The following is a 72,089-nucleotide window of genomic DNA, read 5'->3' as shown; positions in this document are numbered from 1 at the left end:
CAATGCTGAGACGGTGGGTGATGAAGGAAGGGTTAATACCTGGCATGTCGGATTGGGTCCAGGAAAATACGTCGTTGTGCTCAATCAAGAGGGCGGTGAGGTTGGCCTTGGCCTGGGAGGATAGTTGGCTGCCGATCTTGGCAGTTTTTGCCGGGTTGGTGGGATCGATGAAGACCTCGAAGAGCTTTTCCACTAGTTCCCCTCTGACCAGCTCGTCCTCGTCTCTGATGTCGAGTCCTTCAATGATCATAGCCTCCTTGAGCTTGACTTCTTTAAGTGAGGCAACATAACATTTTCTGGCCACGGTCTGCTCGTCCCTCACTATGCCAACCCCAAGATCGATGGGGAACTTGATGGCAAGATGAAAAGTAGATGTGATAGCTTGGAAGGCGTTTAGAGCGGTGCGACCAAGGATGTTGTTGTAAGCAGAGGGGCAGTCAACAACAAGGAAGGTAAGTAATTTTGTGGTCTGCCGCAGGTATTCGCCGATTGTGATGGGAAGATCGATGGAGCCGATGGAGGTCACCCGGTCTCCAGTGAAACCGACCACTGGGGTTTGGAGAGGAGATAGACTTTCATCGCCGATCTTGAGCTGGCGAAAGGCATTTAGGAAGAGGATGTCGAAAGAACTGTCTTTGTCGACGAGAACCCGTCTGACTTTGTAGTTGGAGAGAAGAACAGAGATGACGAGAGGGTCATCATGAGGGTAACGGATGCCTATGCAGTCGGCCTCCGTGAAGGTGATGGGCTCCATCTAGTATTTGGGCTGTTTGGAAAGACAGTCCATTGTGGCAACTTCTTTGTCTGAGCCCTGCCTTATTTTTCTAAGTTCTCCCCGCTGGGCCGAGCGAGATGGTCCTCCACAAGAAAGCCCGCCAGCAATAACTTTGATTTCTCCAACAGGTGGGGCAGGGTTACCTTGTGCTCGAGGTTACTGTGGAGGGCGATCATGGCCAGTGTTAGATTGTCCTGGTTGCCGGGGAGGAGTGCGCCAGCGGTTATTTCTGATGGGTTCAGTCCTTTGCCTTTACTGAGGGCAGGTGTCCGTGAATCGGCTGAGATGTCCCTGACGTATCAAGCCCTCGACCTGATCTTTGAGGGTAACACACTCCTCAGTATTACGATCGTGGTCTTGGTGAAAACGGCAATATTTGGATTGGTCTCGCCGATTGGAAGGAGACCATGATGGTTAGGGCCATTTCAGGGGGTAGTCTCGTTGGATCTGATTGAGGACTCGTTCCATGGGGGAATTAAGGGGTGTGTATCGTTCGAACCGGCTGGGCAGTCGGGCTGGTGCCGACCGGTCGGCTTTGGGGGGTCGGTCGGTATACTGAGGTGTTTGGCTATTGTATTGGGTGTTTCTGGTTTCTGAGTCCTTTCTCTTCTCTCTGAGGGTCGGGTTTTTGGCTGTAGGGTCCTGGCGAGCGGCTAGGGAATCTTCTACGTTCATGTATTTTTGGGCTTTGGAAAGAAGGGTTGCCATGGAGGTCGGGGGGTTTTTTGAGAGGAAGAAAAAGAAATCAGATGATCGTAGGCCGGCCATAAATGCCGTGAGGATGACCTTGTCATCGTTTTTCGCCACTTGCAGGGCTTCGGTGTTGAAGCGGGTGACAAAGCTGCGCAGCAACTCCCCCTCAGTCTGACGGATGTTAAAGAGCTGGATTGCCGGACGCCGCTAGCATTGGGCTCCAATGAAATGGCTGAGAAAGGAGTCACTGAGATGCTGGAAAGTGGAGACAGAGTCTGTTGGCAGTTGACTAAACCAGAGTCGAGCCGACCCCTTGAGTGTCACGGGGAAAGCCCGACACATGATTTCATCGGGGAATGCATGGAGGATCATGAGGGTCCGGTAGGTCTCCAAGTGATCGACTAGGTCTATTGTACCGTCAAAAGAGTCGATGGTGGGCATTTTGAACTTAGGCGGTAGAGGTTTGTTCCGGATGGAGGCAACTAATAGTGAGTTGGCTGTGATGGATGGTTTATTCGGTATGTTCTGTAGGACTCCTTGGAGCTGGAGCTTTATGGCTCAGAGTTCTGCATCCCAGAAAGGGACGTTGGCATCGCCGGAAGGGAACAAGGGCTGGACACTGCTGGCCTCTCCCTCAGGGGTGGGTGCATGGACCGATGGATGTGGGGCCCGGAGTGGTAGGTTCATATCCGAGGGGGGTGGTCGCAACCCCTCCAAGTTGAGGGGATGGAGCTGCTGGATAGTGTGGCTCGGAGCTCGTTCTTGGTAGGGTGGGATATCTGGAGGTGGTGGAGGAGGCATAGGAGGGTTTCTTTGGAGTAGAGTATTAATCAGGACTTGGTTTTGCTCGGCTAGGCGGTTAATGCTATTGGTGAGCTCGGTGAAATACTGTGGTGGGTTGTTTGGATTGGGAGGGTCGGCTTGGTGGTCAGCAACACTGTGGTGAGAAGCCATGGATTTAGTCGTGACCATACACCTTGGTAGGTGGCAGGAAAGGGTTATTGGGACAGGGTCTCCGCGATAATGAGCACAACTGGCGTACGGAGTTAAGTTGTTCCCACAGATGGCGCCAACTGATAATACTGCGGGTTCCAGATGGAATGAGTTGGACTGATCCACGCTTCCCAAACTGGTATCTGGGTGACCAAGCCCAAAGAGGAACCTGCACAAAAGTTCAACGGGGAACGGGGAGTCTCCCAGCGAACCCTCCAACGAGCAAGTTAGAAAAAGAAGTGAAATGTAGAGATAGGTTAGAGATAGAAAGCTTAACCTTTTTCTTGTCTTTGACGTCTGTTTATATCCTCTGGTAATCATTTCGTTGTCCCTTCCGACCTGTCACATTGGCCAAAAGTCTATGCTCTACCTTACCTTGCTCACGGTGAAGGCGTTCTGTTCCGACGGAGAAGGATTATCGCAATAAATGCTATAAGGGGCTTCATTAATGGCAATGTGCAATGGCAATAACTTTGCAGATCTTTGTCTGCTTATGTGGCTTGCCCTTCTGTTGCCATATGTCTTGATGTCATTGGTTCTTATTGCTACGTGGGGCTTCAGCAATGCTGGGCTTTAGTAGTTGAGTTATGTACTAGGCCATAAATGGTGGGCTATAATCTTTATGGACTTACCCATGTCAAAAGGCATTGATACAATATGTTTGAATGAATTCTACTTTGTTCGTTGGATATCATTGCTTTTCCGGTTCTGTGTCGATAATCACCATGTCTCTTTTGGTTTTCAAACAAATTTGGTTTTACTATGTATCTGTTATCGAATTTGATTTTTATTTTTGTTCTCCATATGATTTATTCGTTGGTTGATTTATTTATTTTTGGCTTAATCAGAATAAATTATTGTACTAAATAAAATGTTATTTTTGTGATTTTTATGAGTTCAATTCCCAAGGAGGTCATGGATTCAATTTCCTTAAGGGAGTTGAATTAAGGGAATACAAGCACTTAGATGCTTTGCCAAGGGTGGGGAGATTTTCTTCCATAGGTGCTAATCTAATAACTAACAACTAACATTTGCCAATCAAAAAAAAAAAAAAAAAGACTACATTATCTTTTCTATATCATTAAAAAAATTCTAATGTTGTGATATATTGTAATCAAAGATTATCCACTGAATTGTTTGTGAAAAGTATAATAATGTTTGACAATCACATGGGCATATGTATGTTGACATGAGAATTTTCCTAAACTGATGGTATTTACTATTTGTGATAGTGGTGGAACCTCTAATGAATTTGTTATGAAATATATATATATATATATATAGGTTTGTGAGAATACATTTCATCTGTAAATGATATTTCAATTTGACAGAGTCAAAACCTATACCGGTGATGTGCATTCATTACGATAGTTAAACCGCAATGGCTAGGGCACAGAATAATATATTTAACGGTAAGTCTTGTCACATTCGTAGTATATATAACACCATTAGGCAACTGCTCTGTAATGGAATAATTTCCATTGAGTTTATAAGGTCAAAAGATAGCATAACGGATTCGATGACAAAAGCTTTGACCAGAGAGCAAGTATTGCGATCATCGAGGGGAATGAGGTTAAATATTATTACTAAAGAGTTATCTTAATGGAAACCAAACCGAATTTATTGGAGATCCCAAGATCTAGATTCAAAGGGATAACTAAATTAAGAATAACTCATTAGAATCACCAAGGAGTAAAACTACAATCCATTTTTATGATGAGTTAGTGATTTCCTGCAGCGAAAAATAGGTTAAGCTTTGTTTTTAATGAGACGCATAGCTTGGAAATTCAAGTGGGATATAGCATGATACTTTTAATGGGAATCACCTATATGAGTGTGACCTAACCCGATTCTATCAGAATTAAAAAGGCTAAATTGTCTTGAATACTCATGAATTCAGAAATTCCCCATGGCCAAAATAGACACAACCGATAGAATCACGTTGTGTATGGAAATAAAATTGTCTGACAAGTTACTGTCTCGGTTTACACTAACGACAGGATAGTTCAAGACATCATATTCATTGATCAGCCAATAAATTCGATAGTCTTTTACAGGGGAAGGTTCAAGGCCAAAAGTTACCTATCCTATGCAGCATATTTCCAAATTTGTATTCACATATTCCGCATGTTGTTGCATTTCTCGTTTTGTTAATTTCATTTATGTGGGTGATTGTTGGAAAAATTTAGAAGTAAATGAAAATGGATTCCATTCGAATGAAATGATGCAACCCTTTAAGGTGCCTCTTCATTTTAAAGGGTGACCTAAAGGTGGTGTCTCTTCATTTTAAAGGGTATGACCCAAGGGTCATGTCCTTTGTTTGTGTCTTTTCTATTCAAATTCAACATGTGCTAACAAGCCTATATAAAGGCAGGCCCCATTCTAGTTTTATTCATTCCAAAAATTTTAAAAATTCTTTTCTTTCTTTCATACATTTAGCATTTATCTGTGAGTTTAAATTATTGTGAGTGCAAAACACAATTTTGGTTTGTTGTACAATCAAAGAGTGTGCTCTCTTTGATTGTGGTGATTGTTGTATCTGGGAGACAACATGTCCATTGTTTTCAAGCACCAGCGGAGAGAACGAAATTCTATTTTAATGACATAGTGTTCAAACACAAGTTTCAATCACAAACTTATTTATAAATCATCTGCAGAAATACTATAAGGATTAATTTTGTTGTTTATTTTATTTCATTTATTATTTTCTTAAGGTTTAAATTATCCTCCAACAATTCTTTATCATTATCTTTATCCATTTCTATGATGAGTTAGTGATTTCCTGCAGCGATAAATAGGTTAAGCGTTATTTTTAATGAGACACATAGCTTGGAAATTCGAGTGGGATATAGCATGATACTTTTAATGGGAATCAACTATATGAGTGTGAACTAACCCGATTCTATCAGAATTAAAAATGCTAAATTCTCTTGAGCACTCATGAATTCAAGAATTACCCAGGGCCAAAATAGACACAACCGATAGAATCAAGTTGTGTATGGATATAAAATTGTCTGACAAGTTATTGTCTCGGTTTACAACAACGACAGGATAGTTCAAGACATCATATTCATTGATCAACCAATAAATTCGATAGTCATTTACAAGGGAAGGTTCAAGACCAAAAGCTACATATCCTATGCAGCATATTTCCAAATTTGTATTCACGTAGTCCACATGTTGTTGCATTTCTCATTTTGTTAATTTCATTTATGTGGCTAATTGTTGGAAAAATTTAGAAGTAAATGGAAATGGATTTCATTCGAATGAAATGATGCAACCCTATATGGTGCCTCTTCATTTTAAAGGGTGTGACCTAAAGGTGGTGTCTCTTCATTTTAAAGGGTATGACCCAAGGGTCGTGTCCCTTCTTCGTGTCTTTTCTGTTCAAATTGAACATGTGCTAACAAGCCTATATAAAGGCGGGCCCCATTCTAGTTTTATTCATTCCGAAATTTTGAAAATTCTTTTCTTTCTTTCATACATTCAGCATTTATCCGTGAGTATAAATTATTGTGGGTGCAAAACATAATTTTGGTTTGTCGTACAATCAAATAGTGTGCTCTCTTTGATTGTGGTGATTGTTGTATCTGGGAGACAACATGTCCATTGTTTTCAAGCACCAGCGGAGAGAACGAAATTCTATTTTAATGACATAGTGTTCAAACACAAGTTTCAATCACAAACTTATTTATAAATCATATGCAGAAATACTATAAGGATTAATTTCGTTGTTTATTTTATTTCAATTATTATTTTCTTAAGGTTTAAATTATCCTCCAACAATTCTTTATCTTTATCTTTATCCATTTCTACGATGAGTTAGTGATTTCCTGCAGCGATAAATAGGTTTAAACTTGGTTTTTAATGAGACTCATAGCTTGGAAATTCAAATGGGATATGGTATGATACTTTTAATGGGAATCACCTACATGAGTGTGAACTAACCCAATTCTATCCGAATTAAAAAGGCTAAATTCTCTTGAGCACTCATGAATTCAGGAACTGCCTAGGGCCAAAATAGACACAACCAATAGAATCAAGTTGTGTATGGAAATAAAATTGTTTGACAGGTTATTATCTCGGTTTACACCAACGACAGGATAGTTTAATACATCATATTCATTGATCAACCAATAAATTCGATAGTCTTTTACAAGGGAAGGTTCAAGGCCAAAAGGTACCTATCCTATGCAGCATATTTCCAAATTTGTATTCACATATTCCGCATGTTGTTGCATTTCTCGTTTTGTTAATTTCATTTATGTAGGTGATTGTTGGAAAAATTTAGAAGTAAATGAAAACGGATTCCATTCGAATGAAATGATGCAACCCTTTATGGTGCCTCTTCATTTTAAAGGGTGTGACCTAAAGGTGGTGTCTCTTCATTTTAAAGGGTATGGCCCAAGGGTCATGTCCCTTCTTCGTGTCTTTTCTGTTCAAACTGAACATGTGCTAACAAGCCTATATAAAGGCATGCCCCATTCTTGTTTTATTCATTCCGAAATTTTGAAAATTCTTTTCTTTCTTTCATACATTTAGCATTTATCCATGAGTTTAAATTATTGTGAGTGCAAAACATAATTTTGGTTTGTTGTACAATCAAAGAGTGTGCTCTCTTCGGTTGTGGTGATTGTTGTATCTAGGAGACAAGGTGTCCATTGTTTTCAAGCACCATTGGATAGAACGAAATTCTATTTTAATGACACAGTGTTCAAACACTAGTTTCAATCACAAACTTGTTTATAAATCATCGGCAGAAATACTATACGGATTAATTTTGTTGTTTATTTTATTTTATTTATTATTTTCTTAAGGTTTAAATTATCCTCCAACAATTTTTTATCTTTATCTCTATCCATTTCTATGATGAGTTAGTGATTTCCCGCAGCGATAAATAGGTCAAGCTTTGTTTTTAATGAGACTTATAGCTTGCAAAATTCAAGTGGGGTATTGCATGATATTTTTAATGGGAATCACCTATATGAGTGTGAACTGACTTGATTCTATCAGAATTAAAAAGACTAAATTCTCTTGAGCACTCATGAATTCAGGAATTGCCTGGGGCCAAAATAAACACAACCGATAGAATCAAGTTGTGCATGGAAATAAAACCGTCTGACAGGTTATTGTCTTGGTTTACAACAGCGAAAGGATAGTTCAAGACATCATATTCATTGGACAGCCAATAAATTCGATAGCCTTTTACAAAGGAAGGTTCAAGGCCAAAAGTTACTTATTCTATGCAGTATATTTCCAAATTTGTATTCACATAGTCCGCATGTTGTTGCATTTCTCGTTTTGTTAATTTCATTTATGTGGGTGATTGTTGGAAAAATTTAGAAATAAATGGAAATGGATTACATTCGAATGAAATGATGCAACCCGTTATGGTGCCTCTTCATTTTAAAGAGTATGACCCAAGGGTCATGTCCTTTGTTCGTGTCTTTTCTATTCAAATTGAACATGTGCTAACAAGCCTATATAAAGACAGGCCCCATTCTAGTTTTATTCATTCTAAAAATTTTGAAAATTCTTTTCTTTCTTTCATACATTCGGCATTTATCCGTGAGTTTAAATTATTGTGAGTGCAAAACACAATTTTGGTTTGTTGTACAATCAAAGAGTGTGCTCTCTTCAATTGTGGTGATTGTTGTATCTGGGGGACTAGATGTCCATTGTTTTCAAGTACCATTGGAGAGAACGAAATTCTATTTTAATCACACAGTGTTCAAACACAGGTTTCAATCTCAAACTTGTTTATAAATCAACTGCAGAAATACTATAAGGATTAATTTTGTTGTTTATTTTATTTTATTTATTATTTTTTTAAGGTTTAAATTATCCTCCAACAATTCTTTACCTTTATCATTATCCATTCCTATGATGAGTTAGTGATTTCCTGCAACGATAAATAGGTTAAGCTTTTTTTTAATAAGACTCATAGCTTGGAAATTCAAGTGGGATATAGCATGATACTTTTAATGGGAATCACCTATGTAAGTGTGAACTAACCCGATTCTATCAGAATTAAAAAGGCTAAATTCTCTTGAGCACTAATGAATTCAGGAATTACCCAGGGCCAAAATAGACACAACCGATAGAATCAAGTTGTGTATGGAAATAAATTTGTCTAACAGGTTATTGTCTCGGTTTACACGAACGATAGGATAGTTCAAGACATCATATTCATTGATCAGCCAATAAATTCGATAGTCTTTTACAAGGGAAGGTTCAAGGCCAAAAGCTAACTATCCTATGCAGCATATTTCGAAATTTGTATTCACATAGTCCGCATGTTGTTGCATTTCTCGTTTTGTTAATTTCATTTATGTGGGTGATTGTTGGAAAAATTTAGAAGTAAATGGAAATGGATTCTATTCGAATGAAATGATGAAACCCTTTATGGTGCCTTTTTATTTTAAAGGGTGTGACCTAAAAGTGGTGTGTCTTCATTTTAAAGGGTATGGCCCAAGTGCCATGTCCCTTCTTTGTGTCTTTGCTGTTCAAATTGAACATGTGTTAACAAGCCTATATAAAGGCAGGCCCCATTCTAGTTTTATTCATTCCGAAATTTTGAAAATTCTTTTCTTTCTTTCATACATTCAGCATTTATCCGTGAGTTTAAATTATTGTGAGTGCAAAACATAATTTTGGTTTGTTGTAGAATCAAAGAGTGTGCTCTCTTCGATTGTGGTGATTGTTGTATCTGGGAGACTAGATGTCCATTGTTTTAAGTACCATTAGAGAGAACGAAATTCTATTTTAATGACACAATGTTCAAACACAAGTTTCAATCACAAACTTGTTTATAAATCATCTGCATAAATATTATAAAGATTAATTTTGTTGTGTATTTTATTTTATTTATTATTTTCTTAAGTTTTAAATTATCCTCCAACAATTCTTTATCTTTATCTTTATCCATTTCTATGATGAGTTAGTGATTGCCTGCAACGATAAATAGGTTAAGCTTTCTTTTTAATGAGACTCATAGCTTGGAAATTTAAGTGGGATATATCATGATACTTTTAATGTGAATCACCTATATGAGTGTGGACTAACCCGATTGTATGAGCATTAAGAAGGCTAAATTATCTTCAGCACTCATGAATTCAGGAGTTACTTAGGGCCAAAATTGACACAACCAATAGAATCAAGTTGTGTATGGAAATAAAATTGTCTGACAGGTTATTATTTCGGTTTACACCAACGACAGGATAGTTCAAGACATCATATTCATTGATCACCCAATAAATTTGATAGTCTTTTACAAGGGAAGGCTCAATGCCAAAAACTAACTATCCTATGCAGCATATTTCCAAATTTGTATTCACATAGTCCGCATGTTGTTGCATTTTTTGTTTTGTTAATTTCATTTATGTAGGTGATTGTGGGAAAAATTTAGAAGTAAATGGAAATGGATTCCATTCGAATGAAATAATGCAACCCTTTATGGTGCCTCTTCATTTTAAAGGGTGTGACCTAAAGGTGGTGTCTCTTCATTTGAAAAGGTATGACCCAAGGGTCATGTCCCTTCTTCATGTTTTTTCTGTTCAAACTGAACATGTGCTAACAAGCCTATATAAAGGCAGGCCCCATTCTAGTTTCATTAATTCCGAAATTTTGAAAATTCTTTTCTTTCTTTCATACATTCAGCATTTATCCGTGAGTTTAAATTATTGTGAGTGCAAAACATAATTTTGGTTTGTCGTACAATCAAAGAGTGTGCTTTCTTCGGTTATGGTGATTGTTGTATCTCGGAGACAAGGTGTCCACTGTTTTCAAGCACCATTGGAGAGAACGAAATTCTATTTTAGTGACACAGTGTTCAAACACTAGTTTCAATCACAAACTTGTTTATAAATCATCTGTAGAAAAACTATAAGGATTAATTATGTTGTTTATTTTATTTTATTTATTATTTTCTTAAGGTTTAAGTTATCCTCCCACAATTCTTTATCTTTATGTTTATCCATTTCTATGATGAGTTAGAGATTTCCTGCAGCGATAAATAGGTTTAGCTTTGTTTTTAATGGGACTCACAACTTTGAAATTTAAGTGGGATATGGCATGATACTTTTAATGGGAATCACCTATATGAGTGTGAATTAACCCGATTCTATCATAATTAAAAAGGCTAAATTCTCTTGAGCACACATGAATTCAGGAGCTACCTAGGGCCAAAATAGACACAACCGATAGAATCAAGTTGTGTGTGGAAATAAAATTGTCTGACAAGTTATTGTCTCGGTTTACGCCAACGACAGGATAGTTCAAGATATCATATTTATTGATCAGCCAATAAATTCGACAGTCTTTTACAAGGGCAGGTTCAATGGCAAAAGCTACCTATCTTATGCAGCAAATTTCCAAATTTGTATTTACATAGTCCGCATGTTGCTGTATTTCTTGTTTTGTGAATTTAATTTATGTGGGTGATTGTTGGAAAAATTTAGAAGCAAATGGAAATGGATTCCATTCGAATGAAATGATGCAACCCTTTATGGTGCCTTTTCATTTTAAAGGGTGTCACCTAAAGGTGGTGTCTCTTCATTTTAAAGGGTATGACCCAAGGGTCATGTCTCTTCTTCGTGTCTTTTCTGTTCAAACTGAACATGTGCTAACAAGCCTATATAAAGGCCAGCCCCATTCTAGTTTTATGCATTCCGAAATTTTGAAAATTCTTTTCTTTCTTTCATACATTCAGCATTTATCCGTGAGTTTAAATTATTGTGAGTGCAAAACATAATTTTTGTTTGTTGTACAATCAAAGAGTGTGCTATCTTCGGTTGTGGTGATTGTTGTATCTGGGAGACAAGGTGTCCATTGTTTTCAACCACCATTGGAGAGAACAGAATTTATTTTAATGACACAGTGTTCAAACACTAGTTTCAATCACAAACTTGTTTATAAATCATCTGCAGAAATACTATAACGATTAATTTTGTTGTTTATTTTATTTCATTTATTATTTTCTTAAGGTTTAAATTATCCTCCAACAAATCTTTATCTTTATCATTATCCATTTGTATGATGAGTTAGTGATTTCCTGTAGCGATAAATAGGTTAAGCTTTGTTTTTAATGAGATTCATAGCTTGGAAATTCAAGTGGGATGTAGCATGATATTTTAAATGGGAATTACCTATATGAGTGTGAACTAACCCGATTCTATCAGAATTAAAAAGGCTAAATTCTCTTGAGCACTCATGAATTCAGGAATTGCCTAGAGCCAAAATAGACACAACTGATAGAATCAAGTTGTGTATGGAAATAAAATTGTCTGACAGGTTATTGTCTCGGTTTACACCAACGACATTATAGTTCAAGACATCATATTCATTGAACAACTAATAAATTAGATAGTCTGTTACAAGGGAAGGTTCAAGGCCAAAATATACCTATCCTATGCAGCATATTTCCAAATTGGTATTCACATAGTCTGCATGTTGTTGCATTTCTCGTTTTGTTAATTTCATTTATGTGGGTGATTGTTGGAAAAATTTAGAAGTAAATGGAAATGGATTCCATTCGAATGAAATGATAAAACCCATTATGGTACCTCTTCATTTTTAAAGGTGTGACCTAAAGGTGGTGTCTCTTCATTTTAAAAGGTATGACCCGAGGGTCATGTCATTTCTTCGTGTCTTTTCTGTTCAAACTGAACATGTGCTACCCAGATAAAGGCAGGCCCCATTCTAGTGTTATTCATTCCGAAATTTTGAAAATTCTTTTATTTCTTTCATACATTCAGCATTTATCCGTGAGTTTAATTTATTGTGAGTGCAAAACATAATTTTTGTTTGTTGTACAATCAAAGAGTGTGCTCTCTTCGATTGTGGTGATTGTTGTATCTGGGAGACTAGATATCCACTGTTTTCAAGCACCATTGAAGAGAATGAAATTCTATTTTAATGACATAGTGTTCAAACACAAGTTTCAATCACAAACTTGTTTATAAATCATCTATAGAAATGCTATAAGGATTAATTTTGTTGTGTATTTTATTTTATTTATTATTTTCTTAAGGTTTAAATTATCCTCCAACAATTCTTTACCTTTATTTTTATCCATTTCTATGATGAGTTAGTGATTTCCTGCAACGATAAATAGGTTAAGCTTTATTTTTAATGAGCCTCATAGATTGGAAATTTAAGTGGGATATAGCATGATATTTTTAATGGGAATCACATATATGACTGTGAACTAACCCGATTCTATCAGAATTAAAAAGGCTAAATTCTCTTGAGCACTCAGGAATTCAGGAGTTACCTAGGGCCAAAATAGACACAACCGATAGAATCAAGTTGTGTATGGAAATAAAATTATCTGACAGGTTATTGCCTCAGTTTACACCAATGACAGGATAGTTCAAGACATCATATTCATTGAACAGCTAATAAATTCGATAGTTTTTTATAAGGTAAGGTTCAAGGCCAAAAGGTACCTATCCTATGCAGCATATTTCCAAATTTGTATTCACATAGTCCTGTAGACACCCCATTTTTGACCGTCCTCAAGGCTTGGACATCACCATTTGAACACTCGGTGATCATCCTTGTTTGTGTTCGTCTTGAGTTCCTAGAGGTCTCGGCTACGCGCCTTGCCTCAGGATCTCTCGACTCGACTATTTTGTGTTGGGGTTTGCACCAAACACTTGTGTTTTTACTTTGGAGGGCACAGAATGGCTTGTTGACCATCCCCACACTCCACCGGCCATGGCTTGAGGCCACCGACTGTGTTTTGTTGCCATCGGCCAAATATTTGGCCGACCGGCACTCTGGATGGTCGACCGGCCATCTATTTTGGTCAAATTGCATTTTTGGCTGGCCGACCACTGTTCATCTGCTTTTGCAGATATTTTCATGCCAGCTGTGCTAGTTGGCATACACTCTGCTTCCCTCCATACACATGTATGGAGGGATCTGCCTCTTGACTAGCTTGTTTGGAAAGCTTTACAATGGGGATTGTCTATAAGAAGGAGGCTCTTCTCCCTCCATTAGGGTGACAAAATTTTCAGAAGAGCTCTGAGATTAGGGTTTGAGTTTGTATCTATTCCATCTCTATATCTCTCTCTCTCTCTCTCTTTTGCCTTGTGTGTGTGTTTTGTCTTACTATTGCACACAAACACCTAGTCTTACACCCTCTCTTGGTTGCTGAGGGACCAGATGGCTGTTCTTGGTGTTTTTGGGTGGTTTTGAGCTTGAAGAAGCTGTTGGAGCATCACTCTTGAAGAGGGTCAACAAGGGTAAGAACTTACTTCTTTTTCCCCATTTTTGCATAGCTTTTTCACCTATCTTGAAATTATTTTTAGACTTTGTGTATAACATATAAAAGTCTTGTTTTTACCTACTCTAAATAGTTGCTTAAGAGCGTTTTGAGCTTTAGGATTGTTTGACCCCTCTTAGGCCTTGTTTGGCCCCCATTTTGTGCTATTTTGGTGAGCTCCGGGACCACCTTGTTTGGACCTCCTCACCACTGAAATCTTGAGGGATTTCAGTGGTGAGGATGGTGGTTTAAGGTCCTAAGAAGGAGAGGGCCACCCCCTCTCCTTGTTGTCTTCAATAATGGTCATTTAAGCCTCATTAGCGAGCACCTTGTTTAAGTGTATGTTGGCCATGCCTTAACTATTTTTTTATGCTTATTATGCCATAATATAGCACTATTTTTACTTGGTTTAGACACACCATGCTTGCTTAGCATACATGTCTTGTAATACCATGAATTGCCTTAACATGCCTTGTGCTTTGAGCCTTGTTTCTAGCATGTTTTTGGCTTAGCTTTGTGAAGCTTTTATGCTTATTTTAGCATGCTAAAGGTTTGTTTTTGGTCATTTGGGTTGTCCATGCTTTGCTTTGTATAGCTACCATGTAACCTCTCTTGTATGCCTTAAGCATTGACCCCTCTAGCATGTTATCCTTGCATCATTTCAGTGGTTTGGAACCACTTGTCATGTCGTTTCAGTCTTCATGGTATGCTCGTATGCTTGCATTTGATGCCCCTTTCATGCTTTAAAAGGTTGGTGTTTCTTGCTCCATGTTTGTGTCATTGTGTATGCCTCTAAGATTAGATCATTTAAATGCCATCTAAGTAGTTTTTGGGGCTTACTTTTGCATGACTTAGGACTATTTTAGTTCATTTTGGTCATTTGCTTCATATATCATATGGCCATGGTTTAAGTCCTTGGGCTTGGTGGCATGCCTAGCTTGCATTGTAGATTGGTTTGGCACCTTCTCTAACATGATTTTCAGAGCTTATAATGCATGCCATTTGTCCATGTTTGCATCCTCTTAAGTGTGCTTGAGAGTTGTTTCTATATGCCTAAGTGTTGGTCCTTGTGTGCACGCATGTTTGCATGTCATTTTGCCTTCATTCTTGAGCATGTTGGCTACTGTTTTGGGCTTAGTATAGAGCTGCCCAAATTAGTTTAAGTCCATAGTTCGCATATTGTTGCATGCTCACCTTGTGTGTTATTGCATACTTGTGTGTTGTCACATGTTTAGGTTGTCTAACATGTTTGCTCCATGTGTTGTGACATGATTGAATGAAGTCACATGCTTGCTTACATGCTTAAGCATCCCCATTGTATTTGGCATACTTATTGGTTAGCATGATTGTCACATGCCTTGAATGCTTGTTCACATTGTTCATGTTGCATACTAGCTCATATGTCTAGGTTGCATTGCATTGGCATGCATGCTTAGCCTCTTGAATTGAGTATGATAGAGGTTGAGCTCCTTGCTTGTTTATGTGCATTTCATTTGATATCAAAGTACATAACTTGGTTTCTTGGGCCATCACGCATCAAAATGCGCGATTGGTGGTCCGAGAACCGAGAACCATGCCCCTTTGAGTCATAAACATGATAAGGGATGTGTTGGTGCACACATTTGCTTGGAATGAATTGCCATGCCTTGTTTTGCTCTCTGCTGCTGTCAAAACAGGATTCTGCAGGAAGATTTGGCCGACCGACCATCTTTAGTGCCGACCGACCAACAATTGGTGGCCGATAGCTTAACCAGTGGCCGGTGATCATTTACTTTGGCCGGTGACCATTTCCCTTGGCCGGTGGTATCCCACAGGGTTCATAGAGTGCACCTCGGGAATTTTGCAATGATCAGAGAAGGAAAATAGTGTGGACAGAGGCAACTTGTGCATGGCAGTGGACTTCTAAGCAGAGCCGAGCAAGCATTGCATTGGGCCCTCTCCCCGAGACTGTTTACTGTTTTATTAGATTAGTTAATTTGCTTAACTAGTTTAATTGGTCTGTAATATTTAATTAGCTTGTAGGTTAGTTAAATCTGTATTATTCTTTCGGTCCCTCCGAGCGAGGGCAAATTTGTAATAAGTGTAGGTGCTTGTGTGCATGTCTTCTAACCCCCACTTCTTTCTCCTTTTTACTTACCTGCTTTGATGGTTAGTACTAGGGCATATTTAATTTAGCATCCTTATGCTATACATGCGTGCATCATTCATCAGTATTGCATGCATCGGGCTCGGCGCATCATACTAACTGCATGGTGTTTCAAATCTAACTTGAATATGTGCATCAAATGGTTGCATTTCACATGCCATCCTAGGATTAGCCGAGCCTATCCTAATTGCATTCTGTATGCGTTGCATTAGGCACTTAACATGGACTTGGATCATACATTGATTGCTAACGAGTTCTTTGTTTTGGCTTGGAGTACACTATAAGTATTTTGTGCTTTAGCATCTCGCACAAGTGTGAATGTTAACATGACAGCATGCTTACTATGTGGCTAGATGCTTATGTGATATAAACTGCCTGAATGCCTATAGGTGAAGGTTGGATTTCTTGAGTTGGAACAACTCATCAAAAATCCGTGCTTTAGCCTACTCGTGAATAACAAATTTCAAAACATTTTCCAAACAAACGGATATGCGATGCTTTGTTTCAAATTAGGCGATCTAGTCTATACTTGTATGCTGTGTGCATCACATAGTAAATCTAGGCTAATAACCGGAATAAGAACGCATAATGTTTTCAAAACAAGATATCATGATTAGTAGAGGCCGATCTTCGGATCGGGCGAGAGGGGGTGCTCATAGCTAACCTTCCCCAATCGTACCCAAGTTCCCGAGCCGAGGCAACTCTGATGATGACGGACACATGGCCTTAGGCAAACGAGTCAGGGTTTCCTAAATTCTCTAAAAATAAAATATTTAGGTAGCGACTCTGTATCTGGCAAAGCAGTCCATGTTTGGCAATTCTTTACAAAAATCTATTTTTCAAAACGATTTGCCAGATTTGGACTCTTTGGTTCAGATTAAGAACCGTGACAATTAGATTCCGAACTGTAGTGAGCCCAAAACAAACAGAACGGGACTCATCCTCCCGGGGAGTTCGGGAGACGTCTACAAGTCCACATGTTGTTGCATTTCTCGTTTTGTTAATTTCATTTATGTGGGTGATTGTTGGAAAAATTTAGAAGTAAATGGAAATGGATTCCATTCGAATGAAATGATGCAATCCTTTATGGTGCCTCTTCATTTTAAAAAGTGTGACCTAAAGGTGGTGTCTCTTCAATTTAAAAGGTATGACCCGAGGGTCATGTCCCTTCTTCGTGTCTTTTCTGTTCAAACTGAACATGTGCTAACAAGCCTATATAGAGGCAGGCCCCATTCTTGTTTTATTCATTCCGAAATTTTGAAAATTCTTTTCTTTCTTCCATACATTCAGCATTTATCTGTGAGTTTAAATTATTTTAAGTGCAAAACATAATTTCGGTTTGTCGTACAATCAAAGAGTGTGCTCTCTTCGGTTGTGGTGATTGTTGTATCTCGGAGACAAGGTGTCCATTTTTTTCAAGCACCATTGGATATAACGAAATTCTATTTTAATGACATAGTGTTCAAATACTAGTTTCAATCACAAACTTGTTTATAAATCATCTGCAGAAATACAATAAGGATTAATTTTGTTGTTTATTTTATTTTATTTATTAGTTTCTTAAGGTTATCCTCCAACAATTCTTTATCTTTTTCTTTATCCATTTCTATGACGAGTCAGTGATTTCCTACAGCGATAAATAGGTTAAGCTTTGTTTTTAATGAGACTCATAGCTTGGAAATTCAAGTGGGATATAACATGATATTTTTAATGGGAATCACCTATATGAGTGTGAACTAACCCGATTCTATCAGAAATAAAAAGGCTAAATTCTCTTCAGCACTCATGAATTCAAGAGTTACCTAAGGCCAAAATAGACACAACCGATAGAATCAAGTTGTGTGTGGAAATAAAATTGTCTGACAGGTTATTGTCTCGGTTTACACCAACGAAAGGATAGTTTAAGACATCATATTCATTGATCAGCCAATAAATTCGATAGTCTTTTACAGGGAAGGTTCAATGCCAAAAGCTACCTATCCTACGCAGCAAATTTCCAAATTTGTATTCACATAGTCCGCATGTTATTGCATTTCTTGTTTTGTTTATTTCATTTATGTGGGTGATTATTGGAAAAATTTAGAAGTAAATAGAAATGGATTCCATTCGAATGAAATGATGCAAACCTTTATGGTGCCTCTTCATTTTAAAGGATGTGACCTAAAGGTTGTGTCTCTTCATTTTAAAGGGTATGACCCAAGGGTCATGTCCCTTCTTTGTGTCTTTTCTGTTCAAATTGAACATGTGCTAACAAGCCTATATAAAGGCAGGCCCCATTCTAGTTTTATTCATTCCGAAATTTTGAAAAAACTTTTCTTTCTTTCACATATTCAGCATTTATCGGTGAGTTTAAATTATTGTGAGTGCAACACATAATTTTGGTTTGTTGTACAATCAAAGAGTGTGCTCTCTTCGGTTGTGGTGATTGTTGTGTCTAGGAGACAAGGTGTCCATTATTTTCAAGCACCATTGTGGAGAACGAAATTCTATTTTAATGACACAGTGTTCAAACACTAGTTTCAATCACAAACTTGTTTATAAATCATCTGCAGAAATACTATAAGGATTAATTTTGTTGTTTATTTTATTTTATTTATTATTTGCTTAAGGTTTAAATTATCTTTCAAATTTTTTTTTTTTATCTTTATCTTTATCTTTATCCATTTCTATGATGAGTTAGAGATTTCCTGCAGCGATAAATAGGTTAAGCTTTGTTTTTAATAAGACTCATAGCTTGGAAATTCAAGTGGGATATAGCATGATATTTTTAATGGGAACCACCTATATGAGTGTGCACTAACCCGATTCTATTAGAATTAAAAAGGCTAAATTCTCTTGAGCACTCATGAATTCAGAAATTGCCGAGGGCCAAAATAGGCACAACCGATAGAATCAAGTTGTGTATGGAAATAAAATTGTCTGACATGTTATTGTCTCAGTTTACACCAACGACAGGATAGTTCAAGGCATCATATTCATTGATCAACCAATAAATTCGATAGTCTTTTACAAGTTAAGGTTCAAGGCCAAAAGCTATCTATCCTATGTAGCATATTTTCAAATTTGTATTCACATAGTCCGCATGTTGTTGCATTTCTTGTTTTGTTAATTTCATTTATGTGGGTGATTGTTGGAAAAATTTAGAAGTAAATGGAAATGGATTCCATTCGAATGAAATGATGCAACCCTTTATGGTGCCTCTTCATTTTAAAGGGTGTGACCTAAAGGTGGTGTATCTTCATTTTAAAAGGAATGACCTGAGGGTCATGTCCCTTCATCGTGTCTTTTCTATTCAAACTGAACATGTGCTAACATGCCTATATAAAGACAGGCCCCATTCTAGTTTTATTCATTACGAAATTTTGAAAATTCTTTTCTTTCTTTCATACATTCAACATTTATCCATGAGTTTAAATTATTGTGAGTGCAAAACATAATTTTTGTTTGTTGTACAATCAAAGAGTGTGCTCTCTTCAATTGTGGTGATTGCTGTATCTGGGAGACTAGATGTCCATTGTTTTCAAGCACCATTGAAGAGAACGAAATTCTATTTTAATGACACAGTGTTCAAACACAAGTTTCAATGACAAACTTGTTTATATATCATCTGCAGAAATACTATAATGATTAATTTTGTTGTTTATTTCATTTTATTTATTATTTTCTTCTGGTTTAAATTATCCTCCAACAATTCTTTACCTTTATCTTTATCCATTTCTATGATGAGTTAGTGATTTCCTGCAGCGATAAATAGGTTAAACCTTGTTTTTAATGAGACTCATCGCTTGGAAATTGAAGTGGGATGTATCATGATACTTTTAATGGGAATCACCTGTATGAGTGTGAACTAACTCGATTCTATCAGAATTAAAAAGGCTAAATTCTCTTGAGTCCTCATGAATTCAAAAATTACCCAGGGCCAAAATAGACACAATTGATAGAATCAAGTTGTCCATGGAAATAAAATTGTCTGACAGGTTATTGTCTCGGTTTACCCTAACGACAGAATAGTTCAAGACATCATATTCATTGATCAGCCAATAAATTCGATAGCCTTTTACAAGGGAAGGTTCAAGGCCAAAAGCTACCTATCCTATGCAGCATATTTCGATATTTGTATTCACATAGTCCGCATGTTTTTGCATTTCTCGTTTTGTTAATTTTATTTATGTGGGTGGTTGTTGGAAAAATTTAGAAGTAAATGGAAAATGATTCTATTCGAATGAAATGATGCAACCCTTTATGGTGTCTCTTTATTTTAATATATGTGACCTAAAGGTGGTGTCTCTTCATTTTAAAGGGTATGACCCAAGGGTCATGTCCCTTCTTCGTGTCTTTTCTGTTCTAATTGAACATGTGCTAACAAGCCTATATAAAGGCAGCCCCATTCTAGTTTTATTCATTCCGAAATTTTGAAAATTCTTTTCTTTCTTTCATACATTCAGCATTTATCCGTGAGTTTACATTATTGTGAGTGCAAAACATAATTTTGGTTTGTTGTACAATCAAAGAGTGTGCTCTTTTCGATTGTTGTGATTGTTGTATCTAGTAGACAAGATGTCCATTGTTTTTAAGCTCCATTGGGGACAACGAAATTCTATTTTAATGACACAGTGTTCAGACACTAGTTTCAATCACAAACTTGTTTATAAATCATCTGCAGTAATACTATAAGGATTAATTTTGTTATTTATTTTATTTTATTTATTATTTGTTTAAGGTTTAAATTATCCTCCAACAATTCTTTATCTTTATCTTTAACCATTTCTATGATGAGTTAGTGATTTCCTGCAGTGATAAATAAGTTAAGCTTTGTTTTTAATGAGACTCATAGTTTGGAAATTCAAGTGGGCTATAACATGATACTTTTAATGGTAATCACCTATATAAGTGTGAACTAACCCAATTCTATCTGAATTAAGAAGTTTAAATTCTCTTGAGCACTCATAAACAAGATTGTGGTGATTGTTGTATCTGGCAGAGAAGATGTCCATTGTTTTCAAGCACCATTGAAGGGAACGAAATTCTATTTTAATGACACAGTGTTCAAACACTAGTTTCAATCACAAACTTGTTTATAAATTATCTGCAGAAATACTATAAGGATTAATTTTGTTGTTTATTTTATTTTATTTATTATTTGCTTAAGGTTTAAATTATCCTCCAACAATTCTTTATTTTTTTCTTTATCCATTTCTATAATGAGTTAGTGATTTTCTACAGCGATAAATAGGTTAAGCTTTATTTTTAATAAGACTCATAGCTTGGAAATTCAAGTGGGATATAGCATGATACTTTTAATGGGAATCACCTATATGACTGTGAACTAACCTAATTCTATCAGAATTAAAAAGGGTAAATTCTCTTGAGCACTCATGAATTCAGGAATTGTTTAGGGCCAAAATAGACACAACCGACCGAATCAAGTTGTGTATGGAAATAAAATTGTCTGACAGGTTATTGTCTCGGTTTAAACCAACGACATGATAGTTCAAGACATCATATTCATTGATCAGCCAATAAATTCGATTGTCTTTTACAATGGAAGGTTCAAGGCCAAAAGCTACCTATTCTATGCAACATATTTCTAAATTTGTATTCACATAGTCCGCATGTTGTTGCATTTCTCGTTTTGTTAATTTCATTTATGTAGGTGAATGTTGGAAAAGTTTGGAAGTAATGGAAATGGATTCCATTCGAATGAAATGATGCAACCCTTTATGGTGCCTCTCTATTTTAAAGGGTGTGACCTAAAGGTGGTGTCTCTTCATTTTAAAGGATATGACCCAATGGTCATGTCTCTTCTTCGTGTCTTTTCTGTTCAAACTGAACATGTGCTAACAAACCTATATAAAGGCACGCCCCATTCTAGTTTTATTCATTCTGAAATTTTGATAATTCTTTTCTTTCTTTTATACATTTAGTTTTTATCCGTGAGTTTAAATTATTGTGATTGCAAAGCATAATTTTGGTTTGTTGTACAATGAAAGAGTCTGCTCTCTTCGATTGTGGTGATTGTTTTATCTGGGAGACAAGATGTCCATTGTTTTCAAGCACCATTGGAGAGAACGAAATTCTATTTTAATGACATAGTGTTCAAACACTAGTTTCAATCACAAACCTGTTTATAAATCATCTGAAGAAATATTATAAAGATTAATTTTTTTTATTTTATATTATTTATTATTTGGTTAAGGTTTAAATTATCCTCTAACAATTCTTTATCTTTATCTTTATCCATTTCTATGATGAGTTAGTGATTTTCCTGCAGCGATAAATAGGTTAAGCTTTGTTTTTAATGAGACGCATAGCTTAGAAATTTAAGTGGGATATAGCATGATATTTTTAGTGGGAATCACCTATATGAGTGTGAACTAACCCGATTCTATCATAATTAAAAAGGCTAAATTTTCTTGAGCACTCATGAATTCAGGAGTTACCTAGGGCCAAAATAGACATAACCGATAGAATCAAGTTGTGTATGGAAATAAAATTGGCTGACAGGTTATTGTCTCGGTTTACACGAACGACAGGATAGTTCAAGACATCATATTCATAGATCAGCCAACAAATTCGATAGTCTTTTACAAGGGAAGGTTCAAAGCCAAAAGCTACCTATCCTATGCAGCATATTTCCAAATTTGTATTCACATAGTCCGCATGTTGTTGCATTTCTTGTTTTGTTTATTTCATTTATTTGGGTGATTGTTGGAAAAATTTAGAAGTAAATGGAAATGGATTCCATTCGAATGAAATGATGCTATCCTTTATGGTGCCTCTTCATTTTAAAGGGTGTGACCTAAAGGTGGTGTCTCTTCATTTTAAAGGGTATGGCCCAAGGGTCATGTCCCTTCTTCGTGTCTTTTCTGTTCAAACTGAACATCTGCTAACAAGCCTATATAAAGGCAGGCCCCATTCTAGTTTTATTCATTCTGAAATTTTGAAAATTCTTTTCTTTCTTTCATACATTCAGCATTTATCTGTGAGTTTAAATTATTGTGAGTGCAATACATAATTTGGGTTTGTTGTACAATCAAAGATTGTGCTCTCTTCGGTTGTGGTGATTGTTGTATCTAGGAGACAAGATGTCCATTGTTTTCAAGCACCATTGGAGAGAACGAAATTTTATTTTAATGACACAGTGTTCAAACACTAGTTTCAATCACAAACTTGTTTATAAATCATCGGCAGAAATACTATAAGGATTAATTTTGTTGTTTATTTTATTTTATTTATTATTTTCTTAAGGTTTAAATTATCCTCCAACAATTCTTTATCTTTATCTTTATCCATTTCTATGATGAGTTAGTGATTTCCTGCAGCGATAAATAGGTTAAGCTTTGTTTTTAATCAGACTTATAGCTTGCAAAATTCATTGGAAATCACCTATATGAGTGTGAACTAACTCGATTCTATCAGAATTAAAAAGGCTACATTCTCTTGAGTATTCATGAATTCAGGAATTGCCTAGGGCCAAAGAAGACACAACCGATAGAATCAAGTTGTGTATGGATATAAAATTGTCTGACAAGTTATTGTCTCAGTTTACACCAACGACAGGATAGTTCAAGACATCGTATTCATTGATCAGCCAATAAATTCGATAGTCTTTTACAAGGGAAGGTTCAAGGCCAAAAGTTACCTATCCTATGCAGCATATTTCCAAATTTGTATTCACATAGTCCGCATGTTGTTGCATTTCTCGTTTTGTTAATTTCATTTATGTGGGTGCTTGTTTGAACAATTTAGAAGTAAATGGAAATGTATTCCATTCGAATGAAATGATGCAACCCTTTATGGTGCCTCTTCATTTTAAAGGGTGTGACCTAAAGGTGATGTCTCTTTATTTTAAAGGGTGTGACCCAAGGGTCATGTCCCTTCTTGGTGTCTTTTCTGTTCAAACTGAACATGTGCTAACAAGTCTATATAAAGGCATGCCCCATTCTAGTTTTATGCATTTCGAAATTTTGAAAATTCTTTTCTTTCTTTCATACATTCAGCATTTATCTGTGAGTTTAAATTATTGTGAGTGCAAAACATAATTTTGGTTGTCTTACAATCAAAGAGTGTGTTTTCTTCGGTTGTGGTGATTGTTGTGTCTCGGAGACAAGGTGTCCACTGTTTTCAAGCACCATTGGAGAGAACGAAATTCTATTTTAATGACACAGTGTGCAAATACTAGTTTCAATTACAAACTTGTTTATAAATCATGTACAGAAATACTATAAGGATTAATTTTATTTTTTATTTTATTTTATTTTTTATTTTCTTAAGGTTTAAATTATCCTCCAACAATTCTTTATCTTTATCTTTATCCATTTCTATTATGAGTTAGTAATTTCCTGCAGCGATAAATAGGTTAAGCTTTGTTTTTAATGAGACTCATAGCTTGGAAATTCAAGTGGGATATAGCATGATATTTTTAATGGGAATCACCTGTATGAGTGTGAACTAACCCGATTCTATCAGAATTAAAAAGGCTAAATTCTCTTGAGCACTCATGAATTTAGGAATTGCCGAGGGCCAAAATAGACACAACCGATAGAATCAAGTTGTGTATGGAAGCAAAATTGGCTGAGAGGTTATTGTCTCGGTTTACACCAACGACAGGATAGTTCAAGACATCATATTCATTGATCAGCCAATAAATTCGATTGTCTTTTACAAGGAAAAGTTCAATGCCAAAAGTTACCTATCCTATGCAGCATATTTCGAAATTTGTATTTACATAGTCCGCATGTTGTTGCATTTCTCGTTTTGTTAATTTCATTTATGTGGGTGATTGTTGGAAAAATTTAGAAGTAAATGGAAATGGATTCCATTCGAATGAAATGATGCAACCCTTTATGGTGCCTCTTCATTTTAAAGGGTGTGACCTAAAGGTGGTGCCTCTTCATTTTAAAGGGTATAACTCAAGGGTCATGTCACTTCTTCGTGTCTTTTCTATTCAAATTGAACATGTGCTAACAAGCCTATATAAAGGCAGGCCCCATTCTAGTTCTATTCATTCTGAAATTTTGAAAATTCTTTTCTTTCTTTCATACATTCAATGTTTATCCCTGAGTTTAAATTATTGTGAGTGCAAAACATAATTTTGGTTTGTTGTACAATCAAAGAGTGTGCTCTCTTTGGTTGTGGTGATTGTTGTATCTAGGAGACAAGATGTCCATTGTTTTCAAGAACCATTGGATAGAACGAAATTCTATTTTAATGACACAGTGTTCAAACACTAGTTTCAATCATAAACTTGTTTATAAATCATCTGCAGAAATACTATAAGATTTAATTTTGTTATTTATTTTATTTTATTTATTATTTGCTTAAGGTTTAAATTATCCTCCAACAATTCTTTATCTTTATCTTTATCTTTATCCATTTCTATGATGAGTTAGTGATTTCCTGCAATGATAAATAGGTTAAGCTTTGTTTTTAATGAGACTGATAGTTTGGAAATTCAAGTGGAATATAGCATGATACTTTTAATGGGAATCACCTATATGAGTGTGAACTAACCCGATTCTATCAGAATTAAAAAGTCTAAATTTTCTTGAGCACTCATGAATTCAGGAATTGCCTAGGGCCAAAATAGACACAACCGATAGAATCAAGTTTTGTATGGAAATAAAATTGTCTGACTGGTTATTGTCTCGGTTTACACCAACGACAGGATAGTTCAAGACATCATATTCATTGATCAGCCAATAAATTCGATTGTCTTTTACAAGGAAAAGTTCAATGCCAAAAGTTACCTATCCTATGCAGCATATTTCGAAATTTGTATTTACATAGTCCGCATGTTGTTGCATTTCTCGTTTTGTTAATTTCATTTATGTGGGTGATTGTTTGAAAAATTTAGAAGTAAATGGAAATGGATTCTATTCGAATGAAATGATGCAACCCTTTATGGTGTCTCTTTATTTTAAGGGTTGTAACCTAAAGGTGGTGTCTCCTCATTTTAAAGGGTATGACCCAAGGGTCATGTCCCTTCTTCGTGTCTTTTCTCTTCAAACTGAACATGTGCTAACAAGCCTAAATAAAGGCAGGCCCCATTCTAGTTTTATTCATTCTGAAATTTTGAAAATTCTTTTCTTTCTTTCATACATTCAGCATTTATCCGTGAGTGTAAATTATTATGAGTGCAAAACATAATTTTTGTTTGTTGTACAATCAAAGAGTGTGCTCTCTTCGGTTGTGGTGATTGTTGTATCTAGGAGACAAGATGTCTATTGTTTTCAAGCACCATTGGAGAGAACGAAATTCTATTTTAATAACATAGTGTTCAAATACTAGTTTCAATCACAAACTGGTTTATAAATCATCTGCAGAAATACTATAAGTTTTAATTTTGTTGTTTATTTTATTTTATTTGTTATTTTTGCGTAAGGTTTAAATTATCCTTCAACAATTCTTTATCTTTATCTTTATCTTTATCCACCTAGATTAAAAATGATAGAATAACTGCAATTATATGGTTAGATCACATTTATCTTCAAAATAATTTTGATTAATATTTACAATTTTAATTGTTATGGTGGTTGCTACACGCATTTATTTTGTTCTATGATTAATCCACCTTGGAAGTGAAATGAAAAAATGGAATCTTTTAGTTTTTTAATATGACGGTTGCTATACACATGTATTTTGTTCTATGAATCTACATCATTTAGGTGATATATATCAACTCTCTTTTTAAAATTAATTATATAGAGACAAATTGAATTTACAAGCCGCATCCCAAAATAAATTGGAGATTAGTTTAAAAATTAATTATATAGAGACAAATTGAATTTACAAGGCTCATCCCAAAATTAATAGGAGATTAGATTTTTGTGTTAGTGGGCACTTTTCACCCATGAAAAAAAATATATACATACATTGTTTTGTGCTTGTCCTCAAGGATAATGTAAGCATCTAATTTCTTTCTTGTTTTTAATGGTGTCAGTTTACATTGTTGTATTTTAGTTTTGTTTTAGTTTGTGTTTGTGTTTGTGTTTTATTGTTTTTATGGTTGTTGGGCCCATAGATCCAAGAAAGGAGGTGAAGAACTCTTAGCCCAATCTATAAGCAAGACTAAAAGCAGAGCTCAAATCTCTGGCCTCCTCTATGAGAGAGATAAGTCTTACCAACCACTCTCTGTTGGTGATATGGCTGCAATTATTATTTTTATATGTACAAGATTATCTATATAATAAAGCATAACGGTTTTTGAAATGTTTATCTCTTATATTTGGTCAGAATAGTTAAGATCAATCAATCTATGAAATTAATAGTTGGATTTGCTTGTTAAAAATAAACTTTCCGTCCAAAAAAGTTTCAACACTTTCCTAACACTGCCCTCTCTTTCTTCGTTTGCCTATTATTTTTCTCTATTATTTCTTTCTAATCATTTGCAATTTACTCTCCATCTCTCATTATCTTTTTCTTATTTGCTGCACAAAAACTAGAATTCCTTGTTTGTGTAAGTTTGAATGAGTTGACTATAATAATTGATTGTCCTATGTCCTAATGTCATACTTTCACTCCTAATAGAAATTACTTATTTATCTCCTAGAATGCACGAGTTTGTAAAATTCTAACTATTTATTGTTGGACTTTTAGCTTTGGTGCATTTTTTCTTTTTGTACAGTGGCAATGGTGCATGGGAACCCATTCCTATCCCTTCCCTACCATCACCAAACCTCTGTTTTCCTTACCATTGTTCATAATTTGGCCAAAAGTAGAAGTGATAGTGGAAGAGAGTTCTTATATTTTTTTTATATTGTTTTTAACTATTTTCTTTTCTATTATTTTTTCACGCCCTTTGTTTAATTATTTTCCTAAATCCTTTTCATTTTAGCTTGGCGATGATGATTATAGATGCAACTGGTGGATCTGATAACAATAACGACAGCGTGATACCTATGTTCTTGACTAAACATTTGTTTGAGCATACACTTTCTAAAATAAGTTTGAAATTCTCCTCTACACTATATTTTCATTAGACCAATTTAGTTTTGTGTTCTTTTTATTAAAAAGCTTGATTCAAGAAAAAAAAATACAAGAATGTTTTTTTATTTAGTTCTAAAACTCAATTTTGATCATTTTATTGTGTACAATATTTTTTTTAACAGCGGTGATTGGTAGCTCTAAAAGTAAAGCTCTAAACAGAGCTCTACTGAGCTAGCAGCTTCAAAAAAAAAAAGAAAAAAAGTTAAGCCAAAATATCACATCAAGGTGGGACATACACAGTTGCCACGTCATTAGAGCTCACTCTAGAGCTCTGAAACATTTTTCTTTTCTTTTTTTTAACTCATCTAAATTAAATTGTGGTTACATATAAATTGGGAAGGAAAGAGAGGGGGGTAAGTGTTTGCACACTAGAAATAAAAAAGAGTACAAACAGTAAGTCAATTGCACAAGAATGATTGATTTTGATTTGTGCCAAAATATGTTACGAGTATTTTCTGATACAGGTAATACACTAGTTTATAAATATTAGTAAAAATACATTAAGTTGGACAATTATAGTAACCCAAGATATAAACAACATAAGAAAAAATCCATAAATTGGACGAAACAAGCTCAATACAATAAAGGGAGGTCATAATGGCAGAAAACAATCTATTTTTGCACTTGACAATGACTGTTAATTGAGCTAACCAAGTTATTATATGGTCGCAATGTCTACGTGTTGGCACAAAATTTGACCCACCAATTTGAATGTGACATGTGGCAAAATATGAAGAGATAGGATCAGCCAATCAAGAAAGAACACATGGCAATACCAGGAAGAGACAGATGTTAGATTGTAATAGGTGCCATGTGACAATTGGCAACTTGAGTTATAGTTAAAGAGTAAAGCTAAAGGGTAGAACTGTTTCAAGCAGTGACAAGGAGACAACCAAATCTTTGGAATTCAAATTCAAAGTCGAATAAGGGAAAGTAGCTATAATAGTGGAGATGAGGTCCAGCAGTTGCTGCAAATTCAAATGACACTTATAAATACTCGAAGTAGCTCTAACCCACATCAACTTCTTATTTTTCTCGTTTCTTGCTCTGTACTTATTTTTCATACATGTAGATTTGAACTTAGAATTGTAATCTCTTTACCAATTCTTACCATCCCTGTTCCCAGAACAATTAAGATAACACAAGTGTAATTGAATTATTCAATTAATCAATTATTTTATTTTTGTCTCAGTCTCCCCCCTCATTCTTGACTTGATATTTACTACATTCAGGGTGCGTTTGTTTGGACGGACTGGATTAGGGGGATTGTAATCCATCGGACTGTTAGTCTCGGGATACATTGTCCCCCGACTATTTGGTTGGACTGGATTTGTATCCTATGTTTGTTTAGTCATGGGATTAGATGTCTGGATTGGACTATTTTTAATGAATCCAATGTTTGGTTAGACGGACTGGATAAGGATAAATGTTCAAAAGACTATTTTATCCTTGTAATTTATAATTTTTATTTAATATATAATTTTAAATTTGTAATCTATAATTTATAATTTAACAACACTAAAAAAATTTAATTTATAAGGCCATAATTTTTAATTTATTATTTTCAATTAAATTTAATTTATAATTTATAATTTATATTTTTTATTTAATATATAATTTTAAATTAACGACAATAAAAAAATAATTTTATTTAATACATTAGTTAAATTTTTAACAACACTAAAAAAATTTAATTTAGAAGGCCATAATTTATAATTTATTATTTTTAAATAAATTTAATTTATAATTTATAATTTTTATTTAATATATAATTTTAAATTAACAACACTAAAAAAATAATTTTAGAGAAATATGTAAATTTAATTTTTTAACAACACTAAAAAAATTAATTTATAAAGCCATAATTTTTAATTAAATTAAATTTATAATTTATAATTTAATTTTTTTATTTAATATATAATTTTAAATTAACAACACTAAAAAAATAATTTATAAATATTCAAAAGACTATTTTACCCTTTCTAATTATTTACTAAGTAATAGCATAGAGGGTAAAATTGACATTTCACCAAATAATCCCATGGGATACCAATCCCATGATTTCTATCCCACACCCCCCCATGAGATAAAATAGTTCCATATTTGTGGGACTAATAATCCGGGGGACTATTAGTCCGGAGTAAAATTTTGCAAACAAACAATGGACAATTAGTCCGGTGGGACTAATAGTCCAATCCCTCACCCTTATCCCTCAAAACAAACATGCTCTCAAATTCTATCTAATCATTAAATTGATTCAAACTAAAATATAAATATTAAAGTCATCTTTATGGAGATAAAAATAACTGTTTAGAGTCACCTGGTCATTAAATTGACTCAATTATTATTTATAAGGATTATTTAATCCTTGCTGGGATGTGCGTATTTACATTTCTAATATTTGAACTGCCAAAAAAGCCAACACTATGTAAACCTATCTGGTGAGTAATTTTGAAATAAAGGTTTGAGAAATATTACATCTATGCTTGGTAACATTTGTATTTACTATATTCTAGTTTTATATTTTGAAAAGGCAAACTATAAACAGCAACATATTTGACAATTGTTTTTGTTTCTAAGAAAATTTAAATAATTTTCAAAATTACAATATTATAGAAAATAAAATTAACATGTTTTTTTTTGTCTCTTGTTTTCAACTCAGGTTTTCAATTTCTCATTCCTGACGATGTGTGGTCACCCTTTTTGCTAGTCAGTCTCACTAGCTCGCCACCCATCTCCTCCTAGGGATGTAATAATGGCCTGGCCCGGGCTCGGGCCGGCCCAAGCGGTCCTTGCGGGTTTTTTCTTTTTTGGCAGGCCGGGCTACAAAGTGGAGTCTAGGCCCAAGCCCAGGCCCACTCAAAATAGGGCCTACGGCCAGGCCTAGGCAGACCTTTTTTTTTTGGTTAAAAAAATGAACAATAAATACATTATTTATGTAGATTATTTATTAGGAATAAAAAAAAAATTATACTAGAGTATTTTAGTTAAGATTAATGAGATGTTTTGTTTGGTTATGTTTCATGGTAGTATTTAAATTTAATTATGTATGACCTATATTTTTTTAATTATGAACTTATAACTAAAACAATATGCAATTATATATATATTTTTCTTTTGAAATGAATAATTTTATATATACGAAAATGAAACTTTCAATATTACAATATAAAATTATTTATATAACATTTATTGAATGAATAATTTTTATTTCAAAATGAAATAAAATATTATAAAAATTTATATCTTTAAATAAAATAATTGTAGATTATTTATTTATTTATTTTCATTCATTGCAAATTGCAATAAATCATGATGTGAGTGATAATGCTGCATGACATGATAACAAGGCAAGAGGTAGGGCGGCACTGACATCCTACAAGGAAATGACTTGATAAATGATCTTGGTAATTGATTTTGAGTTAGTCCTATCCGTGCAGGGCAGAGGGGGAGGCATTAGCTTTGCCTCCCTACAAAGAAATGACCGGCCCTATTTTTTATTTTTTTTACCATTGTTGCACAACATGATCAACCTTTATTTTATTATTTTTATTTTATTTGTTTTTTTAAAATTATTTAACCATTGGTTGCAACTTGCAACTTGCCTTCTATTTTATTTTTAATTTTTTTTTAATTATTGAAATTTGACTGTTGGCAGAGGAAGGGCCGAGTGGGCCGGGTCGGTCTAGGCTTCAAATGGCAGGCCTGAAGTAGAGCCTAACTAGGCTGAAAAAGGGTCGGGTCCACCTTAGGCAGCGGGCTTTAGGCCATTCACGGGCCTCGGGCTATTTTTACACTCCTACTCCTCCACCTGACAACCACTACATCTGGTAACCTCCACACATCTGCCACCACCATCACCCGCAAACCCTCTAACCAAAAGTAAGAGCAACAAAAGTAAGGCTAAGAAATTTTTTTTTATATGTATTTTAATTTGAAAAAACCAACTCTTCTGGAGAAAATGAAAGGGAACATCATAATATGGAATATTGAATCACCCACTACTTTTGAAATTTCAATAGGGTTGTTTGACCCCACTTAGTTATTGTTGCTCTATCAATGTCTGGAACCCATAGTAGGGTTTATGAACTATCTAATTTTCCAACAATTTGATCTTACAAAGAACAATTATTGGTGATATCCCAAAAGCTATTTCTATTGAATGAAAAGATGACAAAGCCTTCCAATTCATTAACTAGTGTCAATTTCACGAGGTAAGAATAAACTTCTTGTAATTATCTCATTGTGATTTTGTGTAATTGCTCAATTTCATGTACAATTACTTTTGCTTCATAATGTGGTGTGTGGAAGCTTATAATGAATACATTGTGGCAAGTACAAGAACAAGGGACAAAAAACATAAGTGTGTGTTTTTTTTATTTTTTATTTTTTGTCAAATCTTTAGATACCAATAGAATAATTTCAGAAATATAAGTGCATATGCATTCATGGATCCAAACCAAAACATGTCAAATCTATTATATATTGTGCCAATTAGAAGCCTTCCAACAGACCCTTCCAGTTCAACAGTTCATTCTCTAAAGATCGTTATGGTTGTCATTAATGGATGGATACAAGAAGAATAGACAGAGGCCCTGTTTGTTTGGAGAGTTAGAGAGGGGATTGAGATTGGGATTGGTAGTGAGATGAAACTTACTAATATTGTATTTGTTTTAAGAGATGATGAGGGGATTGATAGTGATGGGATTGATAATGAGCTCCGTATTAGAATGGGCCTCTCCAAGGGATTCGGATGGGCCTCCAAGACTTGGTATTAGAAAAATAGTCCGGCGGACTAGAAATTTTTTATTTTTATTTATTTTTTACATGTCAGACATTTTTTTTTGAACATTAATGTTTAATTTTTTGTATTTTTTGTTAAGTAAAAATCATTATTTTATTTGTTTTATTTTTTTCTAGAAATTTTTTATTTTATTTTTATTTTTTAAATTTTTTTTACATGTTGGGCATTTTTTTTAAAACATTAATGTTTAATATTTTTGTATTTTTTTTATTTATTTTTTATCTTATATAAAAATAATTTAACAATCTCTACACTAACAACTATCATAAAAACAAACACAATTTTACTTTATCCCTTCACTATTAATCTCCTCACTATCAATCACTTACATTCTATCTCTGAAAACAAACGGGGCCATAAGGATTTCATTTTGGGAGCAGGTTGCCTCCTGTCCTTAATCGGACTAGACGGTACTGTTCAGCTCGTGGGGGCTCATCACAGGTCCTGTTTTGATAATTCGAACCGTTCAATGTGTATAACTCATCGAGTACTATATATTTAAAAAAATCACGTTGATCGGATATTGATAGCTATGTGATCAAATCAGTTTTGTATAAAACAAAATGGACGGTGAAAAAATTAACGGTTAACAAAAACTGATAAGATGAGATAGCTATCGATATCCGATTAACTTGATGTTTTACAGACATATAGTACTCAATGAGTTCTATATATTAAACAGTTCATATTATCAAAACAAGATCTGTTGAGCCCCCACTGACTAAACAATACCGTCCAATCTAATTAAGGATCGGACGCAAGCTACCCCTTAATTTTATGTGTGTATGGGGCGGCATACATTTTATTGGCAAAACTAGTGATTAAATGAGCAGATGAGTAAATTATTAGGCCATTTAATTCATTGTCTAAGACTCAACAAGATTTTTTTAAAAAAAAAAAAATCTTATTGGTGAAAGCTCCAATTTTTAAAACGCTTAGTAAAATATGATTCCATTTCAAGATTTGGTCTAAATCTCCACACACACACACACAATCTCCACACACACACACACATATATTGGGATGATTTTTAGCTTTAAAATTATTGTCTAATATAATGCCTTCAAATTGGTGTTGCAAAGAATAGACAAATAGATAAATTATTCAATTTTCAGAGTACCATTCAACTACAAATCTATTTGGAGTAAGGGTATTTTTAATATTTTATGTGACATGTTGTCTTAGTTATTTGTGTAAGTAATTGAGGGTGAATGACTATCTCTATCTCTAGTAACCTTTGCAATCATGGTGAAATCGCCATAGCCTTGCGCTTAGCTCTAATTTTTTTAATGAACCACATAAATTTTGTATTCTTTGTGTGCGCGTATAATTTATCATTATTGTATTTTTGTTCTTTTTATGTTTTGTGTCTTGTTAATCTGTGTTGCATATTCCTAACTGCTCATGGTAGTCTCCAACCAACAAGATATACAAAAGAGAGTGGATGAGGCTCGACTGACCAAGATGAATTAGATCAACTTTACTCATCTCATTGTTAATGCTATTGTTAATTTGAAAACATCATATCAACATGTTGGATTAATAATTCTAAAATAGTGAATAAATACTTGAATAGACAAACTAGAAGTGATTGTAAATTTTAAGATAGTCAAGAAATTAATGAGGTCAGTAGATATTGGTGGGTGGTGGGTGCAAATCATGAAAGTAAATTTATTTATGTTAATAAATTTGGTAGAAAACAAAAAAGGTTATTGTATTAGAAGAAAACTAGAAAATATTTAATCAATGGTAAAACAAAATAACCTTAAGGTTTATAATCTTATTTGCTAATAGAGAAATTTTAAATTGACTTTGAAAGAAAAATACAGAAGTCTGTTTGATTTGATTTTTGAAAATTTGTATTCTAAAAAATACTAGAAACTAATTTGGAATTAAAATATTGAATATGGAACCAAATAAATTTCTAACTAAATATTGAATAATTAACAAAATATAAAAAAAAATTATAAATAACAAATTCAAGTCAAGTCCAAATTTGAATGCTAATGACCAAGAAAAATTTGCCAAAACAAATAACAATCAAAACAAAAATTCAAAGAACAAATAACCAACGAAACAAAATTTTCTTAAAAGCGAAAACCACAAAATTAAGGAGATGGGGTCTGACTACTGTGTGGGGCATAACAATTACTGTTGTGTGGCCATAGAGTCCATTTTGGGGTCCTTTCTGATAATCAAAATAGTTCACTTTTTATAATGCACTAAGTAGAATATATCTGTAAAAATTTAAGTTGATCAGATATTATCAACCAAATCATTGAATTACATTTGTATCTACAAAAATAAATTACAAATGTGATTTGATGTATAAAATTAAACAGAAATGTAATTTGATGAAATGATTAACGATGTCCGATCAATTTCAATTTTTGCAAGTATGTGTTACTCTATACACTCTCAAAAGTAGACGGTTTAGATTATCAAAACAACAATGATTCATCCCACTAAAAACACCACCACTAATAGCACTAATGCATTAAAAAAGTAAAAAAAAAAAAAAAAAACACAACTCCAAGACCAAAACATCACATCATTAATGGCGGGACCCACTGCCACCTAATTAGTGGGAGCACTAATTAGTGCTCCCAAGCATTTTTCTTATCAAAATGGGCATAAATGGTCGCACGACAATGACTATTATGCCCCCGCATAGCAACAATCCTATTTCCCAAAATTAAAGGCCTAAACAATACAATCAACGTGAAATCCATATATAGGTCCTGTTTGGTAGGGCTTATTTCCAGTTTATTTCAGCTTTTAGTTTCATTTAAACTATTTTGATGTGTTTGGTTCAGCTTAACAATACAGCTTATAGCGTTTTGTAAGTTAAAAATCAACTTATTCTTTGAGTGGGAAGGAGAAGCTTAATTTATAAGTCAAAAATCAACTTATGTTCACAATTATAAAGTATAATCACTTTCTCACAGCTCTACCAAACAGGGCCATATATATATATATGGTATAATGGAAGCCGAAACCAAGCACAAAGCAAGTAAACAAAAGCCGAGCTTGCAACCTCTACTAACTGGGCATTTTGCCCGAGCAACTCCTCAATCAACCGCGGCACATTCCTAAGAATTTGGTTATTTGGCCGAGAAGACAACGCCATTTTAGGCAAACGATCAGCACACTCAAAGCAATGAGTATGTATTGATCATTGAGCTATTTTCCATTAAATACAAGTCTTTCAAAACTAATCCGCCAATACAGGCCCACATACTTATTTATCATTTGCCACACCACACTACAAACTTAATTGGCCAATAGGTCAAGCCCACTTGGCTTGCATAAAAAAAACAACAGTAAATTTTGCTTCCTATGCCACCACTGTATTAAATTTTTTCTTTTCCACAAAAAAAGTTAAAAATAAAAATAAATAACCACTTTTGTTGTGTTTGGATGGAGGGTTTGGTGAGAAAAGAAAAAAAAATTGGTGAGAATATAAAACTCCTTCACTTGTTTGAATGATTAAGTAAGTGAGAAATGATAAAAAATGATGAGATATGGTGAAAAAAGAATTCTCGCCAAGCTTATGTTTTGTTTCTCACCAAAAGTGATGAGATTTAGTGAAAAAGGAATTGAGTTTAATAAAAGTTTTTCTAAAATACTAAAATTATCCTTATGAAAAAATGAAACTTTATTAACATAAAAGGTTGTTTTGGTGAATGAAATACAGCATTTTTCTTCATTTCCTCATACTTACTCTATCCAAACAAGATATATAAGAAATCACATTTTGTTCTCTTTTATTCATCAAAATATACTGGTGAGGAATCATGATCATTGTTTTTCTCACCTCATCTCACGATCTCACGATCCAAACGGAGTGTAAGTTTGATCTAGCCAATAAAGTTTAGCGTTTTATAGCCCAAACACATTCACCTTGTTTTGGTTGAATCTTTAGATTTTTTTTTTTTACTTATTTATTTATTTATTTATTTATTTTTGTAGAAACTGCAAAACCTAGTTTGATAAAACAACCCCAACCAAAAAAAAAAAAATTCAAAACTCTATTTTCCCCAACAAAGAAAAAAAAAACCAGCAAAAAATGATGAGTGGTTTTTATTATTATTATTATTATTTTTTTTATGGTTTTACCAAATTAAGAAGAAGAAGAAGAGAGAGAGAGAGAGAGAGAGAGAGAGAGAGAGAGAGAGAGAGAGAGAGAGAGCAGAAAACAGATCTTAAAGGCTTAACAAACATATTCATTGTTTTTGTTACACAAATTATTGTATCTTGGAAAGAGAGAGTGAAGATAGGGTAGATGAAACTAGAGAGCATAAGAATGCAATGAGAAGAAATGCTGTTGAAACGTATGCAATATTAAAGAAATGGTCAAGCTTTGATCTAGTTTGATAGAAACTTCCAATGCCATATTGTTCAAGGGATTCATCCAAGCCGTCCAAATTTCTCTTGAGATCCAAAGTTGCCCCAAATGCTGCACCCACCCCTGTTGCTAATAGGGATAAGAGTACCTGTTAATTGTAACCCAAAACTAAATTACAACAATTGTCTTATTTGTACATAAATCAATCAGAGAATCAGATATAATCATTTTTTCGCATACATGGATATGAGATTCACAAAAAGGTGGGACCTTCCAATGTGTTGTGTTTAATTTTGTGATCGATTTCTGTATTCTTATACTTTTTCAAAAAATTATAATTTATTCCAAATTTCAACCCAAAATTCAAAATCTAATTAAATGCATGGTTTTATTCAAAATTAAGAAAAAATATTCAATAAAAAGAAAAGTTGAGTGCACAGAATAGAAGTCTAGAAATTTACTCGAAAATTCAATGTATAATCTAAATTTAATTCTTGAATTGTGGGACTTATATTTAAAATCAATTGAAACCACACTGGATTTTTTGGATTGATTCCTAGGTAAAACTTTCTAGGTCTTCGATAAAAATGAGAAGTGGGTATGTGAGTATCATCTGATTATGGTATTATGGTTAGAGAGAAATTGTGTAAAAACAAGTATAAGGTACATGGACCTAGGGCTGCTGCTGTGACTAACTCACAGTAGCGATCTGCTGTGAGCTTGTGGGGACTTTTTCCGAGTCTTTTTGGACAACCCAAACCGTTTGTATTGTAAGGTTCGTCGAGTATATCATCCATATGAAAAATCAAGTTAATCAGAAATTCGTAACCCTATGATCAGATTCAAATTGTTTTACAAAAATTATCAAGATAATGTTAACCGTTTATTTTTTAAAAAACAAATGTACTCTTGTTATAAAGTTATAGATCTCCAATCAATTTGATTTTTTGCATGAATAATCTATTTAACAAACCCTACAATATGAACGGTTCAGATTATCAAAAGAGACTTAAAAAAATCTCCACTGGAGCACAGCAGATTGCTGCTGTGACATCCCAAGTTCAAGGTACATGTACACTGTAGATAAATATAGATGAGTTGGGTTAGTTTGTAGGCGGGTTGAGAAATTTTAAATTGCACGGTAATCGAGCCACCAATTTTATCATGAGTTATTCACAGGTTATATTATAAGAATTTATGCATCATTAAGTCTTACAAGTGTTTATATAGATTAAAAAAATTTGAGGGATTGGTTGTAAGGATGTGAGCTGCAGTAGTAAAAGAGTTTTTTTGTACTCTCCAAATTTCTTTTTGTGCATTTTATTTCCTTACTCATTTAATTTTATGTTTTTAATAAAATTTTTGCTATGCCGATCAAAAGAAAGAAAAAAAAAAGATTAAGAAGTCCCACAAGTGTATTATTGACGTTTTTCTGTGACGAATTTTTCAACTGTTACAAAAATTAACAATTAATAACATTTTTTTGATATACTAAAGAACTTTTTGATAAGATTTGTGTTAACAATTAATAACATTTTAAAATTAACAAAAAAATAAAAAAATAAGATTTGTGATAGCAATTAAAAATGAACAGAACTTTTTGATATCCTAAAAAATCAAAAGAACTTATTGGTATACCCATATTTCTAGTAGGACATTTCAGACAATTTCTTTTTTATCATGTAATAGTAATTTAGCCAATCCAACCTGCTGATCTTCTCAAGCCCACAATTATATTGGGCATTCTTGGTCCGTGGACTCCCTACTCGGGCACTTTGTTGTTTGTTATTGGGTTGTTAACTTCTTGTTGGTTGTTTGCTAATCGTGGCCTAACTCAAGGTACCACTCTAGCCTTTAACTTGACTATGGGCCCAACCCATAATGCCAAAAGTAACCATTAACAACCCTTTACTTAGAACCAATGTTTTAAAAACCGGACCGGTGAACAAACCGAAAAAATGATCCGGTGGATGGGTCATCGGTTCAACCGTCGGGTTGAACCGGAATTGAACCGTGACGTAATACATATATTAAAATTATATTTAAATAAAAATATAAGTAATAAAATTATAAATTAAAAATATTAAATTATCTCAAATATTTGTCTTAATATTTTTTTTATTGAAAAATATAATAATATATTTTGAAATATTATTAATTTCAATTTTGGAAGATGAAATCAAATATTTAATATTCCCTCCATATGATTTTAATTCAAATAATTTGATTGAAAGGAGAGCAAAAATCTTGGAGGGAAATCAAAATTTCAATATTCCCTCCAATATATTTGATTGAATCCCACATGGATTTCTTGAGTCTTTTTGAAAGAATTTTTTTTTTTATAAATAGGTGAAGACTTTCGCAATAATTTCATCAAAACTCTTAATGGGATTCCTCACAAGAGAAGACCCTTAAAAAAGAGTTTCAAATTAAAATTTTCTTATATTCTTATATTTTTTATATATATATAAAATAAGAAAGAAAAGAAAGAAAAACTAAAAAAAAAAAAAAGGAGCCGGACCGGTTCGATCAACCCGTGACCGGGTCAACCGGTGGTTCATCGGTTTTCAATAAATAGTTCGGTTTTTGCAATTAGCCGGTTTAAGAAGGCTAACCGGACCGGGACCCCATCCGGTCACCGGTTGAACCGGCCGGTCCGGTCCGAGTTTCAAAACCTTGCTTATAACATCTCTAATGATATAGTTTAAAAAGTGTGTCGAAATATGTTTATATGACCAAAATTATAAAAAAATGAGATCTATTTGTGTGTTATAAATATTTATTAGTTTGAAAAATGGATGTGTGCTCCAGTGATATAAATAAAATGTTTGTTAACTGTATATAAAAAAATTTAAAAAAATACATTGAGCAAAAAAAATTGTGTCAGCTAAAATCTTTTCTTCTCTCTCTCACGCTCTCTCCTCTCATGACTTTTGTCAGGAGCCCAAAGCCTTTTCTCTCTTTCTCTTTCTTCCCTTCTTCTTTTTTTTTTTTTTTTTTTTGGTAATTCAGGTGTCCAGACCAGCTTGCGTGCACCTCGACTAATCCCTGAAGGACCAATCCCACCGTCCATTAGCGGGGGGCCCATTTAAAGTCAGAGCAGAGCTCCATATAGACTGGCCCAAACTCTCTTCCCTTCTTTCTTTCTACAAGGGTGGCCGCAATTAGCTACAAACTTAACAAAAATTACAATTCGTAGCTAAATTAACTCTATAATTAGAGATAAAAAGAACAATATTAGAGCATCTCTAATGTTAAAATTATTTGTTATTATATGACAAAATATGTGAAAAAAAAACTTATTTATGTTGGAAAATTGGTTTTATATATATGCTTATTTTTTGCCAACTTTGAGCTTAAAATTGAGTGGGGTCCACACGTCTTTTAGGGTGGGTCTGAAGAGGTGACGTGTTCCTTACCGTGTGGCAAGTTACACAGTGAAGACAGTTCGTCAAAACCATTTATGAGTGAATGAGAACTTGACGTCGTTTTCGGGTTCGTAGAATGAACATTTTAAGAATTAAATGTGGGTTTCTTTTAAATGGTTATCCTACATTGAAAACTTAAGAAAACCTATGTGTATAGAGGTGGGAAAAAAATATTTTATCGTTTTCGTAGATGACTATACTAGATATAGTTATGTTTATTTAATTCGAACAAATGATGAAGCTTTGGAAACTTTTATTCAATATAAGAATAAAGTTGAAAATCAACTTGGTAAGAAAATTAAGAAACTTAGAAGTGATAGAGGTGGTGAATATGAGTCACCTTTTGGTGAATTTTGTAAATAATATGAAATAATTCATCAAACCATCGCTCCTTACTCACCTTAGCAAAATGGAATTATAGAAAGGAAAAATAGGACTTTAAAAAAAATGATGAATGCCATGTTAATAAGTTCTAGATTACCTCAGAACTTGTAGGAGGAAGCAATACTTTTTGCTAATTATATACTTAATAAAGTATCCCGAAAGAAAGTAAATCAAACACTTTATGAAATATGTTATGGGAGAGTACCATCCTACAAATACTTAAAAGTGTGGGGGTATGTGACTAAAGTGACTATTTCTAGTCCTAAAAAGACAAAGATAGGTCCTAAAACTATTGATTGCATTTTCATTGGTTATGCCAAGAATAGTAATGCATATCAGTTTTTGATTAATAAATCAGAACATTCTGAAATGCATGTAAATACTATTATTGAATCTCGGAATGCGTCTTTCTTTGAACATGTGTTTCCAAACAAAACTAGAAAAGAGACTGGTATTAACAAAAGATCTCATGATGCTATTACTAGTTAGGATCAAGAACATGATCAAGAACAAGAGCAAGAGAAAGAGCAAGAGATAGATCAAAATGAGGAAGAGGCACCTAGGCGTAGTAAAACGTGCTAGAACCTCAAAATCTTTTGGTCCAGATTTTCTGACATTTTTGTTAAAAAATAAGCCTTTAACTTTTAAAGAAGCTATGTCTAGTCCTGAAGCTCCTTTATAGAAAGAAGCTGTCAATAGTGAAGTTGAATCCATCTTGCAAAATCACACTTGGGAATTAGTGGACTTACCACCTGGTTGTAAACCTCTTGGATACAAGTGGATTTTCAAAAGAAAAATGAAAGTGGATAGATCAATTGACAAATACAAGACAAGACTTGTGGTCAAAGGGTATAGACAAAAAGAAGGTCGTGATTACTTTGACACATACTCACCAGTTACTAGAATAACATCCATTAGAATGGTAATTGCTATTGCATCTTTGTACAATCTAGAAATTCATCAAATGGATGTGAAAACCGCTGTCTTAAATGGTGACTTAGATAAAGAAATTTACATGGAATAACCTGAAGGATTTCTGTTCCAAGAAAAGAAAAGAAAGTGTATAAATTGGTTAAATCATTATATGGTTTAAAACAGGCGCCAAAGCAATGGCTTGAGAAATTTGACAAAGCAATGATATCAAATGAATTTAAAATTAATGAGTGTGACAAATGTGTTTATATTAAAAACACAGACAACGATTGTGTCATTGTATGTCTGTATGTGGATGATATGCTCATCATAAATAGTAATAATGACATGATTAAAACTACCAAGAAAATGTTGAATAAACATTTTGACATGAACGACATGGGCATTGCTGATGTAATCTTTGGTATGAAAATTGCTAAAACAACAGAAGGATATGCTTTGCCACAATCTCATTACATTGAGAAAAAACTTGACAAATTCAACAAAGATGATGATCATCTTGCTAAAACACTTTTGAATGTTAATTTGTTTCTTTCTAAGAATGTACAGGAAAGTATTTCTCAATTAGAGTATGCCTAAATTATTGGAAGCTTAATGTACTTGATGAACTACACTCGCCCAGATATAGCTTATGCAGTAAGTAAATTAAATAGATATACGAGTAATCCAAAAGGAGAATATTGGAAAGTAATTATAAGGGTTCTAAGATACCTTAGATTTACTAGTAACATTGGGCTGAATTATACTAGATATCTAGTAGTATTTGAAGGATACTGTGATGCAAATTGGATATCAGATAGTAGAGATTCAAAATCCATGAGTAGGTATGTCTTTACTCTTAGTAGTGCAGCTGTATCTTGGAAATCTTCCAAACAAACTTGCATTGCTAGGTCTACTATGGAATCAGAATTCATAGCTTTAGATAAAGCTGGGGAAGAAGCTGAATGACTTCGCCACTTCCTTGAAGATATTCCAATGTGGCAAAAACCGATGCCTGCTATATGCATACATTGTGATAGTCAATCAGTAATTGATAGAGCATAGAGTCATATGTATAACGGTAAGTCACGACACATTCGTCGTCGACATAATACTGTGAGACAACTACTCTTTAATAGAATTATTTCCATTGAATATATGAAGTCTAAAGACAACATAGCGGATCCACTAACCAAAGGGTTAGCAAGACAGTTAGTTGAAAATTCACCGAGGGGAATGTGACTTAAGCCTATTAAATAAGAGTTACCACAACGGCAACCCAACATAGTTGACTGGAGATCCCAAGATCTAGGTTCAAAAGGACAACCGAGTTGTGTATGACTCATAAGGATCACTGGGGAGTCAAACTCCTATCCATTTCTATTATGAAATAGTGATGTCTGCAGCGTTTTAGGTTAAGTAAATTTTAATGATTCTTATATCTAGGTAAACCTAAATGAGTATGGCAGGATACTCTTCATAAGAATTACCTATGTGAGTGTGAACTGGGCCGGTTCTATGAGATTTGTGAAGGGCTACAATTCTCTAGAGCACTTATGAAAGACTAGGTTGTTCAGGGCCAAAATAAACACAATAGTGAGAATTAAACTATGTCTGGTAATATACTGTGTGAGTTCGATTGTCTTGGTTTACACAAACGGCTAAACAGTTCAAGACATCATGTTCACTGGTTAGCTAATAAATCTGATAGTGTCTTACAAAGGAAGGTTCAAAGCCAAAAACTACTTATCCTTTGTAGAATATTCTCAATTTCTGTACTCTCTATAATTAGATCATGTTGTTGCATTTTCTCTCTGTCAAATTCTATTCATGTGGGGGATTGTTGGAAAATTGGTTTTATATATAGGCTTATTTTGGGCCAAAATTGAGTAGGGTCCATGCGCCTTTTGGGGTGGGTCCGAAGAGGTTACGTGTTCCTTGCAGCGTAGCAAGTCACACGATGAAGACGATTCGTCAAAATCATTTATGAGTGAATGGGAACTTGACGTCGTTTTCGGGTTCGTGGAATGGACATTTAAAGAATTAAATGTGGCTTTTCTTTAAATGGTTATCCCACATTGGAAACTTAAGAGAACCTATGTGTGTATAAGTTTTAGGTGGCAACACTTGGGTTAGGCTCCAAGGGGCACCCTAAGTTTGTGAAAGGGAGGAGTTATGGACAAATGGAACCTTAGCCCAAATCACCACACGCATACGCGTGTAGCCACCGCAGTTCGTCCAACCGGCCGGCCGAGCCGTGCCGCGCGCAGGTGTGGGTTGTGGGTTGAGTCGGTTCATATATTAATTTTTTGGACAAAATTTATTTGAATTTTTCTTAATGAAATTGAATTCAAATTTTGTGCCAAAATTGAATTTAATTTTTTATCCAAGCTGTACCCGTTTTTCAGTCTATTTTCCAGCAGTTCAACAGGTTCAATCTGTCCAACAGATTGGGAAAGCAGTTTTAAAACTGCCCAGCAGTTCCGAGAATTTTAAAACTGTCAAACAGTTGGCAGATCTGTTCAAAATTTTGAATTGAATCTGTTCAAAGCAGTTTCATATTTGTTCAGTTTTTTATAGCACCTGTTTGGACAGGATTTTTTGCCTATAAATACCAGTTTAATTCTAGCAGTTTGTTGATTTGAAATAGTTTGAAAATCATCCAGGAAAAAATCTGTTCTCTTCTATTTCTTGCTCTATTATGCATAAATTTTTCATATTAATTTTAGAAAAATTAAAGAGAGTATAGAACACAAGGTTTTGTTGCTACTACAATTTGTGAAGATCATTGTATTCTAGGAGATAGATGCCACTTAACCGTAAACACCGTAGCAGGGCAAATCTGTCTTAAGGACAAATTGTCACACATTCGACTTGATCTTTTCATTATTTATTCGGTTCGGTAAAATAAATTCGATACGTAATTTATTTTATTTGTTTAATTTGTTTCAATTTATTTTATTTATACAAAAGATTGTTCTAACAATTTATGTGGTTCAAGTGTTTATTAGTTTAAAGAGTGGATGTATACTCATGTAATTAAGATGTATATTAAAGTATATATTATATTACGTAAAAGTAGAATCTACCTAAATATATATTTATATTAAATAAAATAAAAAAAAAATTAATTCGATTTCAAAGCGTAACAGTAACTGCAGTTCAATAAATAAATAAAAACAGAGCAATGACAATTTTTTTATTTTGATGTTTAAATTTCAAATGCCTTTTTGCTGGCTTAGGCTAGTGGGGACTACTTATGCTCTCCACAGTTGACATCAACCTTAGCTAATGATACAATTAGCAACAATGCTAACACAAACAAAAGAAAAAAAAAGCTAGTTCGCCAATTGTACAAAATCAAATAATTTATGACACTAACTAGTGGGTTATCAAACCCACTGGACATGCTCTTAGTTTGCTAACTGTTCAAGTCAGTTAATTTATGACACAAACAAGTAGATTAATAACCACCGAGGGTAGTAGCTCAGTGGTGAAGGCATTGCCTTCTCACAGTTAGGCTGAGTAAGGAATTCGTAAAATCCGTAATCCAATCCAGTCCAGTCCAATTCAGTAGGTTTGGATTGGTTTTTTGAATCCGTAGTTCGGTTCCGGATTGAAAAATTAAAAATCCGTAATTCACGGATTAGTTCCGGATTGAACCCCACGGTTCCGGATTGGAACCGATCCGGACCGTATATAAATAGTCTATATTTTTATTATACACCCCCTGCATAGTATCTTCTCTTATTTCATGTAAAACTTAAATCCAAACCTAAACTTGCATAGTATCTTATTTTATTACTTTTGTTTGCTAGTTTTTAGTGTTAATTTGTAATGGTCTAAATACTTATGGTAGAACTAGTTTTCTTATGGTTGTTTAAATTCTAGAACAGTTTGTCACTATTATGAAAAGATATGTTGCTATTGTGAAACTAATGCTATATTTATATTTTTATGAAATTAAAGTGTTATATATATTTTTTTGTTATTTAATTATGTAAATCCGCGGTCCTAAACCGATCCAATCCATGTTTAAATGGATTGGTTCGGATTGGTTCCACGATTTAAACGGATTGGATTGATTTCAATTTTTCAGAATCCGTAGATAACGGATTGGTCCTGGTTTTACTCTAATCCGGTCCAATCCGGACCATGCTCACCCCTACCCACAGCCATGAGTCAAGTTCGACTCCTGGGGGCGTGAAATTCTTGGATTGTCCAGGGGCTCACTTCTGCAATCTCGCGCTGTACTCCGGTCGTAGCTTGTCTGTGGCTGGGACGGTTGATGAGCTCCACTAGTGCCTTGGTGGTAGGTCCCTTCCTATGGGTTGAGTTAAATCAGGCCGACAACCGACTACCCCGGGGCCTGGGCCTGTGGAGGTCATGATGCCCCCACAGAACCTCCCATTTTTTGTGTTCCAAAAAAAAAAAAAAAAAAACAAACAAACAAGTAGATTAATAAATCAACTGAAGATGCTCTTATAAGTTTAAATTTATCTTTAGTCCACTAAGTCAATTTTAGGGCCACCAGCCCACACTACGCCAAAATTGGGCTTTAGCGGCGGTTTTTTACCGCTGTTAAAGGCTGTAAAACCGCCGTTAAAGCCTTTAACGGCGGTATTAACGGCGGTTTCGTTACCGCCGTTTATGCGTGTGTCGGAAAAAGTGAAACCGTCGTAAAAAGGTAAATTACCGTCGTTAAAAGTCGACTAAAAACGGCGGTAATTTAGGATAAAAAACGGCGGTTTTTTACCGCCGTAAATAGGTTCAAATTTTTCAAAAAATAATTCTTTCTTCTTGCACTCCCCAAGTTTTGAACCCAAGACCTCTCATCCACCAACACCAACCACTCTGCCACAGCCACTCTTCATGAAATATATTCCCTAAATAAATATTTAAACATTACTTTTACTTTATTGTAGATGGTTTCGCCGGAGCTCGCCGGAGTTTCGCCGGAGCACGTCGGAGTTTCGCCGGAGCTCCGCCGGCAAAGACCGCCGTCATTAACGGCGGTAATGATTGGGCATTAGCGGCGGTTTTGTTACCGCCGTTAAAAGTGGGCATTAACGGCGGTTTCGTTACCGCCGTTAAAAGTGGGTTTCATTACCGTCGTTAAAGACACTTTTAGTGGCGGTTTTTTTAACGGCGGTAACGAAACTGCCGTTAATGATACATTAACGGCGGTATTAACGGCGGTTTTCGTTACCGCCGTTAATAGTACCTTTAACGACGGTTTTCGTTACCGCCGTTAAAAAAATCGCCGTTAATGCCCTGTTTTGGCGTAGTGCCACCATAAGTTCTATTTTAATGATTGAATTTGTTAAACTTATACGGCCCATTATTTAGATCATTTATAATTAAAATAAGATTTATTCAATAATTATAACTCTTTGATTTCATTATATTAATTTTTTTTTCTTAAAGGGACAACAAATATAGGTCATTCAATTTTTATAAAACCAAATGTGATTAAATTATGTGACTATAATTATTAGATCAATTAATTAATTTTTTTTTATTGTTTTTAAATAAATGATCGACACATAAGATCCTAGAAATACACACAATTATCTAATCAAATTTTGTGATGAATGGTGATTTATCCAAAAAATTAAGTTAACGACCTCAATTATTCGTATTATGTATATAATAATTGCTATATATCACAATAATATTTCACTACTAGTTTACATTTTCTATATGATTTTTCATGTGACATACACAGCTTTTATTATACGGAGATGGTAAAATAAAATGATTAAAAAATTCACTGATTTATTATGAGGCAATATGTCTCTGTATATTAGGGTTGTTTGGATTGTCTTAAATAAGTATACTTTAGACTAAAAAATTGAGGATAAAAATATGAATGTTTGGGTTAACTTTTTGACTTTTTATGAAAAAATGTGTATTAAAAAATTGTATAAATTAGTATGTAGAGAAAAATTAGAATTGAGAGTTGTGCAGCCGTAATTTTTGACTTTTGGTGAATAGTGATAACTTTTTAACTTTTTGAGTAACTTTTTGACTTTTTAACTTTTTGACTTTTTTTCAACTTGCCAAACTTAGCCTTAGTCTTTGTTAGTCTCTCAACTGCTCTTGTGAATATATAATAATTATACAGAAGTAGTTATAAGAAATAATTTGATAATAGAAAAAAATTCAAACTGACTAACCTTGTCTCCATAAAATTCAAACTGCAAAAGACATTCACGTTTCGTTAGGGGTTTCCCTACAATAGCATGATGGATTGCAAAGGTGATTTGCAATAATGTATAGGTCATCCCCAGCACTATAGTACACAACATGTACCTATAATAAAATAAAAATAAAAATAAAAATAAAAATAAAAATAATAATAATAATAAAAGTAAAATGGACAAATCGATCCAAAGAAAAAGAAACAGTAAATTTATTTATAATTTTGTAATTTGTCTCTTGCGTTAATTTGATCATTTTAGTTCTAATTTTATTAATTTTATGTTTAAATGTTTTATATTGTGTCAATTTAGTCTAATCGATACCATCTTTTTAGAAATTGGACAAAAATCAATAAGATAAATAATCTATTTACTCTTTTCAAAGTAACCATGAGGTTGGTGTCCAATTTAAAAATATTTTATCCCCATTTAAATAGATTATTTCATCCTTAATTTCTATTTAATTTTTTTTATTAGATGTTATCAATAACACAGTGTGAAAATTTAATGGCGTACAAGTTAAAAATGCTTTATTCTCATTTAAATAGATAATTTCATCATTGATTTCTATTTTTTTTATTGGATATTATCAATAATACTAAATTGACACAGTATGAAAATTTAAAGGGAAAAATAAGTACAATTAAAACTATTAAGACCAAATTGAAAAAATAAGAAAAATACCGGAACTATAAGTAATTTGCACAAAAAGAATAAGGGTAATTTATGCTCATCAAGTTATCCCTTATATTATTTTGGTCTATATATTTTAAATTTTACAAATTTAGTCTTTTAATTGTTGACAATATTATAAAACTGGACAAAATGAAGGGCATAATGGTCTATTCAAAAAAAAATTGACCATTTCAGATTCAACGTGCACCATTTTGATATATACAATTTGTTAAGGGCAAATTGCAAACCAGTGAGACAATCAAAGAGTATTTGTATTTTCATAGTGCAAATGTCATGTGTGCATGGTACAAGTCGTATCTGGTGCAACTCCTTCATGTGTGTTCGAGTTGTGCCAGAAAAAAAATTCCATCTATAGTATAATTCACTATGTTTGGTTGTTGTTTTTCAAAGTCAATTTTTTAAAAAATTTAGAATATCGACAATGCTACGTAACTCAAATTTTGTGGCTCAAAAGGCCAAAACGACGTCGTTTTAAGTACAGAACAACATAAAAATGGCCAAAACGACGTCGTTTTGGCCATTTGAGCCACTTTTGAGCCACAAAATTTGAGTTACGAAACATTTTCCTTAGAATATTTGTTTGGTTATTTCGATTCTGAAAACCGAGTTTACTTTTCAAAATGATATGTCGAGGATTTTAAGGAGAGAGACAATTTTGAAAATGATATGTTGAGGACTTTTTAAATTAAAATTTTCCTCCAATTTAAAGAGACAATTTTGAGAAAAAAAAATTGTCACATGAAAAAGTACTCTCATCTTAGATATAGGGGTACAATTCAGGCGGGTTCAGTCGGATTGGGAGGTTATCCAAATCCAACCTAAGTTGTGTTGAGAGTTGCCCAAACACGCCCAAACCCAAATTATAACCTGAGGTTGTCTGTCCAAACCTGATTCGAGTTAAACCCAAATTGCCCGAATCGTAAATGAACTTCAAAATTTTTTTTTGGCAACTACATTATTAAATTATAAAAATTTGACTCTATTTACAATTTTTTTTTTTTTTTTTATAGAAAATCATTAATACCATCAAAATAAATAATTTATATAATGTAAGAGAGATGCCACTATAGTAGTCCTTATAATTTATGAGTGAAAATAAAAAGAAAAAATGTAAGATTTTATGTTATTTGTATATATAATATATATTCAATATGATTTAATAATATAAATTGCTTTAATATCATGTAATGCCTAATAATTTATATGTATATTTAATATTTTTATATGTCTATATATGTATAATTCGGTCTTCGGATTGCTCGGATTGTTTGACGTCTTTGTCCCAGCTCGCCCAAATTTAATTCAGATTTCTGAATTTTTGCCTAAAGCCGTACCGAATTTAAAAATATTTTGTCCAAGTCCTAAAAAAATTCGAGCTGGGTTTGGGTTGCTCGGGTTGAGCCCTCCCATGTTGCACCTCTACTTATATATATATATATATGTACATGCTATATATGTATAAAAACATAATTTTGTATGTAGCCATTTATAGGTACATATCCTACCATTAAATGTGTGACTTTATCATAAAATTTTCACTCATTTCAACCACATAAAACATAAATTTTTTTTCCAAATTGGCATTAAAAATTTTCCAAAAGTTACGTTTTTTGAAAATTGTAAATAAATTTATGTTTTCCGAAAATTTGTAAATAAATTTCCAAAAATGACTATTTTTTTTAATGCAAATTTGTAAATAATTTTTTTGCATAATATTTATGAAAATTTAATTCTACAAAAGAAATTTTTTAATGCCAATTTGAAAAAATAAAAAATTACGTTTTCTGTGATTGAAATAAATGAAAATTTTATGATAAAGTCATACAATTAATAGTAGGATATGTACTCATAAATAGATACATACCAAATTATGTTTTCACACATATATAGCATGTACATATATATATATATATATATATATATATATATATATATATAACCAAGATAAGTGTATTTTTTGACGTGACAAATTTTTTTTTAAAATTGTCTCTCTCCTTAAATTGAAGGAAAACTTGAAATTGTAATGATGCATATTTTTGAAAACCAAACAATTTTTTTTTTTTCAAAATAAAGTTTTTAAATCACTTTTTGAAAAAAAATTTCAAAAAAATTGGAGGTGATTATTTTTTGTTGTACTACTAATTTGCAATTTCTCCATTAGTAAAGGCTCAAATTTGATAGGTCAACCCATTGGACTCAAGCCCAGTTAGATTGAGGCTTATCACCACCAATGAATTAAGATAAAAACCCTCTATAAAGGCCAAGGTATACAATCTATAAACCCAACTCTTCCTCTCCACCACCCCTCTTTATAATCAACATTATTGACTGGTATAAGAGGTTTTGGTTGGTACCATACCAGTCCCTCTAAAGACTCACGCCTCTTCTTTTGCAGATTATTAGATTAGATCTGGACCATACAAATTTGGACATCATGATCTTTAATATGTAAATGAACTATTTTACCTCTTATTTTTAGTCCAATTTTATTTTATTTTATTTTTTCCAAGAGAGAGAGAGAGAGAGAGTTCATTACCTGTAGGCATAGATATGGTTGAAGCGAACTGTGACAACTCTGAAATCACCATTAATGGTGACTTTATCAGATGCTATGGTGATGAGTGAGACTACAAGTGAAATTAAGGTGATGACTCTTATCACTAGTGTGGCTATGGGCAATGCCTTTGATGTCTGAGTGGGAGTCTGATCTTGAACCTGAAATCCCCACATTTTCTTACAATTTTGTAGGAAACAGAAATGATCTAGCATTTCTCATTACTGCTTTATATATGGCAAACAATTTTTGTCATCTACTGACCTCATATTATACACTAAAAAATTTATAAGATTCTTTGTAAATTATTGTAGTTCTCTTGATACCCCAAAATAATGAGGGTGAAGTTGTCACCAAGTTAAAACTCCTATAATTAAACAACAAACCTAAAATTCTGCTTGGTTTTGAGTTTTAAAAATAATTTTTTGAATCTTCAATTCTTATCTTTTTATTTTTAGTAATTTTTTAAATATTTTGGTCAAACTTTTTATTTTTTTATTTTTTAAATTCTTCTAATCAGATGTACTTAAAAAGTAAAATATCAATGAATAAATCCTTAAAAAAAAGTTCAATAAATACAAAATGTACTGAATTTTGTATTTATTTTTATTTTTTAGTATTTGATGAGTGTTTGAAAGATATTTTTTCTACAATTTTTATATTTTTTAAATATATTTATGTTAAGTAAATGTAAATAGTAAAAAAATTAATTAAAAAATTTATTAAAACTAAAAAAATACAAATTACAAACTTAAAAATTGATTTTCCAACAGAAATGAGTTTCACATTTATTTACATTTGACTTGGTTACCTTTTTAAGTTGATCTCGAACAAATTTTAATCTAACTATTTAAATTATTGAAATCATTTACACCGGTTGAAATATGAAAGTACGATGATTGTAAAAACATAACATAAAAGTTTAATGCCCCTCGGTAACGCTTCATTTGGAAAGAATGGGTTGGGTAGGTTTGGGACTATTTTAGTTATAAAAAGATAAAATAGATTTTTTAACCCAATAAGAGAAAACATCACATTCAATTCATAATCATTACATTCTTTCTCTAAAAAAAAATAAAAAATAAGTCAAAAAATCTTTTCTAAACGAAACTTTTTAACCCCAGATTAAAAAAATCAAAAAACTAAAAAGTCAACCCACTTCCCCAATCCAACCCTAAATTCGGTTTAGGATTCTTTGTTTCACTGTCCCTAACACGTCTCTATATAATCTAGTCTTGGAGAGGGGATCTGAAACAAAAGAACAAAAAATAGTGGGACAAAAAATTAAATGAGGAATTTATTAGAAATTAGTACTTGTATCTCAATTATTTCACAAGATATTCTTATATTGTAATAAGTTCTATTATTTTAGATATTTGATCTATCAAATCCTAATTATTATATTTAAGGTATTTTATGGACAATTTTACTCTTATAAATATTTTTTTAACTCTTAATAACTTGGTAATATGAACATTCACATTAAATAAATTTGACAGTGTGAATGTTCACGTTGACAGTGCAAATGTTCAAATTATAGAACATTCACGTTGTCAATGTAAATATTAATGAGCGATTCATCCTATTAATATTAGGGGTATTTTGGTAACTATGTCACCCATAAAACTCATTAGAATATAAGAAAGAATGTTGCTATTAGCACCTACCTAATTTTTAACACCCCAATTCTCACTCTTTATTTATTTATTTATTTATTACAATTATACCGCGAAGTAAAATTACATTGACGAACAATTTTTAATGAAACACCCACCTACCAAATGAAAATAATTAGAATGATACTCTAAAATATTATACACCCATCTCCATCCCCATTTATACATATTCCTTACCAATCTAAATCTTAATCATATTCGTCTTCATCACCATCCTAAACCCACGTATTTAACTTCAATGAAAACTATTTGAAATCACCAAATCAATTAACGTGTTGTTCGGTGGTTTCAAATGTGTTCGATATTCCAAATTAGATAACGTTGCAAATAATCCTATTATAGACTTCGAGTTTATACATTTTTGGTCATTTTCACTATTCGTTGATACTTATAGAGTAATGAAGGACAATGACAACAATTTTGGTGAGATTGTTGCATTGGTAAGTTTTGTTAGAAATGGTTGGGAAAATTCTGGGTAAAACCAGAATTTTTTCCTATGTTTGATCTATTTTTTAGGTGGGCCCTGTGCGTCGATTTTCGCGGGTCAAAGTGGTAACGCGTTCTATGCCGAGTTGTGATTCACGTGGTATATTTAGTTGCTCAAAACCATTATCGAGTGAATGGAAAATTGAAACCAAAATGTGCTTCATGGAAATGGAGTTTTGGTAGAAATTCCTTAAGGTTTGTGTAAATGGCTTGTCCCACATTGATGTGGTGGGAAGTTTTGAATGGGTTTATATAGCTTGGACTTATAACTTGGGGAGGGCCCTAAGGGGCACCCCAAGTTTGTAGAAGGGAGAGGTTATGGGCTAGACCCATTAGACCCAAAAATCACTACACGCGCGCCGCTGTCTGTCCGGTCGGGCTAGGCTTGGGCATGGGTGCGAGGTTGGGTTGGGTTTGTCCAACCAAAAACATTTGAATTTAATTTAATTTTTTAGTAAAATAAAATCCAGAATTCAAATTAATTTCGGAAATAAACTGACCCATTGGACCCAAAAATCACCACACCTGCGCCGCCGCCGTTCGTCCGGTCGGGCTGGGCTGGGCTTGGGCGCAGGTGCGTGGTGTGAGGTTGGGTTGGGCTTGTCCGGCCGAAAAATTTGAATTTAATTTAATTTTTTAGTAAAATAAAATCAAGAATTCAAATTTATTCCGGAAATAAACTGGTCTGATTTTTCTGTACACCTAACACAGGTCCCTTCCGTTTTATTTGTTTGAATTTTGAACCCAACAGATTTAAATCTGTTTAATTCAAAACCAAACAGGTTTCATACCTGTTCAAACAAGTTGCACTTGTTTAATTCAAAACTTGCAGCCACCAATACATCTAGAAATAGACTAGTTCCCCATTTGGATTTCGTCTCCAATTTTTGTCCATCTTTTGCTGCAAATCATCTCTGCATTTTGCTGCATTTATTCCATTATTTTTCTGTCAGAAAGAGTGTATACACTAAGTGTATTCGTTGAGCAAATAAATTGTAGTGCTGCATTTATTTGTTGTTGATCGTTTCATCTTGGGAGATTGACGTCCATATTCTGAAAGCACCGAGGAGATGACGAATATATCTTAAGGGCACAGTATCAAACACTGGACTTGATCAGATTATAATTATTAGAAGAAATTAATCAAGTAAGCTGTTTAATTTATTATTCTGTTTTATTTGTTTGTTAAATTAGATTTTAATTTTGTTTTTGTAACAAAATAAAATCTGTTTTTATTTATTTAATTTTATTTCTAGTTTGATTTTTGTAATCAAACAATTTTCTCTCATTTCCTTTATTTCTTGTATATTCTGTTTGTTGTTAAGTACACAAACAGAATTAATTAATTACAGTGAAGATTGTCCAACAAGTTTATTATCTTGCATTTATAATTCTGGGCTATTTTCGGTTTGGTACTAGTTTTCCGATTGTTAAGGTTTTATTCAGTAATATAGTGTTAAACAGAAACATTTAGTTCAGTAATATAGTAATGAACATAAGCATTTTGTTCTCTAGTATGTCAAACAGTTCCACTTGTATAGGATTTTTTTCTTATACTATTTTTTCTGAAGGTTTTTCCTTCTAAAACCCCTTGTATCGATGGTTTTACTTCGAAATAAACAAAACAAATAATATGTGATGGGGAGTTGGGTTACTTGAGAGAAGAAGAAAGAGACCGTCAAAGAGATTTCCGACGAGATTTTCAACTAAGATACCGTCGTTCACGATGACAAGGAAAAATAGACCATCGTTTATCAGAAAAGGAGAAGAGATGGACAATCGATTCTTTTCTCAATCATTTGTTGTTCTTAATCGTCGCTCAATCGTTCGTTGTTCTCAATCGTCTTTCAAACGTTCATTGTTTACTGAGAGAAGATGAAGAGATGGTGTGCAAAATTAGATAGGTGTGCACTTGGTGTGATTATATTATGAATATGAATAAAATTGATGTTAAGTGAAGTGTTCAAAGAAATCTTATTAAAATTTAGGATTTAAGGTAGGGCTTCAAAGAAGTAGGGATCCAAAGAAATTAGGGAGGTGTTGCTAGCAGTCCTCATAAGAAAATAATTTGAACTAAATAAAACATAAGTAGATATAGAGAGATTTATAAATAAATACCAATTAAATTCTAAACATTCATGTTGAATTGATGAGGAAGCACTTCAAAGTTTCTAGGGTCAATTACACTTTGCATTCCTGCACTTTGTATCAAATCCCACTTTGGCTCCTATACATTAAATCATGACAGTTAACCTCCTGTACTTCTGGTCAAATCTCACTTTGGTTCCTACATATGAAATTGTGGCAGTCAACTCTCTGCATCTTTGCTCAAATTTCATATTGGTCTCTATATAAGTGTCAATGTCTCCTTTGTATTACTACATGCATTTTTAAATCTTTAACAAAATATAGTCATGTGACAAAAATGTGACTATGAAATGAGAGTAAGAGAGGAAAATCATTTATATTTCTTACCAATATGCTTTGTCTTACGTGGTAAACACGTGAGAGCTATATAATACTATATGCGACAAAGAAATACATGTATATATGTTCGTATGTTAAAAATTAGGACAAGGAGGCAAGGAAATAAAGTTTTTTAATAGATAAAAAATGCAACAAAGAATTTAAAGAGAAAAAAAGATGAATAGACAGAATATTATGTTACAGTGAAAAATAGAGTTTCATGATTTCAATTTATGGAAAACCCTAATTCATCTTTTTAATCGTTCACAATTTGTGTTTTGTTTTAGCTTAATACAGTCATAAATTGATGTAAATTTTGGGTTGAAGTGTGTATTGGTGAAAAATGTAGATGATTTTCTTCTCTTACCCTCATGTCGTAATCACATTCTTGTGTAGAGACTAAAGTGAGATTTGGCCAAAAATATAGGAGATTGGTTGTCACAATTTCATGTGTAGGGACCAAAGTATGATTTGATTAAAAATGTAAGAAATTGACTATCATGCCTTCATATATAAGAACCAAAGTAAAATTTAATTCAAAATATAAGAGTGCAAAATATAATTTACTCACATTGCTAATTAGACATGACGATGACAAGCGCATTTTGTTGAGTTAATTGCCAATATCTTATTTAGAAAACAAGATCAAGATTATGACCTTAATTGGTTAAATAATGTTAAGAGAGTCCTGGTCAATCATACAACTGAAAGATGTTCCAACAACGATTTATATCACTAAAAAACAAAAAACAGGGCATAGGCAGTGGGGTGCCCACTGCCACATTATTAATAGTGTTATTAAAACATCACTTTTAATGCTCTCAATAATTTTTTAAAATGTTTTATGATGAACGTTTCTCCTCTTCTAACTAGGGGTGAGCGCGGGTCAGTTGCGGCCACAGAACTTTCAATCCGCCATCCGTCCGCTAGATTGGCGGATTGGAGAAAATCAATTTGCATCCGTTCGCCACTCCGGCGGATGTGGGTTGAGCGGATTGGCGGTTTGGTGGATGGATATGAATCGGTTTGGCGGTTTAAAATTTTATAAATTTTCAATATAATTCAACTTATGCACTTTCTCAAAAAAAAAAGAAAAGAAAGTATTACAGTCAATGACTTAAAAAAGTATTACAATCACTGTATGCCTCATCCAAAAAAAAGAAAGTTTGAAATTTTAGAGTATCACAATCACTGCATGCCTCATCCACATATTACAATTACAGCATGATTCATCCACATAAAGTATTACAATTTGTAGTTCTTTAAATATAATAACAATTTAAACCATCAAAACCATGAACAAAGTAGTAGTAGAGATTGTATGTCTATGTATTGTTACATTTATATATGTTTTTGAAAATAAAAACCAACCAACATATATCATATTTTCTATTTATTATTTTCAGAGTTAAATTTATAAACAAAAAAATATAGATAAATAATACGTTTATTTTTTTCAATTCAAAAAATATATTCAAGTTAAAAACGTTTTTTCAACATAATATTTGAACTCTTTTTTAGTTTGAAACACAAACAAAATATTTAAACAAATTGAAAATATAAAATCTTATAAATTATTAGGGGTACTAGCGGTTTGGCGGTTCGGTTACGGTCAAAGGAATCTCAAATCCACCATCCGTCCGCCAAATTGGAGGATTGGAGAAAATCAATCCGCAACCGTCCGCTCGTCATCACGCATCCGTCCAAAATGCGACGGATTGGTTCGATTCGGTCGGTTTTGACGGATCGGTATATCCGCTGCTCACCCCTACTTCTAACTAAATAGCCCATAATTTAAATAATAAAAAAAGAGAAAAATGATTTGCCAACGGAATTTTTATACAAAAACGTCCACTAGAATGATGCGTTGATGGCCACAATTTTAAAATCCCAAGTTACTTTCATGGATTTTTTAGTTTGAAATAAAGGACATTACAAAAAAAATTAAGATTTTAGAAATTAAAATTTAAAAATAAAATTATTTTTTAAAGACTAAATATTTTTATTACGAAAAGTGTTATTATTATATTTTTAGCAATAAAAATTGGACATTAGTGATGAATTATTATCTTTTTGGGAGCAAATTTTTTGTCTCTCAAAAATAAATATTTTGAGACCAAGTCATTTTGTCCCTAAAAATATATTTATTAGTGACATTTTTAAAATTTTGTCGCGAAAAGTCTTATTTTTTACTTTTCAGAACGACCCTTAGCAACTATCTTCACGACAATAGAAATTGGTCCATAAATATCTTTTACAACAAAATTTTCACTTTTAAAGACAAAAAAAATTGATCTCTAAAACTATTATATGCTATAGTGGAAGTATCAATTTGATACATCATTTTGTATAAATTATTTATATATTTTCCTGTTTGTATATTATTATTCATATTTTTGTTTTTAGTGATTTTTTTTTAAAATTATATAAAAATTGCTTACTTTGCAATCCGTCTTCTTATATAAACAAATCTAAAAAGTAAATTTTTTTTGAAAAATTCTAAAAAAAAAAAATTTTAAAAAAAGAAAAAATAAGTTTAAAAAATCACAATTTTTGGCTTTTTTTTGGGGGGGTCTTTTTTGAACTTTTTTTTTTTTGTTTTTTTTTTAATTTTTTGGTTTGTCTAGTCAGGTTGAATCTAAAAGTCTACAATTTTTTGAAAAATTAAAAAAAAAAATTGATTAAAAACGAAAATAAGTATTAAAAAAATACGAAATAAGCAAAACCAAAACACCCACACAAATTATTTAGGTTGTAATTTCTCAACGGGATAACGGCACCACACTATATGACACCCCATAGTGTACTGGCCCATAATCTAGAAATATTTTGGGCATGTTTAATTGACATGGGTAGAGCATGAGATTGAGATTATTAATGTATGAACCTAATAATTTTATGTTTGTTTTGAAATTTTATTTCAAGATAATTAATTCAACAATTTTGTAGGATTATTAGTAATGAGATAGGGGTAAAATTATATATCTTGAGCTGAAAAATAAAATAGAAAGGCTCTTTTACTTACTAATACAATACAAATCAAACAATAGATAAGGAAATAATTTATCTTACTAATTCAATTAGATAGTGAATACCATACTAATTTAATGAGATCATTAATACTTTCATTATTAATTTTGTGAATCAGACATGGACTTTGTATATTAATAGGATGCAAAAATGTTTAAGCTCAAGTTAACTAGAAACAAGTTTACGGTGTCGGATATGTCGTCGATTCTTTTTGTTTTCCCACCAATATGAGATGCTATGGAAGTTACCCTCATATTTGTCTTCTTATTAGTATAAACAAAGACGGATGAGGGGTGTTTTGGGAATAATTTAAAAAAATTAATTTTTTGATTTTTTAATTTTCTTAGCTAAAAAAAGTTATAAAAAAGTCACAAAAAAAATTAAAAAGTCAACTTTTTTCTAATTTTTCAAAACACCACTCAATATTATTATTATGAAGATGTGATAATATGTTCAAAATGCAAATCTTTATAATTTTATATTATTTTAAATTTTTTAATATAATATATTCTATTTTTAAAATTTTTAAAAGTTGCCATCGCTCCCATCCGCATCTTCCTAGTTCCATCCTTAAGTACAAGGATTAAAAAACAATGTTTCGTAGGCATAAATAAGGTTATCCCAACATAAATAATTTCGTAGCGTTCACGGCAAGGATTAATATGAAAGTTGATTTGACCTTGATTTTCAATTAACTTCTCAACCCTTGAATTTTCACACTTTTTTTTTTTTTCTTAAGGCCGAAACAATAGATAGCAATATAAATTGATAATGCTATAAGCTTGGAGGAAGGATGGGTTAGATTGATAACATAACCTTTGATGTGTCTCGGAAACTTTCTTATATCCATTGCTCATTATTTCCTTGTCCATTTTAGCCTGTCGTGCTGGTCGAAAGCCTACGTTCTAGCTTGCGTTGTTTGTGGTGAGTCTGTATATTCCGACGTGAGGAGGTTGTCGCATTTAATGCTGTGAGAGCCTCATTAATGGCTGGTGTGTGGTGCAATAATTTTGCAGGATCTTTGTTTGCTTACGTCCCTAGGCTCTAGTTTGGCCAAATGTTCTTGGACTTAGATTGCAAGAATGTGGGCTGGGCCCTTGATCCGTGGGTTGGGCCCTCATGGTTGGGCCCCTTGGTATCAGTAGTCTCCCATTTTCTGAGTGCAACTTTAGTTCAACAAAGGGAATAAAGAAGGGGTGGAGAGGAAGAAAGAGGGGTGGTGGGCAACTGCAAAAGTGGCCGAACGGGAAGGCCAAACGAAAAAAGGGGGCTGACCAGGAGGAGGGCCGACTGGGAGAAGGTCTTACTGTAAGGGTGGCTGATCAGGATGGCCGAGCGTATGGAGGGCCGACCACGAAAGTGGCCGAGTGAGGTGGCCGATTGAAAGAAGAGCTGACCGTGATGGTGGCTGAGCGAGATGGCCGAACGTGTGGAGGGTCGATCATGAAGGTGGCTGAGCGAGGTGGCCGACCGAGAAGGTGGCCGATCAGAGGAAGAGTTGACCACGAAGGTGGTCGAGCGAGATGGCAGAGTGCATGAAAGGCCAACCGCGAAGGTGGCTAAGTGAGGTGGCCGAGTGTGTGGTGGGCCGACCGCGAAGGTGGTTGGATGAGATAGCCGAGCGTGTGGAGGGTCGAGAAAAAAGGGGCGACGCACGGGGCTCGAGGAGTTAAAAGCATATGCTGATGTGAAGGGGAATAGCCAGGAAAAAAGAAAGAAAATTAGTAGGGAGAAGTAATGATCGTGGCCGTATACATGGTACAACAAGGACCACTGAGGAGAGAGACGAATAGGGTGTAAGAGGGGAAGGGTTGGGGAAATTGAAATTTCAAACTAGCGAATTTTAATCGTAATCCTTGGGGGCTAGATAAACCATGGACGTTTGGACTTGTGCGTTTTACTTACTTGATTGCAAAAAACCAACACATTCCAGATTTGAGTGATTTTATCGCAATAAGGTGGATGCATTGGGAGAAGATGATGGAGTGGCATTGGCGGAGCAGTATAGGGTGGTAGGGGTATGGAAAAGGGGGCGGATCGGTCGGCGCAGCCGTTAGGATCGACAATGATCTCGACGGCGCAACCGATTAGTTAAGTGGCGCCAGACCACTGGCATACGAAGGTAGACAAGTACGCTCTGGTAGTGGAGGATCTAGAGGAGTTGCGGATCAAGTACTAGATTCCGGTGGACATAGAGTTAAGGTTACTGACGACGAAGGAGAGGGCGTCGGTCACACCACCAATGGAGTTTGCATTATACAAGGAGGCGCTGTGTGAGGGCCTAAGGTTGCCCCTTCCACAGCTAGTGGTGGATGTATTAAACCGTCTGGAGGTGGCTCTAGGGTAGCTAATGCCAAACGCCTGGAAGATACTGTTCGCTTGTGCCATCGCGTGGCCACGGACGACTGGGGGTTAGATAATGACGGTGGACGAGTTTTTCTCCTGTTACAAAGCATCAGGGCAACAGGAGACGTGGGTGACGTTGCAGGCTGTGGCGGGGAGAGGACTAGTGGCGGGGATGCCGTCATCGGTGAAGGGTTGGCGGCCAAAATGGTTCTTTGTGGCGGCGAGCTGTGGGAGATGGGTGCATACAATATGGAAGGTCCCCACGAAGTCTTTGGAGCCAAAGTTAGACGCCGAGGCGGAGAACAGGGTGAAACAAGTGAAGGATTGGAGGGAAAATGAGGGACTGAAATGGGACGATCTCCTCCAGCCCTCAGCTCTGTTCACCCTGAATCTGGAGTCACGACCAGTTAAAGGTGATCCGATGCCAGAGGAAGTGGAGGCGAGGAGGAAAGCTTAGGAGGAGGAGGACAAACGAGTTTTCGCTAGGGCAGAGAGATATAAAGAGAAAAATTTAGGCCCGGTGCCAAAGGTGGTTATGAAGAGATCGGTCAGACCATGTCCCAAGCCATTGGAAGAGAAGGACTTGATTGATTTTGTCCCTTTACGGGCACCAGTTGATCCACTGAAAGAAAGAAGCACAAGGGAAGTGGAAGCTGCGTTGAAGAAGAAAAAAAGGAAGGCAACTGTAGAATGAGGGAAGGGGGAACCGGCTTAGAAGAAGGCGAAGGAGGGGGTAGTGGAATTGGCCCCAAGTCGGGGGAAAGAGACGAAGGATGGCATAGTGGGTGGAGCAGACAGTCCAAAGGAGTTGGGAGAAACCAAGTAGTCGATTGAGCTACCCTCCAAGGATGTGTCGTTGCAAGAGGCGCTACCAAGCCAAAAGGTGAGGGGAGAGCAGGCAGGTGGAGAAGAGACTGGCATGGCGTTGAAGATCGCCATGCTTGGCAGGGGATGGGGACGAAGCTAGGGGTGCAGCAGATCGACTGTTGGGGGTTGTGGAGGATGCGGCCTTGTAGAGCATGGCCCAAGTTACAGAGGTTGACCTCGTGAGAGGGCTGTGGTCGACGCAAATGGAGGCAACGACCTTGGCAGCGGCCCTACTAGACAGGGCGGTAAGGGTAAAAACAAAGGCAGAGCCGTTAAAGGCCCAGATGCAGAACCTAAGGGCAGAGATGGCGAGCTGGCGAAAGGCGGAGCGTAGTGCTTGTGCAAAGGGGCTAGCTTATGTATAGAGGGCGAAGAAGATGGAGGTTTTGTGGGTGGTGCAGGGGTACTTGGCTGAGCGTGCCAATGTAAGTCGAGTTGGAGTCGCCACCGAGCTCGCAGTCGCCCACTCTGAATTAGAAGTGGTGCACCACAAGGCGATATCAATGGAGTTTGATCTGGAGGGTGAGCGAAGGAAAGTGGGCGAAGTCCAAGAAGTTTGCAACACTGCCCAGGAAAGGCTGGAGGAGGCCCTCGCCAACAATGAAGATCTGCGCGATCAAACTCTAAAAGACAAAGAAGAGGCTGATGCGCGCATTGCGAAGTTTGAGAAGACCCTGGGGGAGAAAAGGGCCAAGACGGCAGAGTTAACCAGGATAATGGCGTCGGAAAGGGCGGCTTATCTGGATTAGTGCGTGGTGGCAGTAGAGTAGTTTAAGGGGTCTATTGAATTCCAAATGACAATCGACGCCACGGTCGCGAGGAGCCTAGTCAGGGAGGGTGAAGGGAGTGCTGGGCCTTCAGGAGTGGCTGCTGCTAGGAGGACCGAAGAAGAGATAATCCCAGGTTTTCAGCAGTCAGACTACTACAAGCATGAAATGAGCCAGTACTGGGACAGCGGCTGGATAAGCTTCAAATATAAGGCGTAGGAGCTGTTCCTAGATGTGGATTTTAGTGAGATGAAGGTAGGAGAGGATGATATCGCCCAGACCCCCCTGGATAGGGGGGCGAAGAAGGAAGACTTAGTGTCCAGCGAAGGGGAGTAAGGACACAGTCTGAGAGAAGGGGAGAAGACATTTATGTTTGTTTTTGTTTTGTTTTGTTTTGTCTTTTTTTTTTTTTGGGAGAAAAGGTGTGTAATGAAGTGTATGATGTTGCAAGACATTAATAAATAAAGGTGTAAGTTCTGTAACGATTTGTTGTTGCTGTTGTTGTTGTTGTGTGTGTGTTTTTTTTTTTTTTTGTGTAAGAATGATGAATGATGAATAATAAAATTAGATAAGTAATCTAACTTAGGTAAAAATGACCTGGGATAAGAATGAGCTTAGATTTAACTAACAATTCAGTCTGGTTGGGTTCTGCACATTTAGTTTGGGTGAGACTTGTTTGTATTGTGTGAAGATGACTAACACATTGAACCATTGTGTTAGACTTATTTATTTCGATGATTTATTTAATTATGTTTTAATTTATTTGACAAAAAAAAATAGAATTCAAAATTTATTTTGATGATTTATTTAATTATATTTAAATCAAAATTTATTTTGATGATTTATTTGAAAGAGAAAAATAGAATCAAAATTTATTTTGTCCTATTATTTCTCACCTAAACCTTTATCCTAAATGTTGTTAGAATGTATTTAATATTTGATTAAATCAGGAGTTCAAATAGCCCAGAACAAAAGTTCAAACAGCCTAGTATAGCAGCAGGCCAAAAGGTTCAAAAGGTTCAAGTGGAAGATATTCAAATTAGTAATGATGGAAGTACAACGGCTATAAAGGTTCAAAAGGCCAAAAGGTTCAAAAGATTCAAGTGGAATATATTCAAATTTGTAATGATGGAGTGGAAGATATTCAAATTGGTAATGATGGAAGTATAACGACTATAAACGACTATAAATTCAAATGACTACAACGACTATGAACGGCTATAAATTCAAATGAATACAACGGCTATAAACGGGTATAATTTTCATTATATATACCAAAGCCTCTAATGTAAACAAGTTGCAAAAACCTGAAAATATTTTTTGATCTATAATCACTCACATCTATTCTCAGAAATTATACACTGAGCCTTATAGCATTAAGCTTATCTTTTCTGTGTGAGATTTACAGAAAAATCAAAGTTTCATTTTATATATCTATCTTTGAGAGATATTATTGTAAGCTTTCTTTGAAAGCAAAAATACCATTTCATCTTGTAAAAGTGTTGCAAACACTGTGTCCTTGAAAGTTTGAGAGTGATTGTGAATCACCTAAGATTTGCAAGGATTTGGGCTTGTGAAGTCTATGTAAAATCCGTGGAGGATTGCTCCATTTGTAAAGAGGTTGCTAGCACCCCTATGAAGGTAGAAGATAGTGGAAAATCTCAAGTGAAGCTTGAGGAGTGGATGTAGGCTTGGTTGAAGCCGAACTACTATAAATCTATTTGTCTCCTCTTCCCTAATCTCTTTACTTTCCTACTACTGCTATACCTATCTAATATTTATGTGTTAATCATTTGATTTACCCTGTATGTTAGTTATACTTCATTGTTATTTTGCTTGATCATTTACTGCTAAGTTTATCATTGTGCTTGTTAATAATTTGTTGTACTAGTAGTTAATTTTATTGGGGTATTATTAATTTTAATTTGTAGAAACCTAATTCACCCCCCTCTTAGGTTGCTTTTTGGGTAACACATTGGAATAGAAGTAAATTGAAATTGCCTTGGGCAAAAATGGGCTGAAATTTAACTTGGGTAAAAATAACCTAAGGAGAAAGCTTAACCCAGGCAAATGAGTTTGGACGGCTTAGTTTGGCTGAGACTAGGCTTAACTCAGTCTGGCTGAGCTCTTCATTCTTAGTCTGGCTGAGGCTTGGAGGGCTCAGTCTAGTTGAGACTAGGCTTAACTCAGTCTGGCTGAGTTCTTCATGCTCAATCTGATTGAGGCTTGGAGGGCTTAGTCTGGCTGAGACTAGATTGAGACTAGGTTTAACTCAGTCTGGCTGAGCTCTTCATGCTCAGTCTGGTTGAGACTTGGAGGGTTTAGTCTGGCTGAGACTAGGTTTAACTCAGTCTGGCTGAGCTCTTCATGCTCAGTCTGACTGAGGCTTGGAGGGCTTAGTCTGGCTGACGTTTGGTTTAACTCAGTCTGGCTAAGCTCTTCATGCTTAGTCTAGCCGTAGCTTGGAGGGATCCGTCTGGTTGAGACTAGGTAAAAAACTTGACATTGAGGCACAACACAAAGAATGTGGATGTTAAATTGTTGTCATTAAGGCACGGGCGAAAACGAACAATTGTTCTGATAGGTAAAATGAAACATACAACAATTGAAAGATACAAAAACGGAAGATGCAGTTTTACTGGAAATAGCATTTCAAGTGCTCGGCATTCCACAGATGAGAGAGAGGTCTCTTCCCTCTATGTCTTGGAGACAGTAAGTACCAGGGCAGGGTCTAACTTTGACAACGTAAGGTCTTTTTCATTTGGCTGCTAGCTTGCCCTCGGTCGGATTTTTAGTGGCAAGGGTTGCTTCGCGCAAGACCAAGTCTCCCACTGTGAACTCTTGAGGTTAGACTTTGCGGTTATAATGTTTTCTCATTCTCTATTGATATAATGCCCGCCTAACAGCAGTTGACTCTCGGAGCTCTTCAACTAGATCCAGATCAGCCCGACGTAAATCCTCGTTTAGTTCGGGATTCGGATGTAGCACCTGGGGGGTCAGCGGGCCGACCTCCACTGGGATGACCGCCTCGGCGCCATATATTATGCGGAAAGTGGTCTCCGATAAGCCCAGAGGACGTTTGGTAATTCTTTAGCCCAGAGTCCTTTGGCAGTTTCCAATTTAGTTTTGATGATCTTAAGAAGGGAGCAATTAGTGAGTTCGACTTGCCCTTAGCTTGGAGATGGCCTGGGAAAGAGAAACATGGTCTGATATTGAGCTCTTCACAAAATTTCCTGAACTTGGAATAGTCGAATTGTTTTCCGTTGTCAGAGACAATGGCCTGGGGGATTCCAAATCGACACATGATTGACTGCCAGATGAACCTGGTGGTGTTCCGTTCAGTGATTGTAGCAAGGGGTTCTGCTTCCACCCATTTGGTGAAGTAGTCAACGGCAACCACAACAAACTTAGTTTGGCCCCTGCTAGTGGGTAAAGGACCAACTAAGTCGATGCCCCACTTAGCGAAGGGGTAGGGACTGTTGAGTGTAATCAGTTCTGTTGACTGTGAAGTAGTCAACGGTAACCATGCGTGCACGCAAATCGAGGACCGACCCTCAGGCACCGAAATGCCACTCTAATGAGACATGGAAAAGACATGGAATATGGCATATGATAATGCAAAAACCAGAGGTAAAATGAGATGCAAAACAGCCCTGAAACCCGGTAAAATGAAACCCGATGCATGGAACGAGTCCCGAAACATGAGTTTTGGCGCATGAAATGGCCTATAGCTATGCAATGCATGCATAATTTGAACATGAGATGAAAAGACAGAAGCAAGGCAGCCCCTAGATAAGCATTTTTACAGTTCAAATCATGGCCAAAAAGAAAACACAAATAGGGCAAAAATAGCATGCAAAAATGGCCCTAAATGTGAGATAATGAAACAACTCACAACTGCTGACCCCAAATAGATTAAGGCCCTTCAACAAAGTTGAAGAGAGGCCCAAAATATGATCTTTTACAGTTTATGGAAAACCACAAAAACCAGCACAGGTATGGATAAACTCTCATGCAAGAAATGGGCCAAAAGATGGCCAAAGAAGCAAGTAGTGGTTTCTGGCCTTAAACACAAAGGGGCCCTTCAACAATGTTGAAGAGGGGCCAAAAATAATGCATTTTACAGTTGATGGCTGGACCCAAAACAGTATGCAAATATGTCCAAAAGGCTATGCAAAAATGAGGCCCAAAAGAGAGATATAACATGAAGTGTATAAAAGATGCCTCAAACCATGAAAGACCCTTAATTAAACATGAATAATGGACCAAAATAAGACTATTTTCAGTTCTGTAAAAAGACCAAAAACAGAAGCACAATGGGCTGCCAAAGCATGCAAAAATGGGGACCAAAGAGGGGTATAATGGCAAGTGGCACATGGGGGTCCCAAATAGTGATGAGCCCTTCTTTAATGTTGAAGAAGGGATCAAAATAAGCCTATCTACAGTTTACATCATGCTCCAAAACAGATCACACATAGGCTAAAAATACTATGCAAGATAACGGTATATAAGAAGGATAATGAAGCAAGGGCAATATGGGGGGCTCAAATAGTGTTGAGCCCTTAATGAAATAAGAAAATGAGCTCAAAAAAATGACCTTTTCAGTTTTGGTCAGAGCTCAAAACAGTAAGAAAAGAGGCTAGAAAAATGTTGCAAAATTGAGCTCAAAAGAGGGGAAATGATGCTTATGCTTGAAGACAAGTCTTTGGATGCTTCTTGGCTTGAGAAGTGATGTCTCCTAGTTGCTGGAAAGCTCTCCAAGCTGCTGGAAATGGAGTAGTGGTGGTGGTGCTTGGTGGTGATGAAGAAATGAGGTGTAGGACTTAGGAATTTTTGAGGAAATGAGAGAGATAGAGGGAGCTATGATGCAAGAGCTCTTAGGGGAATTTTTTGTAACCCTTATGACAGACCTGGCCAGCCAAGTATATGGACCAAAGAGGGGGGAAAATGAGGGAATGAAATGGGGGGAAAACAAGCCAAGTTTCCCCCCAAAAGTTGTCCCCCCGGATAGAGATTTTTGGAGGGAAAAAGTATATAGCTGTAATGTACATGTTGTAAGGATCATGGCTGGCCACTTTTTGGAGCTGCAGGTGGCCGGCCGGCCACCTCCCATAGCCTGCCGGCCAAGGGTCAAAAAGGTCAGGTGAGATTAATGGCCGGCCACCACAGATTGGTGTCCTCCCAGGTGCCCTCAACACAACCCTGTGGTTCAAATTTGTCAACTGTAAAACAGAAGAGAGAATAGGCCATTTTTAGGAAGGGTTCAAAAGGGTCAGGTGGAATTACTGGCCGGCCACCAACTTTTAGGATCCTCCCATGTGTGTACAACACAAATATGTGGTTAGAAGTTCAAGAAAATAGTCCAAGGTGGTCAACATTGGCTCGGAAGTGAGGAAAACGGGCGCCGGAGGATATATAACTAGTTGCTGAAACAATTGCTGGCCTCCCACCCTTCTACGGCCTTCCTGGTGATGAAACAGAGGTACCTGCCAAACATGAGCGAAAACCGAGGCAAAACGAATGTTCGGGGGCCAGAACGCGCAGTTTGGGGCCCCGAAAACTACCTGTTAAGCACCGAAAGTGGCACTCGACCACGAAGTGGGTCTCTCAGACCTCAGTGTCCCTCAAAAGGGAGTAAATAAAATGCATGCCAAAAACCAGAGCAATAGGAGATGGTTAAGCGGTCCCAAACCGAGGCACACGGCCTGACGGCTCCGAAAACCGGGAACCGGGCTCCGAAATGGGTAAAATGGCCTACAGCCACCAAATGTAGCCCATGGCCACTGAGAGATGGTCTACGGGACCTCTCCCTTCCCTCAGGAAAAGAAACAGAGAAAACCGAGTCTGGTTCGCAAACCGGGGCAAGGCACAGAAGAGGGTTCGGAAGTCCGGAGGCAGGGCTCGCAGCCGAGACTCTGAAACTTCTGAACGAGCACATTATGCAGTATTACCAAGCGCTCAACTAGTGACGTCTGAGTCTCAAGGTCGGTCAAAAATGGGGTGTCTACAGCCGGCCATCAATGATGGCCGTCAGTGACTCATTTATGGCCGGCAGGCCAAGATGCATGGCCGGCAAAGCCCAATCATGGCCGGCAGTGCACCACAAACAACAAAATTGAAGGACCAAGACATGGTTCAAAAATGAGAAAGAATCGAAGCAAGTTTTGGAAAGCTCAAACCCGTGGTGTTCTGTCGTGGATTTTGAGTGCGCAACGTGCAATCACACCTGTCACTGGATGTACTTGCAAGAACATCCAAGTCTTGAGGACGGTCAGAAATGGGGTGTTTACACATTGTCATCGTTTTTCGCCACCTGTAGGGCCTCGGTGTTGAAACGGGTGACAAAGTTGCACAGTGACTCCCCTTTTGTCTACCGGATATTGAGCAGTTGAGTTGTCGGGCACCGCTGGCGTTGAGCGCCAATGAAATGGCTCAGGAAGAAGTCACTTAGATGTTGAAAAGTAGCGACAGAGTTTGGCGGTAGCTGACTAAACCATAGTCGCGCCGACTCCTTAAGCGTCATGGGGAAAGCTTAATACATGATTTCATCAGGAAAAGCATGGAGGATCATGAGGGTCTTGTAGGCCTCCAAATGGTCGACTGGGTTGGTTGTGTCGTCAAAGGTGTCGATCGAGGGCATTTTGAACTTAGAGGGTAGGGGTTTGTCCCTGATACAGGTGACAAGTAGGGAGTTGGCTGTTGTGGAGGGTTTATTCTGTATGTTCTGCATGACTCCCTGAAGCTGGAGTTTCATGGCTCGTAGTTTCGCATCCCAAATAGGAACATTGTCCCCCTCTAGAGTGCAGTAGGGGCTGAAGTAGGGAGTTGGCTGTTGTGGAGGGTTTATTCTGTATGTTCTGCATGACTCCCTGAAGCTGGAGTTTCATGGCTCGTAGTTTCGCATCCCAAATAGGAACATTGTCCCCCTCTAGAGTGCAGTAGGGGCTGAACACTACTAGCATTTCCTTCAGGGATAGGTGAATGGTTTGATGGTTGTAAGCCCCAAGGTGGTGGGTTCAGGTCTTGAGGTGGGGCCTATAGACCCTCTAGGTTAGAAATGTGGGCTTGTTGGAAATGATGGCTTGAGGTCTGTTCTCGATTGTGAGGGATATCTTGTGGTGATAGAGAAGGGATAAGGAGATTTCGCTGGAGTAAAGCGTTGATCAAGGCCTGGTTTTGTTCGGTCAAGCGGTTGATACTGTTGGTGAGCTCTGTAAAGTACTAAGGTGGGTGTTTGGATTGGAAGGCTCATCTTGGGGGTCGACAACATTGAGTTGAGAAGCCATGGATCTCGTTGTAACCATCCACCTCGACGGAAGGTAAGGAGAAATTATCGAGAATGGGTCTCCAGCAACAATGAGCACAACTATTAACCGGAGTTGCGATTTCCCACAGACAGCGCCAATTGATGATGCTATAAGCTTGGAGGATGGATGGGCTGGGTCGATCCACTCTTCCGATAGGTCTGTCGGGCTTGTTGTTCGCAGAATACACCTGCAAAAATAGTCCAAAAGGGGCAGCCCCCCGGCGGACACTCCGAAGGTCAAGTTAGTTCAAGGCAATGAGGTTTTTCTAGAGAGAGAGAGAGAGAGAATGAGAAAGAATGAAAACATAACCTTTGATGTGTCTCGAAATTTCTTTATATCCTTTACTCATCATTTCCTTGTCCATTTCAGCCTGTCATGCTGGCCGAAAGCCTATGTTCTAGCTTGCGTTGTTCATGGTGAGTTTGTATATTTCGACGTGAGGAGGTTGTCGCGTTTAATGTTGTGAGAGCCTCATTAATGGCTGATGTGTAGTGTAATAACTTTGCAGGATCTTTGTCTGCTTATGTGTCTAGGCTTCAGTTTGGCCAAATTTATTGGTCTTGGTCTAATGTTGTTGTTGTTAGGCTTAGATCGCAAGAATGTAGGCTGGGCCCTTGATCCGTGGGTTGGGCCCTCGTGGTTGGGCCCCTTGGTATCATAAATTAAGTTGTAAAATGTTTTCTTACCTCTATGAAGCACAGGTAAGGATACAGATATGAGTACTGGTACTGGTATGATACAGGTACGTTAATACTATAAAATCTATAAGAAATAGAGTACGGGTACGACTTGGTACGCTTATAAAAAAATATTTATTTTTAATTCAAAGTAATGCAAAAATTAATTAAATGGTTTAATTTGTTAATATTCAACCTACAATTAACATTTAATGCCAAAAGTAAAGGTATAAATTAAAATTAAATGTCAATATATTAAATAACTTACAAATCATAGTTTAATTTTAAAAACATGCTAAGTATAAAATTAAAAATAAAAAAGAAGCCTATTGAAAAGAGTTTTAATTCTGTAGTAGAAGAAAATATTGTTTCAGCTGAGGTATGGTACGGCTTGGGTATATAGTAGGTACGTCTGAATACGCCAAAAATTAAGAAGAAAAAATGTGAGTACATGTTTTGTGTACCCGGTACGTATGCAGAAATACCATACGAGATATCATATGCTGATAAGTACCCAGTATAAGTACGACATATTTTTCAAAGTATCTATACTTCATAGCATTTGTTGCTAGGTTATGAGCAGGTTGGACAACCTCTCTTCCTACCTTTTCAATTACAACATAATTAAAACATCTACTAGGGTACATTATATCACTTAGAAAGGACTGAAGGTGCTAATCAGAGTTGCTATATTTAGAAGTTGTTTGGCTAGCACTAAAAAGATTGCACTTCTTTAGTTTTTATCTTTTTTATATCACATTATTTTTTTTATATTTTTTTTGTATAATTTTTTTTTTATGAGAAGTCAAAAAATATATTAATATAGTATAACCTAAACAACCTCTTAGAGTGAAAATGTACTATACACTAAAAAGTGCATACAATAGATAGATTTCTAGTAAAAATGAGAAATATAATATATATATATATATATTTAAAAAAAATATTAATTTCAAAGTATTTTTCACTGAAATCAAAGTCAATTTCACTTAAATCAAAACACTTTTTAACTTTATCATTATTTTCAAGATAATTTTCACCCAATTTCAATATTGATCAATGTGCCATCCTCACTCGTTACCAATGGCTCAAAATAAATTTGATTTATTAATCATAGCGATCTCAATACCATTTTGACCCATAATCGAGATTACTTGGATTGTAATCAAAGCTAGTTAGCACAATAAATTGTAACTAATATAACTTTGAGGTGGTGTTTGGCAAGTTGGGTTGGGGCTAAAATAGCCACAAAAGACAAAATAGACTATTTTAGC

At 35.1% G+C, this 72,089-nt stretch overlaps 1 pseudogene; it reads right to left on the bottom strand.

Annotated features, from left to right (window-relative positions):
* Positions 1 to 36,915: 36,915 nt before the first annotated feature.
* On the bottom strand, positions 36,916 to 51,369 carry LOC145802217 (CASP-like protein 4D1 pseudogene; annotated as a pseudogene).
* Positions 51,370 to 72,089: the final 20,720 nt, after the last annotated feature.

This window comes from Camellia sinensis, chromosome 11 (genome assembly GCF_055761805.1).
Source record: "Camellia sinensis isolate YWXY chromosome 11, ASM5576180v1, whole genome shotgun sequence".
Lineage (NCBI taxonomy): Eukaryota > Viridiplantae > Streptophyta > Magnoliopsida > Ericales > Theaceae > Camellia > Camellia sinensis.
This window is presented reverse-complemented; position numbering and strand designations above follow the sequence as displayed.